The 67,801-nt window shown below is 55.7% G+C and overlaps 1 protein-coding gene and 1 long non-coding RNA gene across 3 annotated transcripts; one reads left to right on the top strand and one right to left on the bottom strand.

Moving 5' to 3' along the window:
* Positions 1 to 36,978: 36,978 nt before the first annotated feature.
* Positions 36,979 to 54,322, bottom strand: RBM38 (RNA binding motif protein 38). 2 transcript variants are annotated; one of them, NM_001257471.1, is given in 4 exon segments: positions 37,201 to 38,765; positions 52,410 to 52,464; positions 52,962 to 53,085; positions 53,902 to 54,166. In NM_001257471.1, coding segments are annotated over 4 exon segments (714 nt in total). In that variant the 5' UTR covers positions 54,139 to 54,166; the 3' UTR covers positions 37,201 to 38,467.
* Positions 54,323 to 55,629: 1,307 nt separating this feature from the next.
* On the top strand, positions 55,630 to 66,491 carry LOC144332197 (uncharacterized). Its single transcript, XR_013400060.1, has 2 exons — positions 55,630 to 56,051; positions 65,734 to 66,491. It is a non-coding gene; the product is annotated as an uncharacterized LOC144332197 (long non-coding RNA).
* The last annotated feature ends 1,310 nt before the right edge of the window (positions 66,492 to 67,801 follow it).

Here is a 67,801-nt window from a genome sequence, read left to right as displayed (position 1 = left end):
TGGAGATGCGGGTGATGCAAGGAAGATGTGAGGGGACCACCCCCAGCAACAGAGCCCCCCACACTCAGAAAGACCTTTTTCCTCCATCAAAAAATAGGTGAATGAATGGGAAATGCCAGTCTTTCCATTGAAATGTAATCTTGAGGGACAAGTATCTCACAGGTCATGGTCTGGCCTTGGTGCTGACTTTGACTCACACCAGCTGCTGGTCCTGAGCGCGTCAGGGGGGAAATGCCCTGCTTCTCCAGCTTTGCAGGATGGTTGTTCACGGCTTTCATGCCAGCACTGTTCGAGGTTCTGGGAGACCCCGATGAGCAGCCAAACTCTGTCCACCCCCAAGGGAGCGGATGTCATGTGAGGCATCGGAAGGCTCTGAGCAATTCTGCTCGGAATCTCAGAGGTTCCAACAGAACAGCTGCAAGTTCCCAGCTGACACGTTCAAGCACCTGGGTGGGTGGTCAGTTTCTGGAGATCCCAGAGAACTTTCTGGAAAGGTGGGGCTGCCTCTAGCAGTGTGTGCCCCTAGGGCAAGAGTCAAAGGTGGTGGCCACCCAGGGAGCCCCAAGGAGAGGTTCTGGGGCTCTCAGGACGTCCAGGCCACACCAGTCTTCCAGGCAACCCCTCCACTTCCAGGCACACCAGCTCTGCCCAGGCTGCCCATCCCGTATATGTCCCAGTCATGGCCATCATCACCCACAGCGTCACAGGCGTCCTGGCCAGCTCCTGCCTCCTGCTAAAATGCTAAAAACAGCTGCATTACCTTACCGGCCTCCAGTCCCTGAAAACAAACTCACCTGGCTTAAATAGGGTGGCTGGAAGAGCACTTTCATTAGGGGCCGTACATCCTGACGTAGGGCTCCTGGCTGCTCCCCAGGCTGGGGGCTGGGGGGTTGTGTCACTTTTATGAACTTCCACAGACCCTTCCTGCCAAGCCTACTGGACACCGGAGGCTATAATGAATCCAGGCTGACCGGTGGGTCCTGGCACTACTCGCCCCAGAGTCTAAGGCCAGGCTGGAGTGACCAGGCCGGAGTGGCCCCACCCCGCCCCCCTGAGCTGCAGAGCCGGAGAGGGGCAGGGCTGGCTGCATGGGGTGTGACCTGTGCAGTTGCAGAGGGACCCTGACACTCAGAAGGGCCCACTGTTGGTTTAATACTCTGCTATTGTCGTGAAAGTCTTCATCCCTTTTGAATGGGGGGGCCACATCTTTACTTTGCACTGAGCGCCTCAGAGGCACTCGTAAGTGGGCCCCATCCCCCCAGGAGTCCCAGAACTCATGAAGGGGCTTCAGAAATGGGCAGCAGCAGAACCTCAGACATCCGCAGGCTGGGGCCACCCTCTCGAGTATCCCGTGGGCTGCACGATCACGTTCCCATGGCTGTGCTGATAGGGGTTGGGAGGGCCCCACATGCACACACACAGCCATGCAGTCACATGTGCAATAGCTGGTCACCCCGCGCCTGCACTTCCAGCACTGGGAGTGGCTGGGAGGCCTCACTATGCCCCCATCACCCCTAAGATAATGAGGCAGGAGGAGCTGAGGAGGGGGTGTCAGGGACAGAAGGAGAGCCTTTGCCTCCCCCATCTCCCAGGAAAGGAGAGATCCCTCCCTCGCCCTGCTGTCAACCTTCCAGGAACTTCCTGCAGGGCCCTGGGAGGTGTGCACCTTGCCCCCTTAAACTCCCACTGCCACCCTGAGATAGCGTTTGTATCACACCCATTTTAAGGATGGCAAAACTGAGGCTCCAAGAACCAAAGCTGCTGGCTGAACCAAGACGAGCAGACACAGGAGCCCCATGCCCCATAGTGGCTCCTGAGAGAGGACCTGCACCCTGGACCCCTGGACCCCTGGGCCCCCAGTCTGCCTGCCCCTCCCCCTGCCCATTCCTCTGCCCACACCAGCTCATGGTCATGGGGGTCTTCCCTCCTCAACCAGCAGGCATGCCCCTTCCTCATCATAGCCACAGTTGGAGGGCAGGACACTGCCCAGGGGCCCTCAGTGTGCTCCTGAGCCCCAGGCCCCCTTCCCAAACCACTCGGCCAGCCTTGCCCTTTGACCTCAAAGACCAGGCACCAGGAAGGGGCTGAGTGGTGGCACAAGCAGCATCCAGATTGGAACACCCTGGGGGATGTGGTGGGGGGCGGGGTCCTGGGGGAGGGACGGGCCATTTCTTGGCCTGGCTCAGGGCTCCCATTGCAGCAGCGGGAGTCCTAGGAATGTTTCTCCGCCTTGCCTTCTCTTCTTAAGGTTCCTGATGGAACTTTCCCAGAGGTTCCGCATGGCAATGCCTCTGGAAGGAGATCCAGGACCGTCCATCCAGGCTTCTTAGGGTAGAGTTCTCCCTTGAGTCGAGGGGACCACAGTTTGCAGAGGCTTTGCTGGGCAGGCAGGGCAGCACAGGAGGAGGAGGAGACAGGCAGGCCTGCTGCCGCCGGCCCAGCTGCCGGCATCCGAGCCTGGCCAAGCCCAGCTGCCCAGGCCTTATTTGGTAAGAGCCTGTGCTGGCCTGGCCGCGCCGGCTGCCAGCCGATGGGACACCCAGAGCCCTGCGCGGGCCTGCGCGCATGCCAGGCCTCTCACCCAGCCCCTTGGCCAGAGATGGCCGATTTGGAGGCGGGAGATCCCGGGGTCAGGCCAAGGCTGAGGCAGCTTCCATCAGATCCCAGCCCAGGGTGGGACAGGGATTCCCCGGCTTTTGCCTATATAAGGCCGAGGAGAGGCAGCGGACCCGAGCGGGCCTGCAGGCCCCGGAGGTATCGTCTTAAGAGGGTGTTTGGCATTGGGCGCGAGGCCTTGGATTCTTGCAAAAACCTGGCAGGGAAATTGTTTGACAGCTTTGACAATGTGCTGAAGTCTCCCGAGGGGAACCCGCCCCCGGGAGAGGGCTGGCCAAGGGCATGTGATGCTTCAGCTGCCTCTAGGCTGAGAGCTTGGGCAGCCAGGCCAGACCTGTGGCCTTAGGAGAGGCCAGCCATGAGCAATGGTGCCCGAGAGAAGGCACTGGGGGTGGCCCCAAGCTTGACTTCCTGGTCTGTGTGGAGTGTGGAGCAGCGCCCACTGCCCATGGGGTCCTGAGGGCTCAGGGAGGAAACAGTGGGGAGGGGTGACCCCAGGGTGCCATCAGCAGAGTTGCCAGGCCCTGAGTCTTGCTGCGTGCCAAGTGCACTGAACAGATTTTGTCTCTGTTCCCTCATTCATGCCTCAGAGATCAAGGACTCAGACGCTCCTCTTATGCCTGCTGACAGATGAGGAAACCGAGGTTCAGAAGAGGAAAGGGATTTAAGATGCTGGGGTCTTTCTCCAGCCCACTGGGACCTCTGCATGCCAATATTCATTTATTCTTCCATTCCATGACCACATCCTGAGCTTTAATCTGGGTGGGGCACCATCCCAGGCCCTGGGCAGCCACTCAACCAGCTAAGAGATGACCAGTCCCCGAGGAGACAGATATTCCTTCAAATAAGAGGGACAGAGAAGGCCTCTCTGTGTAGTGACCTTGAAGCTGAGACCCAAAGATGAGAGGGGGAAGAGCATGGTGCCCCAGGCAGAGGAAACAGTGTGTGCAAAGGCCCCGGGGCAGGGCAAGGCCCAGCCCAATCTAGGGCAGCCAGGAGGCCTGCGAGGCTGGAGCAGAGTGAGCAGTGGAGTTGGGGGAGATTCGGTCCGAGATTGCAGGAGCTTCCAGGGTCTGTGGGGAGTCACGTTTTATTCTGAGCGGCGGGAAGCTGGGTTTGAAGCCAGAGACCTAATAATGTGATCTCCCATGAATCACATGTTCGCATCTGCTAAGTGCTCTAGGCTCATTTCCTCACCCGGTTCCCCATCCCTCATCCCTGTGAGGTGGGGAATCTCTAGCCTCAGTTTACCAAAGAGGAAACTGAGGCTCCCAGAATCAGTGATGTGGGATGGGACAGGGATCCTCCCTTGGTTCTGTCTGGTGCTGGGGGGGCAGCACATTGTCTCGGGTGGCTGATCTTGGCCCTGACCCCCTGCTGTCCCTTCTACTGCCCACCCCCACCCCGCTCAGGTTTTCTGCTGCCATGGTGACCAATTCACCCGGCTTTGCCCGGGACTTTCCCAGTTTTAGAACTGAAAGTCAGGCTTCCCAGGAAAGCCCTCAGTTCTGGGCAAACTAGATGCTGGCCAGCACCACCAGGAGCTCAGGGAGAGGAGAAAGGACAGCCAGGTGCCCTCCCCACCACGTGCCTGGCCTGGCCCCATGCCACCGCTGCCCAGACCAGGCGGGGCCGTGGAGAGGAAGACAAATAGCAACCAGTGCCCACTGCGCAGCCCGGCCCCAACTCCTGCCAGCGCCTGGGCAACACCGTCTGCGAGGGGGTCAGCATGACAAAGCCAGGGCCGAGTCCGGGCGGCGGGTGGGGGTGGGAGGCAGGGCAGAGAGGTGGGGGGAGGCAGGACACAGGGGTCAGGGGGTAGGGGGATGAGGGGGCAGGGCAGAGGGGTCAGGGGCTGGGAGGGTGGGAGGTGGGGGGGCAGGGCACAGGGATCGGGGGTGGGAGGGTGGGGGGACAGGACACAGGGGTCAGGGGGTGGGGCAAGGGGCAGCCAGGGAAGCCAGAAGAGTGCAGGAGCGGCCAGGAACTGGCCACACCAGGGGAGCTCTTCCTCCAGCAGGAGACACACATAGGCCTAGCTTTGAACCCACAGGCTCTGTGACCTTGAACATCTTCTGGTTGCTTCTTGGTTGCCCACCCTATAACGTGGGAGAGCAACAACAGCCAGCAATGGCCAGGCAGCTGATGGGTGCCAGACTCTGTTAGGAGCTGTGCTAGCGACCACCTCCTGCGATGCACATGCATCCTTAAGCGGAAAGGCTTGCTTCTCTCTGTGTAGACAAGAAGCAAATCCCAGAGAGGGAGCTGCCCTGGGTCACACAGCTGGTCACTGCAGAGCAAGAATTTGCACCTAGAACCACCAGCTTCAGCTCCCAGCCTAGTAGGAGAGGCAGAGCTCTGCAGGGCGGAGTGCATGAGCTCTGGGGCCAGCTCCCCAAGGGCTCAACTCTAGGCTGCATCAGCTGGAGGTCCCTGTGTCCCCAGCAAGTTGCCGAACCTTTCTGGGCCTGTTTCACAACTAGAAAGCAGGGCTAACAGGGGTACCCACCTCATAGGGTTGGCCATTTACTCCACAAATACTTATTAGGCATCTACATGGTGCCAGGCACGGTTGTAGATCTTGAAGATACAGCAGAGAACAAAAGAGACAAAATTTCCCGCCTAGAATGTATATTCTGAGGGTGGGGGATGCCAACAAAAAAATAAATATCTGTCAGTGGGAGGCGCATAGATTTTTTTTTTTTTTTGAGATGGAGTCTTGCTCTGTTTCCCAGGCTGGAGTGCAGTGGCACGATCTCGGCTCACTCCAGCCTCTACCTCCTGGGTTCCTGCCTCAAGCCTCCCGAGTAGCTAGGATTACAGGCGCCTGCCACCACGCCTGGCTAATTATTGTATTTTAGTAGAAATGGGGTTTCACTGTGTTGGCCATGCTGGTCTTGATTTCCTGACCTCAAGTGATCCACACGCTCCTTGACCCAAAGTTCTGGGATTACAGGCGCCAGCCACCGTGCCCGGCCGGCATATAGATATTTATGTCTCCTTGTCACACTCATTCTTGGCTGCACTCTCAAAAGCTGTTTCTTATTTCTTCCTTTGCTACCAAAATAGCAGTTCTGTTGGGCCAGCCGCAAGCCTAGCCCTAAGGATGAATCAGGACGGGCCTAATCATAGGCATCCCACTGCCCTCTGCCCGAGACTTGACTTTCAGCCTCCCTTGCAGCTGGCAGGAGCCATGTGACCCAGTCATAGCCACTGACGTGCTGGTGCAGCTGCTGTGATGTCAGGAGTCTCCCAGCAGCCGCAGCCACTTCGTGACCATGAAGCAACTAAAAGACACCACACTGAGGGTGACCGAGCAGAAGTGTGGAAGGAATCTGGGTCCTTCCGGAATGAACCAAGGCGGTAAAGCCAAGGCCCAGGTTTGCGCAGCTGGATGAGTCCTTCAGGGAAGCAGAGCTGGGCTTCTACGCTCTGCAGCCATTGTTCATCCGCCTGAAAATGAGCCCCAGGGCGACAGGGACAGGGAAACACTCCTCCCGTCAGGCCAGGCTCCTTGCAGGAGAGAGTTGTTAGGATGTCCCAGATGGGGGTGACAAATGCCAGCCGGGGACTGTCAGCACCTTCCAATCACACAGCGCGGATTGGGGTTGCAGGAGATCTATTCGCAGGAGCAGGCTCCTGGCCAGGAGGAGGGGCAGCCAGACTTCCGGGGGAAGGAGCCGGGGGTGCTTTGCCCCTGCCCAGGAAGCTCCTTCTAGAGGCCTTGAAGGATTTTGAGGAGGGGCAGGGACCCCAGGATCCCCCAAGGAAGACCTTCATCTATTTCTCTTTCTTTTCACATCTCTCCAACCCTTTTCCTCAGGGCCCTTATCCCCTTACCCTAAGCAGATAAACTAAATCATCCAATGAATGAAAAACTTTTTAGCCCTTGTGTTCAACCTTTCATCAACCCTGGGAGGCAGGGACTCCCAGAGAGAGTCCCAGAGAGAGACTGAGTGGTTCCTTCTAGAACAGCTAAGTGGGGAAACTGAGGCTGAAAGAGCTTCAGTGATGCTGTGGGTCAGGTAACATAGATGCTGCAATCACACGAGCTGGGTTTGGGTCCTGGCCTTAGCCTTTGCCGGCTGTGTGGTCTGGGGAACTGGCTCCCCCTCTCTGATCCCTAGCTTGCTCATACACATCCCAGGGAAGGCAATCGTGGTCTGCAGCACTGGGCTGCTAAGGGTGGAGAGATGATGCCCCCCAAATGCCCACCACAGGAGAGGGTGGTCTATACCAGGGCTTCCTAGACTGTGGGCCGAACCTGGCCCGCATCTGAATTTATAAACAAAGTTTTACTAGAACACAGCCAAACCTATCACGTATATGTTGTCTATGTGTACCCTGAATTTACTGTCTGCCTCAAACAGAAAACGTTTGCCAACCACCAGTCTATACTCTCGCCACCCCAAATATGGTCCATAGACTGGCAGCATTGACACCACGGTTAAAAATGCAGAGTCTGGCCAGGCACGGTGGCTCACGCCTGGAATCCCAGCACTTTGGGAAGCCAAGGCAGGTAGATTGCTTGATCCCAGGAGTTTGAGACCAGCCTGGGCAATATGGCAAAACCTCATCTATACCAAAGATACAAAAATTAGCCAGGTGTGGTGGCACACGCCTGTAATCCCAGGTACTCGAGAGGCTGAGGGGAGAGGATTGCCTGACCTCGGGAGGTTGAGACTGCAGTAAGCCATGATTGCACCACTGCACTCCAGCCTAGGCACCAGAGCAAGACCCTGTCTCAAAAAAAAACAAAAAAAAGCAGAGTCTCAGGCCCATCCAGGACTGGCATCAGAGCATTTTAACAAGATGGCCATGGTGGAGGAGACACGGCCAGCTATTGAAGGGTCTGCAGGGGCAGAGTGGAGGAAGCATAGAAAGGTCAAGAGAGGTAGCCCGTGCCTCCCCCAGGGATTCCGACTCAACTGGTCAGGTGGTTAGGCTGGCGCATCTTGTAAGAGCCCCTCAGGTGACTCTGATGAGCAGTCTCGGTGCACTGGGCAGATGAAGGAAGATACAAGCGGGGTCCAGTGAGGAAGTGGAGACTCCACACTCAGGACAGGCCAACCTTGTCCCATGAGAAAAGCCTCAAAGCGAGATGGGATGGGAGGGGTCTGCAGTGGACCTGCTGGGTGCTTCCTGAGCTTGATCGGTGAGGAAGGAGAAGGAGGAACGAGCAGAGAAAGAGGGAAAAGCAGAGGGGAGGGCAAAGATCCCAGAGACTCAAGAATCTCCCACCCAGGCCCTGGGGACTAAAACAAGGCCAGGATGAGGAGAGGCTGGTAAGACCCACACCATCTGGAGTGACTTTGCCAGGGGCTAAGGAGGGCTCTTGCCCAGGGTTCCCAAACTTCACACATTCCGAGGCTCCCTCTGTGACCTTGACCATCTCATCTGGTCTATCATTTGTTTCATACTTTTCTTTAAAATGACTTAGTCATTTTTTTTTCTTAAATGTTTATTTTAGCCCTTCGGGAGGCCAAGGCCAGTGGATCACTTGAGGTTAGGAGTTCGAGACCAGCCTGGCCAACATGGTGAAATCCCATCTCTGTCAAAAATAGAAAAATTAGCTTGGCATGGTGGCACATGCCTGTAGTCCCAGCTACTTGGGAGGCTGAGGCCAGAGGATCACTTGAACCTGGGAGGTGGAGGTTGCAGTGAGCCAAGATTGCACCACTGTACTCCAACCTGGGGGACAGAGTGAGACCCTGTCTCAAAAAAATTAAATAAATAAATAAATAAATAAATAAATAAATGTTTATTTTAAAAGGAAATTCTGTTGCACCAATGTAAATAGAAAAGCAGTATCACTTGCTTTGCAGATGACTCTGAAAATAAGCACAGTGGACATCAGTCATGTTGAGCATTGACCAGGATTTCAGATGCCATCACAGTGGGTTCGTGAACTGCCACCTGCACACACCAGGAGCCTGGGGCCTGTTCTCTCAGATGGAGAGGCTAAGCAGGAGTCGGCCAGTATTAAAGACGCATGAGCCCCCAGCTCAGCCGAGAAGGAGAGAACAATCACTGGAGAGAAACAGCTATTCTTTTTGTGCCTACCACACTGGGCACCCGGTAGACTGTGATGGCCGGAGTCCCATTTCCGGCACACTCATCCAGGCCAGCCCCGTTCCTTAGAGTTGGGGAGGCTGGACCCCGAGAGCAGAGGTCACATCAACACCCACACCAGCCTCAGGTGCATCCCTTTGTCCCCTTGTCCTCTCCTCACAGGCAAGAGATCCCCAACCTCTGCCCTGTGCCAAGAGCATCTCCGAAATCTCACAACTGCCTTTGGGTGGCAGGTGCCTGGAGCTGGAGCTATCCTTCCAGCACCTACAACCACGAGGCCCCGGGTGTCTTCCCAGAGGGAAACACTGGGTTTAAGGGCATCCGTTCAACTGTTCAACTCCCATGAAGGCAGCGTGAATGGTCTGACTCTGTTCCTGGGCAAGCACAAGAGTATGTGACAGTTTGGTATGTGGGCTGGCCTGGCCACCAACACAGGTCTCTGGGGACAGTGGCTCGCCCCCAGTCCAGAACCACGGGCCGGGGCATGCCTGCTGGGCGGCGGGCTCTCTTTACCGCCAAGCAGTAGGGGAAAGAAGCCCTTTGTCTTCAGGTCACATCTGCGTGTTGGCACGTCCCCAGGAGCTGCGGTCACCTCCTCTTTCGTGGACAAGGTTGCCTCATGTTGCTAAGGCACAGCTTGGAGGGAGGGGAACCCAAGCTCCAAGCGGCACTGCCTAGGTTCAAACCTCAGCTCTGAGCCCCTGAGCGGCTGTGGAGGAAGGGCTGGCCTCTGTGTGTCCCTTGCTTATTATAAAATGGGATGCTCATAAAGCACAAGTCACAGAGCAGTGGAAAGGATCAAAGAGCGAATGCGTGTCCGGCACCTCGAATAGTGTGAGCGCTCCACAACTGTGAGCAAGGGAAGTCTGCGTTTTTTTGTTTTTTGTTTTCCACCTCTCATTTTAAATAATGCCGTTGCGAAAGCTTTTGCTGCTGAGGGTTATTTCCTTGGATACAGAACCCGGCCTCAAGATAACGTTCGAGGTTGGGGGGCCATGTAGCTGCGTGGGGCTTTTTCCATGCAGACAGAAGCATCTTCAAAATCGGAATCTGTGTACAGCAAAGGGATGTGTTATTTTCCCCGCATCCTTTGCAGCACTGGGCTTTATTGTTTTATCTATTTTTGTTTTTCTCATTTGATCAGCAAGGCTGTGCAGTCTTCCGTGTACCGGTTAACTGTCTATATTTCCTCAGGGATGAATGGTTTGTTCACCGCTTTTGATTGTTTTTCAGGTGGTGTCTGGGACAGTGCCTGGTGCTGTCAGCTGGAGCTGGCAGGCCCACACTGGAAGCATCTTCTAAGTAGGAAGGGGAGAGAGGGGCTTGAAGCTGGGGGAGATGGGGAAAGCCTCCCGCCCCATCCACACCGTGCCTGCCTTCCCTTCATCCTGGGTATTCTGGAGCCTGACAGCTGAGGGGCGCTCTCCCAGGATCGGGACTGCAGGCGCCTGACAAACTGAAGAGCACTGAAGCTGGAGATGCAGAGAAGAGGGAGCACTGACTATGTTCTTGGAGCAATGAGCAAGTCAGCGAGGCACGCGTGTGACAGGTGCCTTTCCTGAACCCAGCAATCTTCCTCCCCTTTCCTTGGCTCTCCTGGGAACCCCTAATGAAGTCAGAATAAGCCACTCCACGAATTTATGATCCCCGTATGACTGTGTCCCTTTGCTCCTTAATCACTCAGGTGCCCAGATTCTCTGTTAGCAGGAAGCCCAGAACCCCCTTCTCGAATCCTCTCTCGTTTTCAATCTTCCAAGGACACCAAGGTCTTCCTTAACCCACTGCTGGGGATCAACTGCCAAAGGTCACTGCTGCCAGGGCATCTTGCCACCACATGGCACTGCCAAAGATGCATCCAGAATAGTCCTGCAGACACTGCACTTGGCAGGGGAGCCCATGCTAGGCAGATCTTTGCCTGGGTATTGGAGGTCACCCACACTTGAGACTTGAGTTTACAGTTCTCATGGGTCACTCTTAAATACTCAGAGCAGAATGCCAAGTGACCCCTCATCCATCCTCCATGCACCCTGGATCCCAGAACCTGGCACATCACTTTCCTCCACCACTGTTGCCCTGGTCACTACCACCTCCTCCTGCTAGGCTGGGCTTTTTCAACCGCTGCCCTTTTGACATTTGGGGCCAGATCTTCCTCTGCTGTGGGGACATGGCAGGATGCTCGGCAGCACCCCTGGCCTCTGCCCATCAGATGCCCATAGCACACCCACCACTATGACAAGAAAAAATGTCTCCAGACATTGCCCAGTGTCCCCTGAGGAGCAGAATGGCCCCAGTGGAGAGCCAGTGCCCTAGACTATTGGGGTACCACCTCTCCACGCTGGCCTGGACCCCATTCACACTGGCCTGGACTCCCTCCCCTCGCCCCTTGCTTCCTTTTCTTGACATCACAGTAGGGGTGAGCTTTAAAAAAAACCACACAGCTCGTGATGCGTGTCATGCTAGGTTCAAAAGCGCTGGGTGGTTTCTCTTGGTGTTTGAGATCCACACCTGTGCCTTGGCCCCTGGGCCCCACAGGGCCTGACCTCACCCCCGTCTCCAGTTTGCGTGGCTCCCACCACGCCAGGCACAGAGCCCTGCCTCTGACGTCAGCACCCTCTGTCCTCTGCCTTAAGCTCTGTTCAGTCCACTGCATTCCAGGCCCTTCCACACCCCAGGGGCCCGCAGAGGCCCCGAGCCCCTGCCCCTGGTGTTGCCCACTCTCTGCTGCGCCTCTCGGTCCACCTGATTTATGCCTTCATTACCTTTCCTTTGTTATCCGGTTTCTATTTTATTAATTTTTTTTTATTGTATTTACTTCTGTCATCCCCACTAGACTGTCAGCTCAGTGAGGGCAGGGGCCTGTCTTGTTCCTTGCCATATCCCCAGAGTCCAGAACGGCACCTGGGTTGTGGGAGGCACCCAGGAAACACCGGGTTCCTGAAGGAATGAATGAAACGGGAGTGGGCTTCTCTTGTCCTGGAAATGGGCCTTGTCCCCCACATGGCTGCAGAGTTGCAGAGGGGAAGGCTGGAGCTACCCTCCCGTGGGCCCCTGTGGGCTTAAGAATCCTGCACTCAGCCGAGGACCTGCAGGCTTCGTGCCTCCGGCTCTTGGGAAACAGGTGGAAACTTCCTTCCCGAGGGCCGGAAGCAGCCGCAGGCCCCACCACACCCAGCCCTGGCCCAGCTCAAGGCGAGGTCCCGGGTCTAAATATAGAAAGTGGGTTGTGAGCGGGCGAGTTTCTTCTCTGGTGAGAGGAAGTGGCTGCTCTGATTAAAACCGGGGTTTGTTCACCCCTCATTGAGACAGTTCTCCTCACCGGCCAGGAGAAAGGAAATGTGGCAAAAAGAACGCAGCCGATGAGGCCTTCCAAAAAGGCCCGGAGAAAGCACCCGAGGGCAGGTGGTCTCTGGTTCCTCCCTGGGGAATGGCTGGGAACCCTGCACTGAGACACAGGGGCTGCATCTCCCTGAGCCAACCCTCGCCGCTCGGGGTCTCGGTTTGAAAAAAAAGGGATTGGCCAGATTGGATTTTCAAAGCCGGTGTTACCTGGTATTGCCTGAATCAGGAGCTCTCTGAGTCTCAGTTTCCCCATCTGCAGAATGGGTTGACGATGACCATGCCTGTAACAGAACGGCTGGTAGGATTCAAGGAGGCAATGTGTGTGGCTGGCCTAGGACAGAGCCCGGCACATGATGAGGGCTCCGAAGGCGCTTGCTGTTGTCAGATGTCCACATGAAGTTTGACAAAATGAATGCAGAGCCCCTTGTTGAAATGTTACCAAGAATTTCAAGATGGGCTGGGCACAGTGGTTCACGCCTATAATCCCAGTACTTTAGGAGACCAAGGCAGGCGGATCGCTTGAGGTCAGGAGTTCGAGACCAGCCTGACCAACATGGTGAGACCCCCCCGTCTGTACTAAAAATACAAAAATTAACCAGGAATGTGGTGCACGCCTCTAATCCCAGCTACTCGGGAGGCTGAGGCAGGAGAATCACTTGAACCTGGGACGTGGAGGTTGTAGTGAGTGGAGATCATGCCCTTGGGTGACAGAGTGAGAACTCTGTCTCAAAAAAAAAAAAAAAAAGAGAGAGAATAATTTCAAGATGGTAACAGCAGAGCATGAAACCCTGTGCAAGGCCCTTCTGAGCCCTGCATGACTGTCTTGGCTGCCATAACTAGGATGATTTCTATCAGAGGAGCCTCGGGGAGCCCACAGAGCAGTGCACAGCCCCCAAACCCACCCCCAGCCCAGGCCCATGCTTCCTCCACCCCTGACCCGCTGCCCATGGGTGGGCCCGTTTGAAGAAGGTGATGAAAGTAGCAAAAAGGGGCCGGGCACAGTGGCTCATGCCTGTAATCCCAGCACTTTGGGAGGCTGAGGCAGGCGGATCACGAGGTCAGGAGTTTGAGACCATCCTGGCTAACACGGTGAAACCCTGTCTGTACTAAAAACACAAAAAATTAGCTGGGTGTGGTGGCGGGCGCCTGTAGTCCAGCTACTCAGGAGGCTGAGGCAGGAGAATGGCGTGAACCTGGGAGGTGGAGCTTGCAGTGAGCCAAGATGGCGCCACTACACTCCAGCCTGGGTGACAGAGCAAGACTCTGTCTCAAAAAAAAAAAAAAAAAAAAAGAAAGAAAGGGACAGGTGTGACAGGGCTGAGCCCTGGCGGGGGGGTGGGGGCTGCCCTTCCAAGAATGGGCCTCACCTATACTCCCCCTCCCTGGATCTCAATGTGTCATCAGTGGAAAACACAAAATCGAAGCTCTGTGCACAGCACAGATCATTCTCATGGGAGCTGTTTCACTGGCGCACACAAAACTATGGTCCTGCAAACTGCTGTAATCATAAACAGGCAGGTGAGGCCGAGTGCGGTGGTTCATGCCTGTAATCCCACTCAAGCCCCGAGCTTGGCTCTGGGGAACCAGGACCACCATCTCCAGAAAGAAAGAAAAGGTGCAAAGACAGTAAGTACAGAGAGTTCCCAGGCGCCCTTCACCCAGCTTCTTTTACATTAGCATTTTACAAAACCACAGGACAATCAGCAACACTAAGGCATTCACATTGATGCAATTTTTTTTTTTTTTTTTTTTTGAGACTAAGTCTTGCTTTGTCACCCGGGCTGGAGCGCAGTGGCGCAATCTCGGCTCTCTGCAGCCTTCGCCTCCCAGGTTCAAGCAATTCTCCTGCCTCAGCCTCCCAAGTAGCTGGGATTATAGGCACGTGCCATCACGCCCGCCTAATTTTTTGTATTTTCAGTAGAGACGGGGTTTTACTATGTTAGCCAGGCTGATCGCGAACTCCTGGCTTCAGATGGTCCACCTGCCTCGAACTCCCAAAGTGCTGGGATTACAAGCGTGAGCCACCGTGCCCAGCCGATGCAACAATATTAATCAGACCATAGGTCATATTCAGGCCTCACGGCTTCTTCCTGATGTCCATTTTCTGCTCCAGGATCTCACGTCACACTGCAACCACCCAGGAGCCTTTCCTTGGGCTTTGTCTTTTGTGACCTTGAAATAGTGAAGAGTATTAAGTATTTTGCAGAGTGTGCCTCAGTTCAGGTTTGCCTGATGTCCTCTTGTGTTTTAAAATAATACGTAATTCATATTCCACAAACTCTGCTCTTTTAAAGTATGTAAATTAGGCCAGGCACAGTGGCTTATCCCAGCCCTTTGGGAGGCTGATGCAGGAGGATCACTTGAGCCCAGGAGTTTGAGACCAGCCTGGGTGACACAGGGAGACTCTGTCTCAAGAAAAAAAAAAAGTTTATAAAAAATTAGCCAGGCGGCTGGGCGCGGTGGCTTATGCCTGTAATCCCAGCACTTTGGGAGGCCAAGGCGGGTGGATCATGAGATCAGGAGTTCGAGACTAGCCTGGCCAACATAGTGAAACTCCGTCTCTACTAAAAATACAAAAAATTAGTTGGGCGTGGTGGCATGTGCCTGCAGTCCCAGCTACTCAGGAGGCTGAGGCAGGAGAAACGCTTGAATCCGGGAGGTGGAGGTTGTGGTGAGTCGAGATTGCACCACTGCACGCCAGCCTGGGCAACAAAGCCAGATTTCAACTCAAAAAAAAAAAAAAAAAAATTAGCCAGGCATGGAGGTGAGTGTCTGTGGTCATCAGCTACTTGGGAGGCTGAGGGAGGATAGCTTGAGTGCAGGAGTTTGAGGCTGCAGTGAGCCATGATCACACCACTGCACTCCGGTCTGGGCAACAGAGCGAGACCTCATCTCTAAAACAAATCAATAAACAAAAATATACAATTTAGTGGGTTTTAGTGTGTATGCAAAGTTGTGCAGCTGTCACCATGATCTAACTCCAGAACATTTCCGTCACCCCAGAAGGAGACCCTGTCCCTAGACCCCTGTTTACCTTGGTGTCACGCTCTCTCCTGCCTGTCTCCCTCACTCTCTTGTGCCTGCATTTCTGGTTTTCTTTTGGGTTCTGGTGGCGTGGCTGCCTGAGTCATAGTGACCACTCCACCTTTGCCTCTCTCTGTATGACTCCCTCCACTTCTCATTTCTCGTTCTGTGTCACTCTTGCTCATCCAGCACACAGCTATTTGTCACTTTTATTCATCCAGCACACAGCTATTGGTCACTTATATTCATCCAGCACGCAGCTATTGGTCACTTATATTCATCCAGCACGCAGCTATTGGTCACTTATATTCATCCAGCACGCAGCTATTGGTCACTTATATTCAACCGGCATGCAGCTATTGGTCACTTATATTCATCCAGGGCACAGCTATTGGTCACTTATATTCATCCAGGGCGCAGCTATTGGTCACTTATATTCATCCAGGACGCAGCTGTTGGTCACTTATATTCATCCAGGGCGCAGCTGTTGGTCACTTATATTCATCCAGGGCGCAGCTGTTGGTCACTTATATTCATCCAGCCCACAGCTGTTGGTCACTTATATTCATCCAGCATGCAGCTGTTGGTCACTTATATTCATCCAGCGTGCAGCTGTTGGTCACTTATATTCATCCAGGGCGCAGCTATTGGTCACTTTTATTCATCCAGTGCCCAGCTGTTGGTCACTTATATTCATCCAGCGCGCAGCTGTTGGTCACTTATATTCATCCAGCGTGCAGCTGTTGGTCACTTATATTCATCCAGCGTGCAGCTGTTGGTCACTTATATTCATCCAGCGTGCAGCTGTTGGTCACTTATATTCATCCAGCGTGCAGCTATTGGTCACTTATATTCATCCAGGACGCAGCTGTTGGTCACTTATATTCATCCAGCGTGCAGCTGTTGGTCACTTATATTCATCCAGCGCGCAGCTGTTGGTCACTTATATTCATCCAGCGTGCAGCTATTGGTCACTTATATTCATCCAGGACGCAGCTGTTGGTCACTTATATTCATCCAGGGCACAGCTGTTGGTCACTTATATTCATCCAGGGTGCAGCTGTTGGTCACTTATATTCATCTGGCACGCAGCTGTTGGTCACTTATATTCATCCAGCGTGCAGCTGTTGGTCACTTATATTCATCCAGGGCACAGCTATTGGTCACTTATATTCATCCAGGGCACAGCTATTGGTCACTTTTATTCATCCAGCACCCAGCTATTGGACACTTCTTAATCCAGCACACAGCTATTGGTCACTTGTTCATCCAGTACACAGCTATTGGTCACTTGTTCATCCAGTACACAGCTATTGGTGACTTATATTCATCCAGCACGCAGCCATTGGTTACTTATATTCATCCAGGGCACAGCTATTGGTCACTTATATTCATCCAGGGCACAGCTATTGGTCACTTATATTCATCCAGCCCACAGCTATTGGTCACTTTTATTCATCCAGGGCACAGCTATTGGTCACTTTTATTCATCCAGAGCACAGCTATTGGTCACTTCTTAATCCAGCACACAGCTATTGGTCACTTGTTCATCTAGTACACAGCTATTGGTCACTTATATTCATCCAGCACGCAGCTATTGGTCACTTATATTCATCCATTGTGCAGCTTTTGGTCACTTTTATTCATCCGTAGCATAGCTATTGCATGCCCAGGGTAAGCACGGATGGCCCTGGAAGGGACGGTTTCTAGAATAGAATGACATGAGTTCAAGCCTCATTTCTACCGAGTATAGCTGAGTAGCTGAGTGGCCATGGGCACATCACTCACCCTCTCTACAGAGAGCCTCAGTTTCCTCCTCTGTAAAGCAGGCTGCTGTGAAAGCTAACAGAAAGAATGTCTGCCAAGTGCTGAGCTCCTACCTGACACACAGAGCGCTCCTTGCCTGGTGTTGGGTTTATCACCCAGACGATGGTTGCTCTCCTGGCTGGTGGGGAGAGCCGCCCAGGCCAGGAGGATCCTAGGCAGGCTGGAGACCAGGGCATCCTTCCCCAGCGACACAGTTTAGGCGGCTGGGGGTGGGGCGAGGCAGCACGTTCAGCAGCTGGATCCTGGCCTGGGTCCTTGAGTCACCGAGGGTAGCACCAGGCTGGTGCCCAACAGCACGACTGTGCCTCATTTGTGATGCAAATGGCTGGCAGTGGCCACGGATGGGTGAGGGCACGGCATCCACAGCCAGGACCCTAGGAGCTTTCATTCTGAGTAGAGCTCAGGGAGAGGAGGACGGGGAGGCTCCCTCCCCAACCAGCCCCAAGGGATCTTTCTGAGTGGGGCAGGGGGCAGCAGGGACCCTGAAGCAGGGGTGACACATTTCTGGCAGCCGAGAGGGAGCGCTGGGGCCACCGGAATGAGTAGGAAAACGTCGGCTGGCAGAGGGCTCGGTCCTGCTGGAACCCAAGGGTCATCTCGCCAGTCTTGTCCTCTGGACTCCTGAGAAACAAGGCATACTGTGTCAAGGCAAAGTGTCATACCTGCCACTTCCTGATCCGGCCCCGAGGGGCCTCCAGCCTCGCCTGGATCCCCTGCCAAGCTGCAGTCACACAGACCTTCTCTCCCGGCTCTTTGCCACCTCGAAGCTTTTCCGCGGCTGGTCCCTCTGCCTGGTAGGCGGTTCCTGTCATCAGTGCCAGTCTCTCTTTCCGTCTTAGCTCACACGGGGTTCACCCTGAGGTTATCAAAGTTTAGCTTAGGGGAAAGGCCCTGGCCCTAATTCTGCACATGTAACTGTATCTCTTTTTCTTAAAGACTGTGTCCAAAATTGACATAACTTCAGGCTTTGAAAACCCTGAGCCCAGGCCAGGCGCAGTGGCTCGCGCCTATAATCCCAGCACTTTGGGAGGCTGAGGCGGGTGGATCACTTGAGGTCAGGAGTTTGAGACTAGCCTCGCCAACATGGAGAAACCTTGTCTCTACTAAAAATACAAAAAAAATAAATAAATAAATAAATAAAAAATTAGCTGGTGTGGTGATGGGTGCCTGTAATCCCAGCTACTTGGGAGGCTGAGGCACAAGAATCACTTGAACCCGGGAGGCGGAGGTTGCAGTGAGCTGAGATTGCACCACCACACTCCAGCCTGCATGACAGAGCAAGACTCCATCTCAAAAAAATAAAAAAATAAAAAAAAATAAAAAACAAAAACCTGAGTCTGTCCCCAGTGGTGGGAAAACGTCCCCTGACATCTTCCTCCCGAGCTGCTGAATCACTGAACAGGTCACATGCCTTAAGGCGGTTCATTCATTCAGCAGTTATTTACTGAGCAGTTATTATGTATTGGGCACTTGCCTAGGTACTGGGGAAAGAGCTGCAAATAAGACAGACAGAATGCTTGCCACCTGGACTCACATTCCTTGAGGGGACTGGCAATCCACACACATGTAAGTGACATGCAAGCAACAAGTGAGCAGCACCTAGAGCGAGAAAAGGCTGGGAGGAGTGACAAGGGCTATGAAGAAAAGTAAAGCAGGCCGGGGAGAGGGGCTGCAACTTGAACGAAGCAATCAGTGAGACGAACAGACCTGCAGGAGGTAAGAGGTGAGCCATGTGGACACCTAGGGGAAGAACAGTCAGGTTGAGGGAACAGCACGTGCAAAGGGCCTGAGGCGGGGAGGCTGCCTGGGCAGGCTCGACACTTCACTGTGGCATTTATCAGACTGAAGTTAAACATTATTCCAGAGATTACTTACTTGGTTTTTTTTATTTTTTATTTTTAAGAGATAAGGTCTCACTGTCACCCAGGTTAGAGTGCAGTGGTACAATCATAGCTCACTGCAGCCTGGAACTCCTGGGCTCAAGTGATCCTCCTGCCTCAGCCTCCTGAGTAGCTAGGACTGCAGGCATGCATCACGATGCCCGGCTAAATGACTTACATCTTTGTCTTCTCACCAGGACCTTGTATTTGGTCAGTGTTCAATAACTAAATGGGGAAAGATTGGATGAATGAATGCGTTTAGAGGGAGAGGTTGGGGCTGGTGAAGTTGTCAGAGGCACCCGCTCTGCAGCATGACCGGCTCCTGCTGGAACAGATGACGCTGTTTCTAACCCCTTCCCCGACAGGCCCACCGTCTCCATTCATGCCATGGAGGCCTTGCTGTGGGGTGGGTAGCAGTGAGGTGGGTGCTGTGATGGTCAGTAGGGACCCGGGGAGGTGGCTCAGGACTGCACACTGGAAGGAGGATCCCTTCCGCACCTTCCCAGGGGCCGGAGCTCTGCAGCTGCCTGCGGGCAGAGATCCTGGCGTGGACACTGGTGTCCTGAGATGGGGGTCCCAGGCAGCCTTCTCCAGAGCCTCGGGGTGGCGGGCACAGGCTAGTGACAGCAGAGTGGGAAGAGGGCAGGGAAGACCCGCGGTGACTTCCGAGGACCCACAGTGGCTTCTGAGGCTGGTTTGGGGGCCTAGGTGAGCCCCTTGGGAGACTCCAGAAATAACAGTGAAACCCTTTCAGGAGGCACAGGTCCTGCTGGGTCACTGAATTTGGGGAAAAATTCAGGAAAGTGTGGCCTGAGATCCAGTGTCTCTGCCCCGCACCATGCCCTCCTGGGAGTGCTGTGGGAGGACTAAGGCGGACTAAGATGAAATGGTGGCCCACAGAGGGGCTCACTGCTGAGGCGATGCCGACAGACCAGCACATGCGACTGTGTTCCAGGTGAGCCTGAAAGTGCTCCTTCGTCCATCGCTGGGGATGGAAAAGCCCACCCCACCTGCCCCACCCACGCCGCAGATAGCATGCAGCTGATGGCAAAGAACGAGCAAGCCCTGTGTGTGCTAAGGGGCCTGGTCGAGATACATTTAGGGGAAAGAGACGGGTGCTGTGCAGAACAAATGGCCTGTGCTCGATGCCGGGGAGAGTCAACATCCACCTGTGCAGACCTCAGCGTTCCCAGCTGGAGGTGCCGCACGCCTCGGGTGAAGAGAACTGGAAGGGACAGGATGCGAGGGAGACTTTCCACGAGTCTCCTGGATCCTATCAATACACAGGGAATCAAAGCTGGGCTCATTCTCTGTGTTGAAATGCCACCACCGGGCCAGGCGCGGTGGCTCATGCCTGTAATCCCAGCTCTTAGGGAGGCAGAAGCGGGAGAACAGCTTGAACCCGGGAGTTCAAAACCTGCCTGGGCAATATAGGCAGTTCTAAAAAAAAAATTGAAATGCCACCACCGTTAGCAGCAGGAAGCTGATGTCCAAAGGCTGGAGAGCTCAGAGGCTGGGGTGCAAAGCAGGGGATATGGAGTCCATCTCAGTGGGACCTATCTGTCCTCCCCCTTCTCACTAAGCCAACCATGCCAGCACCTGCTTCTCCACCAAGAACAATGGTGCTCCCCCTCCTCTGGGAGCGGAAAGGCGCAGGGTGTGGTGGAGGCAGCCTGCAGCGCCCGGGTGCCAGGTGGGAGCTTCAGGGAGGTCTCAAGCACTCTTTGGAAGGCTGGGCGGAAGTGAGAGTGGAAGTCATGCTGGGATCGTCTCCGGGTCAAGTGCAGCGGTGCTTGGGGAGGGGAGGAAACTGCCAGGAGTCAGGCCGCCTGCTCCCAACCCCCAGAGAGTTGCCATTCCAAAGCTGCCAGCAGTGTCTGTGTTGTAAGCGGGTGGGAGGATATGAAGTCATGCGGCCCCATCTGGGCCCCTCCCCAGCTGGCAGCCTCAGCCTCCACTCCCTGACCACGCTCCTGCCCTCCCGGCCTCCCTGCCGTTCCTCAGTGTGGCTGAGCATGTCCAACCCCCAGGCATTTGCACAGGCCACCACCTCCGCAATGCTCTTCCCCCACGCCTTACTGTGGGACCTCTCCCCAGGTTCTGCTGGCCCTGCCTCTCACCTGGCCCCTCCTGACCCTCCAGCATCCCACCTGCCCGTTTCCTTCACAGCCCTCCTCACAGTCTAACTCAGTGCTGTGCAGTGAGCTTCCAGAGGGCAGTAGCCATGCCCACCTTCTACTGCTTCACTGCTGCTTTCCCCCCACCCCCAGAGGAGCAGCTCAGGTGTCATTTGTGGAAGGAACAAAAGGAGACTCTTTGGGACTTAATGCACTGTCATTTAGGGGAAAAATACTGAGTGGCTATGAGGCTTATCAAAGGGAGAGCCCGAGTCCAACCCAGGATGGAGAGTTTTAGAATAAAAAAAATAGGCCGGGCGCGGTGGCTCATGCCTGTAATCCCAGCACTTTGGGAGGCCGAGGTGGGAGGATCGTGAGGTCAAGAGATCAAGACCAGCCTGGCTAACATGGTGAAACCCCGTTTCTACTAAAAATACAAAAAATTAGCTGGGCGTGGTGGCAGGCACCTGTAGTCCCAGCTACTCAGGAGGCTGAGGCAGGAGAATGGCGTGAACCCGGGAGGTGGAGCTTGCAGTGAGCTGAGATTGCGCCACTGCACTCCAGCCTGGGCGACAGAGCGAGACTCTGTCTCAAAAAAAAAAAACAAACAAAACACCAAAAAAAACACTGCCCTGCATGATAAAGAGGGTTAAATTTGTTTTAGGGACCAAGGGAAGGGAGGTACATCTTCTTTCCTGTGGACTAACCCAGAGTGGGGAACGCCAGGGGCACCTGTAGGGCCTTGGCAAAGAACCAGCATTGGCTGAGAATGGTGAGGATATAATTCCTTATAAGTGTTTAAGCTGCTAGATTCAGCCATTCCTGCCAGAACTTTATAGCTGCATGAGCCAATCCAGTCCAACCATTCTTCAGGAAGGTGGGGCCAGCCCAGGTGGAGCTTTTCCCAGGTTCCCTACCAAATGACAGAAACCCCAAGTCAAACTGCTGGGGTGGGCAGAATAATGACCCCAAGACATCCATGTCCTAATCTCTGGAACTCGCAAATAAGTTATATGGCAAAAGAACTTTGCAGATGTGATTAAGGTTATAAACCTCCAGATAGGGAGAGTATGTTTGGATTATACAGGTGGGACCAATCTAATCCCATAAACCCATGAAAGCAGAGAACTTTCTCCAGCTGGAGGCAGAAAGGGGCAGGCAGCAAAAAGGAAGCTGCAGAGATTGAGTGTGAGAGGCACTCACCTGTTGTTGCTGGTGGGGCCACGTGGAAAGCACAGGCACAGTCCAGGCGCGGTGGCTCACACCTGTAATCCCAGCACTTTGGGAGGCTGAGGTAGGTGGATCACCTGAGGTCAGGAGTTCAATACCAGCCTGGCCAACATGGCGAAACCCCGTCTCTACTAAAAATACAAAAATTAGCCAGGCGTGGTGGCCCACACCTTAGTCCCAGCAACTTGGGAGGCTGAGGCAGGATAATTGCTTGAACCCGGGAGGCGGAGGCGGAGGCAGTGAGCCACGATGGTGCCACTGCCCTCCAGCCTGGGCAACAGAGTAAGACTCCGTCTCAAAAAAGAGAAAAATGAAAAAGAAAAAAAAGAAAGTGCAGGAAGGAACCTGGCAGCCCCCAGGAGCAAAGACCTGCCCCAGCTCCCAGCCAGCAAGGAAGGGAGACCTCAGTCCTCCAAATGCAGGGAACTGAATTCAGCCAGCAACTGAATGACCCTGGAAGTGAATTATTCTCCAGAGCCCCTAGTAAGTAATCTAGCACCACCAACACCTTGATTTCAGCCTCAAGAGACCTCAAGCCAAGGTCCCATTTGGAGCATGACCTACACATTTGTGACATAATGGATAAGTGTTGTTTTTGTTTGTTTTGTTCTGTTTTGTTTTGAGACAGGGTTTTCCTCCAGACAGCGTTTTGCTCTTATCGCCCAGGCTGGAGTGCAATGGCACGATCTTGGCTCACCACAACCTCTGCCTCCCGGGTTCAAGCAATTCTCCTGCCTCAGCCTCCTGAGTAGCTGGGACTACAGGCATGAGCCACCACGCCCTGCTAATTTTGTATTTTTAGTAGAGATGGGTTTTCTCCATGTTGGTCAGGCTGGTCTCAAACTCGACCTCAGGTGATCTGCCCACCTCGGCCTCCCAAAGTGCTGGGATTACAGGCATGAGCCACCATGCCTGGTCAGATAAGTGTTTTTTAAGCCACTAAGTTGGTGATGAGTTGGTAATAGAAAATCAAGACACTAGTTTAATGAAAAAAGAGAACTGACTTGCTCTCTCACTAGTCTGGCTTCAGGAATGGCTGGATCCAGCAGCTTAAACACTGTCATCAGGACTTAGTTTCTGTTTCCCACACCCTGCTACCCCCCAAACTGGCCTCATGCTCAGGCTCCATAGGGTCATCAGACTCTAACCCCCAGGTTAATGTCCATGGAAAAAGGGTCCTGCCTCTCTCCCGGCCACCCGAGCATAAGCTTCATGATATCTCATTAGCTCTGCCTGGGTGATGTGCCCATTCCTGAATTCATTACTGAGGCCAGTGGCATCCAATGTTCTTACTGGCCAGGCCTGGGCCTCATGCCCACCCCCATGGGGCCAGGGGTAGAACTGGACTCACCTGAGACCCAGGGACCTGGACTAGGGAAGGGAGGGTTGCCCTGAGGAAAACCTGGGCACAGTTCCAGGCCGTCTGGTGACTGGCCCCAGAAGCTCCAGGGCAGAGGGCCAGGGAATCTATTCTTGAATTTGCCTTGTCTTACTTTCTGGAGGGAAGGCACTCTGTGAGGTGACCTGGGTGGAGCAGCACCCCAGCACCCCCATTCTTGGACACCCCACCCCATCCCCCACTGTGCCTTTAGCCGAGCCCGCTACAGTCTCCTGCCCCAGGGCCACATTTCCAAAATTGTACACTAGCAAGCAGGAAGCCTTTGCTCCTTCGAAGCATGCTTTGCTGGGAATGAGAGTAAATAAACTGGTATTTATACCACCACCCCACGGGGTGGCCGTTTGTCTCTGAGGCAAATATGGTCAAAATTGAATCTTGTGGCCCTTGAAGGAGAGTGAGGCAGTCCCAGGAGGATCTCAGAGGGAGGCCTCCGCATCCTACCCTCCCACGGGCAGCTCTGAACTCTCCTGGAAGACTCCCCAGGAGCAGGGAACAGGGGAGGGGGCCTGGCTGCACCCCCACAGGCCTTTCCCAGGGCAGCTCCAGGGGGGGCCCGAGTCTGTGCCTGGGGCATTCCCATCCCCCAGTGCACTGTCTCATGAGGACTCACTCCACGCAGGTGACTGTGTGGGTGGCAGACACTGCTTCGGCTGCCTTTGAAGCTTGGAAGGCCGTTTAATTGAAATTCTCTAAAATTCGCATGAGCAGCGACTGTCGTAAGTGCCCTGCTTTGTGCCAGACACTGGATGCGGCAGCTGGGCACTGTCATGGCTGGGTCGGAAACACCTTACTCCTGAGTTCACATTCAGGAAGGAGGCAGATGTTAAAATGAGCAAACGAATAAATGCCCTGAGCGGCACAAACCCTGAGAAGCGCTCGGAGGAGGCAGGCAGTGTCAGAGAGTGGCTGGAGGAGGGTGCTACATCAACACCTGCGGGGAGGCGCTCCAGGCAGTGGACATGGCATGTGCGAAGGCCCCGCGGTGGAACGAGTTTCAGCAGGGCCACATGTGCACTCAGGACTCCTCATGCATCATTCCTTCCACAGACATTTATTGAGTGCCGAGTGCATGCCAGGCAGGGTGCCAGGCACTGGAGCGACAATGGTGAGCAGAGCCTGGCCCAGCCCTGTGCCCCTGGAGCTCACAGTCTAGCAGGGCAGACAGACCCCAATCACATCGCCCTGGCACCTCTTTCATTTCCGGTGAGTACTGGCTGGAGAAGCGCTGGACATGGCCCCGTGGCAGTTTCCCTGGCCTCTCCATGGCTCCTCCTCTCTCCAAGGAGGTGGCTCCTCCTGAAGGAGCAGCTTCAAGGTGAGGTTAAGGGCAGCATAGCTCCTGGGCCACCTCCTGCAGGGTGCAACCTGGCTGGGTCAGCAGCTCTGCAAGGAGCTGGGACAGGGATGTTTCCTCCCCTCCAGAGCCCGGCACAGGGTGGGGCCCAGCCAGGGATCCCTGTCACCCTCCCATCTCCTCCACCAGCACTCATTCCACAGGCGGTCTCTGCCGGCCGAGGGTGGTGACAGCCTCTGTTTGATGCCTGGAGTGGTCTCTGGGGGCTCTCTCTCCCCTCAGCACACTGGAGGGCTGCACCTCCCACCCTTCGGAGGTGAGGTTTGGCCACATGACTGGCTCTGGTAACACGTGGGCCGAATGACATGAGCGCTTTGCTTCTGGGCAGATGCATGAAGGCCACTGTGCACTTTCTCTCCACCATCGTGACCACGTTGTTCCCCTCAGGCCCAGCTCAGCCTGTCCGGGGTCCTGCTCTGAGGGCCACAGTGACACGGAATGGCCTCCACCTTCCACAGACATGTCCTGAATGAGAACCAGCTTGTGTGCTTTCAGTCACTGGGCCGCAGGGGTTTGCTGGTGGCAGCATTGCCTGTCCATCCTGCCCAATGCAGCGCCCACGGCCCCTGCAGCCTGCGCCCTCCCCAAGCCCAGCTCATGCGCCAGGCACCGCCTGCTGCCCACCAGTCCACACTCAGCACAGCACAACGGGACTCGCAGTTTCCAGCCTCCAACACCCTGCTGCTCACATGAACTTGGCTGAGTTCCTCCCCAGTTTGGTAAAACTGGAAGTCAAGGCTTCTAGTGTAGCCTGGCGGCACCGCCTGGTGGCTTACTCCCTGCTGCGGGATGTGCCTGCCCCTGGTCACCTCCAACCCAGTATTCCTGCCAAGTGGAGACTTTGGAGAAGGAGAAGAATGAGGTGCCCCGCCCTGCACACCATCCAAAATAAAAGAGAGATTAAGCTATACATATGCATAGGGAAGGCCCACAAAATTCTGATTTTTGCATGGTGACTTCAGTTGCTTTTTTTTGAAATATTCTATGGATTTGCCTATTCTGGACATTTCATAAGAACGTCCATGCAAGATGTGGTCGCGGGTGTTTGGCTTCATTTATTTTGCATCAGGTTTTCAAAGTTCATCCATGTGGCGTGTGCCGGTCCTTCATTTCTTTTTACAGCCGATAATTTTCCATTGCGTGGATATGCCAGTTTGTGGATCCATTCTTCACATGAGGAACATTTAGGTTGTTTTCACTTTTTGGATATTACAAACAGTGCTGTTAAGAACCTTTGTGTCATCAAAAGCACAATGAGATACCGTCTCACACCAGTTAGAACGGCGATCATTAAAAAGTCAGGAAACAACAGATGCTGGAGAGGATGTGGAGAAACAGGAACACTTTTACACTGTTGGTGGGAGTGTAAATTAGTTCGGCCATTGTGGAAGACAGTGTGGTGATTCCTCAAGGATCTAGAACTAGAAATACCATTTGACCCAGCCATTCCATTACTGGGTATATACCCAAAGGATTATAAATCATGCTGCTATAAAGACACATACACACGTACGTTTATTGTGGCACTATTCACAATAGCAAAGACTTGGAACAAACCCAAATGTCCATCAATGATAGACTGGATTAAGAAAATGTGGCACATATACACCATGGAATACTATGCAGCCATAAAAAAGGATGAGTTCATGTCCTTCGCAGGGACATGGATGAAGCTGGAAACCATCATTCTGAGCAAACTATCACAAGGACAGAAAACCAAACACCACATGTTCTCACTCATAGGTGGGAACTGAACAATGAGATCACTTGGACACAGGGCAGGAAACATCACACACCTCGGCCTATCAGGGTGTGGGGGGCTGGGGGAGGGACAGCGTTAGTAGAAATACCTAATGTAAATGATGAGTTGATGGGTGCAGCAAACCAACATGGCACATGTATACGTATGTAACAAACCTGCACGTTGTGTGCGAGTACCCTAGAACTTAAAGTATAATAATAATAAAAAAAAGAACCTTTGTGTCCAAGTTTTGGTGTGGAAGCATGCTTCTATTTCTCTTGGGTTTTTTGAGGAGTTGAATCTCTGAGTCACATGGTAGCTCTCTCTGTTTAATCATTTGAAGAACCTGCCAGATTGTTTTCTATTTTCCATTCCCACCAGCAGTGTGGGTGGGGGGGGGGGGGTCCAATTCCCTCACATTCTCACCAGCACATGAGTTTCTCTGACTTTTTCATCCCATCCTAGGGGATGTAGAGTGATAGCTCATCTCTTTCCTTTGATTGGTGTTTAGTGTTATTCTTTTAACCAGTTTACCTTATAATAAAAGTCAGCCCCACACTGTACTCTGCGGAGGATTTTGGAGCCCTGTAAAGGAAGAGGAAGGGGCTCCCAACCCCCTACTCTAACCAGCTGTACCCCAAGGGGATTAACAAAAAACATGTTTTACACTGAACAATCAAAACCCTGAAAGGAAAACAAATGTGAATTCTTTATCCAACTACAGAGAGCAGAGTCTGTTTTCACTGCCGAAGAAACTAAAGAGAAAAGTCAAGAAAAAATAGAAACATTTTAGAAAGAAAAGAAACGAAACTAAACACAGAGCTTCTTTTATTCTAAGGCCAGGCTTTGCCTTAGTATCAGTCAGAAGCGCTTAAAAAAATACCCATGCCAGGCCTTCTCCCAAAGACTGGATTCCGGGTGGGGCCCAAGCAGGGTTGCTTTCAGCAGCTCCTGGAGCTCAGTTCTCAGGTGCAGCCAGGGCTGGGAGCCCTGATAACAGGGATTGCTCTGGGGTGGGGCTGCAAGGAGGCTTCTCACTGTCATGGTCACGAAGATGTGGCTGTGGCTTTGGGCGGGGTCTGAGAGTCCGGTTGAGGTTGGAGGCCGTGAGCAGGGGATGCTATTGGTATTGACAGCCTCCAGCGAGACCCAAGATCCTCAGAGTTGGGGGTGGGGAGGTGGGAAACCCGCTGAGTTTCCCCAGTGATGAACCATCTCAACACAAAGGGTCTGGAAGCAGAAAGGGCACTTTCTCAGGGCAGGGGTGACAGGACCGTAGCAGCAGCACTGATCCTAATAAAGCCTGGCCGACCTTCAACTTCTCCCTCAAACCTGGCCCTAAGTGCTTTTTCTACTTCGTGTTCTAGGAGGCACTAGGTATTATTACTTCCTTTCTATTAATGAGGAAACTGAGGATCAGAGAAGGTGAGTGACTTACCTAAGGTTACACAGCTTATCAGGAAAGAAACTCAGATTCACATTCAGGTCTGTCTGATTCCAAACACTTGAATCATTAATCCTTGTACTAGACCATTCCCTGAGGCAAAGCTAACTCTGCTGGAGTAGAAAGACCGGCACACACCACAACATGGATGAACTTTGAAAACCTGATACAAAATAAAAGAAACCAAACCCCCAAGATCGCATCTTGCATGGACATTCTTATGAAATGTCCAGAATAGGCAAATCCATAGAATATGGATTATTATTCTATTATTGTTATTATCTAGTATTATTATTTCTTGTCTAATAATGAGGAAACTGAGGATCAGAGAAGGTGAGTGACTTACCTAAAGTCACACAGCTTGTCAGGAAAGAAACTCACATTCACATTCAGGTCTGTCTGATTCCAAACACTTGAAAGATTCCAAACACTTGAATGATTAACCCTTGTACCAGACCATCCCCTGAGGCAAAGCTAACTCTGCTGGAGTAGGGACCAAGGTTGAAGATATCTCTATCTTTCCATTCATCCCTCCATCCATCCCTTCCTTTATCCATCACTCCCTCCCTCTCTCCGTCCCTCCCTCCATTTCATCTTCCATCAATCCTCCCATTCACTCTCCCTCCCTCCATCCATTTCTCCATTCATGTATCCATCTATCGTCCCATTCACCCTCCCTCCATCCATCCATTCCCCATCCATTTCTCCATTCATCTGTCCATCAATCCTCCCATTCACCCTCCCTTCATCCATCCATTCTGCATCCATTTCTCCATTCATCTATCCATCAATCCCCCCATTCACACTCCTTCCTTCTGTTTCTCTATTCATTAGTCCATCAATCCTCCCCTTCACCCTCCCTCCATTCATCCATTCCCCATCCGTTTCTCCATTCATGTATCCATCTATCCTCCCATTCACCCTCCATCCATCCATCTCTTTTGCATCTCTCTATCCATTCCTCCACCCATTCTTTTTCCCTTTCATCAGTCCCTCCCTCCCTCCATCCATCTGTCACATAACTGCATAACTGTCCTCTAGAAAGACCTCAAGGGGGATAAAGCACATGTGTATCTGACACGGTTCCTGCTTCCTCCCCTACTTGGCTCTCCCGTGACTCCTAACCAACATGTTATTAAAATGCCTGCCAGGGTTCAATAAGAGGCACAGTAAGGATTGGTGGGGACTGTAGCAAACTGGAGAGCATGGGTGTCACTGCCGCTGTGAGGAACTCTGCGCCCAGCGTTGTCAGAGAAGCTTCTGTTCATGGTGCCTTTTTTCTTTCCACCATACTCCGTGGCCATCTCTCTGGGTCGGGAAATAGACCTTCCACAGTATCATTCTTTGTGGCTCTGTGTCCTTTCTCCCTGTGGCCACACCATAATACCGGTCATTGTGCCCTCCCATGGAGACCCCAGCTGCAGGTTAGGAGGGCAGCTTTGGCATCAGATACCCCGGGATTTGGAGCCCAGCTCTGCCAGCTACTCACGGTGTGGCCCTGGGCAAGCTCCCGGACTAACCTGAGCCTGTGTCTGCGTGTATAAAGTGGGTTGCTATGTGGATTCGACGAGCTCATGCTGGTGAGTGGTGGACACAGGGCCTGGCACAAACCCGGTGCTGGATAAGTGCAGGCTTCTCTGCCCTGCCCACCCTAAGGATGAAGACCACAGCTCCCCACGCCCCTGGTTACCTTGCAGGCTTTTGCTAAACCTCAGCTTGAGATTCAGGACTGTGGCCTTCATGGGCCACACCTCCACCTAGGCCTGCGGGAGCCAAGCAGCCTTTGGTGACGTTCCGTTCAGGAGGGCTTGTGCTTGCAAGCCGGGCAGAGGCTGTCCACACCTGCTCAGGGCAAGTCATCCCAGGGCACGCTGGCTACTGGGGAGCAGGGTCCCGTCACTGCATGGGAGGGTGGGAACTCCAGGCTCAGCCCAATCTCCAGGAGCGAGGTTGTAAGGCCCAGGGACGAGGAGGAAGAGGCAACCCAGACTCATGCCTAGGACGCTTTGAGGCCAGGCCCTTATCCCAGAGAGAGCTGCTTGGAAAGAAAAAAAAAAAAGAGAGAGAGAGAGAACAAGGATGGGGTTGGAGGTGATAGCTTAGATAGGAGGCCCCAGAAGGCATCTCCAAGGGTGACATTTGAGTTAGGGTTAAGGGACAACAAGGAGAGAGTGAGTCCCTCCATCTCTCTCCCTCTGGATCAGACAGGCGGCAGGGCCAGTGGCAGGGTCAGTTCACCCTGGCCATGGAGGCTGAACAAGGAAGTGGGATTTAGTGGAGAGTCGCAGAGGGTTTGTATTGTGTGATTGTGTGTGTGCCGGGAAACAGTGTGTTCTGAGTCACACGGTTGAAGACGGAGTGGGTTCCCGTAGACCAGCTCCTGGACCCCACCCCCACCCCGCTGCAGGCTTAGGCCCATCAGAGAAACCCAGAAAGTCAGCAGAAGAGAGGGGTACAGACACCACCCACCCTGGAGCACCTGGAGTGCGCACACAGAGGCAAGAGCACGTGACCAAACGCCAAGCCTCATTTGCTAGCTTTCATCTCTCAGCTGTGAAAAATGGAGAGCCGTGTTAAGAAAAAATAAAAGCCTCCTGTCCTCCTACGACCATTAACACCTGGTCTCTTTCCTGCCGCTTTTTTTTATACACATATGTAGATTATTTTAATAAATTAAAGGAAATAGTCACATTTTCCCCCAGTGTTAACTTTATAATTTAGAAAAATGATCTTCATTTTAATTTCTCTAAAATTGCCCCCATCACTGGGACAGGGAGCCAGCAGGAGGCACCCGGGAACCCTCTGAGTTGTTTCTGCTGCACCAGGCTCAGCTGTCCGGTGGGCCGGGCTGCGGGCGGAGGGTGGTTCACCCCATCATGATCTCCAGGCCACCGTGCACCCCAATGTGCACACCAGGGCTTGAGGAGGGACCAGGCAGGGCAACGGGGTTGATAAGCAGAGTCAGGCACTTATCAGCCCCTGTGGGAGGCCCAGGAGGTATCTGGAAGGCCAGGTGCCCACCCCAGGCTGTGCCCTGTGCAACACCCAGCCTCGGGGCACGCTGGGCAGCTGCCCCTGTTATTCCTGCAGTATCTGGAGGGCTCCCAACCTCCTGCCCAGGGGGTTCCTGGTTGGGTGTTTACGTCTCTGGGGAAGAAACACAAGTGTGACTCAGCAGCCAGGGCAGGGGTGGGGAGGACACCCGGCTGGCTTTGGGTGAGGAAGGTGGAGGACGGGTGTGGTGGCCAGAACGCAGTCCTCGGGGTACAGTGGCATATGGCTCCAGGTTCAGGATGCATGGGTCCAACCCCCAGCTCTGCCCTGGCCCTGCCACTGCCCAGCTCTCTGGCCTTGGGCAGGTGGCTAAATCTTCTCAGCCTTGGTTTTCCCATCTGTGAACTGGGCACAGTCAACTTCCCACAGGCTGCTGGGAGAGTTTAGGGAAATGACAGGTGTAAAGCCATGGCAGATCTCCAATAAATGCCAGTTTTCACACATTCTGGGGCTCTGAGGACAACCTCGGTTCCAGAGGCAGGAGACTGAAGCAGGAGGGTTTGTCTTGTTGGACTGGCAGCATGGGTCCGTCATCCTCAGGCGGCACCCTGAAAACCAGCGGGTGGCCTTTCAGGAATCTGGGGTCTTCTCACACTCACCCTCCATCGTTCAGCTTCCCCTGCTGGCAGTGGGGGCTGAGGGCTCCCTGAGAGGCGCCTACTCCATACCAGGGCTGCACGGGGCACCTTACCTAACTCATCCCCTGTAGTCCCAGCCACAGTCCTGGGAGACGGGACCTTGGTTATTCACCGGTTTCTAGGTGACGTAACCGTGGCTCAGTCAATCGCCTGAGGTGGCCGGAACATCTGGGCTCAGTCAATCACCTGAGTTGGCCCGAGCATCCAGCCCCTCCTGCCGCCCTGCCTGCAGCTGGCCCAGGCTGGGGGTCTGCACCCCTGAAGGAGGCATGGGTGGGGCTTAGGAGACAGGACTGAGCCCTGGTCAAGGTGTTTCATGCAACCTCCCTGGAGGCCACATAGCCAAAGACCAATAACACGGGTTTTGGAGGCAGACTGACCCGGGTCCGAAGCTGGATGGGTCAGCTATTCCTCATCAGGCCACCTCCCTGCTCTGAGCCCGTCTTCCCCTCTGTAAAATGGGACCATGACTCCACTCCTCATGGGAGGATGCTAAGGAGAAGGAACTGAGGCAACACGCTGGAGCACATCAGAGGGTGCCTTCTGGTGGCCCCAGGCCCAGCTCCCACTCAAGGACAATGAATGTGAAGGCACTTTGGGCATCCAGTCCTGCAGGAACGTGAGCAGCCATGTCCGATGAGAACTGTTTACCAAACTTCCAACACCTCACTGAGGCAGAAGCTCGAGCTGTCCTCCTGGAACTGCCCCTAAGGGACCAGGTGGCCTCAGGCCACGTGCAGTGAGCACTCTGAGCCTTGATTTCCCCCTTGGTGAAATGGGCATAAGGATAGACTCAGCGCACCCCACTGGTGCGAAGGTAAGTAACAGGCTTGGTCAATGACAGTCTCCATAAAGTGTATGCAAATGAGACGTGACTCTCATGGACTCAAAGCTTATTGCTGGAAGGACCTGAGGCAGAAACTGCAAGTTGTCTGCATAAGGACATTCCCGTGTCTTCCTTGGTAGCTGAAGGCTTTCTGTGTTCCAGGTAGCTGTATGCCCAGTTAAACACCGACATTCCCCACCCTCCCTTGCAGTTAAATATGGCCATGTGACTAAGTTCTGGCCGATGAAATAGAAGAGGAATGTTGTGTGCAACTTCTGGGAAGGCTCCTTCAGAAGTATCAGCTTGAGATACTCTAGCCCTCCCCTTTCTTTCTTCTGCTGTCTGGCACTTGAACATGATGGCTGGAGCTCCAGCAGCCATCTTGGTCCCCAAGATGGCCTTGAGGAAGGAAGCCATGCATCGAAATGGTTCACTGGGATGACGGAAGAGGCCTAAGCTCCTGATGACTGTGGAGCTGTCATCCAAGCTCTGGACTGCCTGCTTCAGACTTATTTTACATGAGAAAAATAAACAAATTATAGGTAGCTAACAACTACCCTAATTTTGGACTTTCTATTGCAGTTGCTGAACCTGATTCTAAGTAATGCCAGCCCTTTGAGGTTGTATATGTCCAGAGTCTTGGTTGCAAGGGACAAAAAAATCAAATCAAATAGGCTTAAGTAAAACAGGGAAAGGATGAGCTCTCAAATTAAAAAGGTCCAGGTCTAACTTCAGGCATAGCTGGATCAACGGCCCCCAAAGGTGTCCCCAAGACCCTGTCTCTGCTCCTCTCTCCTCCTCAGCTCTCCTTTCTCCTGGGCTGGCTTCCTTCTCAGGCAGCCTCTCCAGAAGCACAAACTCCTCTCTGCTCCCAGCTGCTCCAGGCTTATCTGCTCCCAGCTTGTCTTCCTCAACAGAAGAACAGCTTTCCTTCCCTAGGAGGACTGACTCGCATGGACCCACACCGGGTCACGCGTCTATCCCTGAACCATTCTCAGGGTCCAGGGGAGTAGAATATGCTATTTAAGCTGCGGAGGCAGGGGTAGAGGTGGCTCCACTGAACCACCCGGCCTAAGGGTGGTGCGGGGGCAGCTCCCTAAGGAAAACCAGGTGCTGTCACCAGGAAGGGAGTGGATGCTGGGCAGGCAGGACCTGCGGGGCTACCCAGGGGTCAGCTCAGTGCATGCAGGGAAGAAGGTGAGGTTCAGAGAGGATGGCAACCAGGCAAGCCCCCACCAGGGCCGGGCAGAGCATGCCGGGGCTGTGACATGGAGGTGACCTCACCATCATGTGGTTTTTTTGTGGGTTGCGGTGGCTGTGGTTCTCACACCTTGTCCCAGCCCAGTCCCTCTGTGAGTACACCCCTAGAAGGGGAGTGACGGCCCAATGGCCTTGGAGAGCCCGTTTTTCCTCTCTGGGCCTCAGTTTGCTCAACTGGAAAGTGGGATGAAAATGGGGCTCCAATCACTACGGAAGCACTTCTCACCCGCCACTGCACCTCCCCAGCAAGCAGTCTCCAGATCAATGCCATGGGGTGCGGTGGGGTCTCAGGACCCTCTGGATCCTGCGTGCCTCTCCCAGCCCCCAGCTGGCTCACACGGCAGCCACATGCCCCAGAAGTCGCACTCGGCCTCTGCTCCCCAGGCCTGGTCCTCCCGCCTGCTTGGAGGGTACAGCTCGGAGGTGACCCAACCTGTGGGCAAAGCCCGGCTGGCAGGGTGACCCTGGCTGCACTACGCAGGCTCTTTGGGCTTTGTCAGCTCCTTGAAGAGGGGGAAACAGGCGCTTCTCCAGGCCTCACAGGACTTGGGCACCCCACTCCCGAGGACAGTGAGTGCCCAGCCCATGCTGCCGTCGTTGTGGTCCCTCACAGCCATCTCAGCTACGTGTGCAAACCCCACAGGCGGCTGCCTCAGGAGGGGATCCCTGGAAGCACAGCAGGGGATCGAGGATGTGAGACAGTGAAGAGAAGGGGGAGTCATGGACTCAGGGCACCAGCGCAGGGCATGCACCCCAGAGTGACTGCTGAGGGCGGCAAGGAAGGGGCGTCTATCCCCTAACTCCCTTCCGGCCTGCTGAGGGCTGTCCTGAGGTGTTAGCTCCCTGGCCCTTCCTGGCTGCCTATGCACTGGCTGCGACTGCGCCAAAGTCCAGACAGGAAACCCTCTCGAGGGCTGGGGATTGGCAGTGAGCGGTCTTCCCCTGCGCCGAAGGACACTGGCAGCCACCGTCTGCCACTGCCAGGTGAGCGGCCAGGCACGGCACCTCCCTCACTGTGCCCATCTCTTCTCCCCCCGAGCCCTCCGGCCTAGACCTGCTCCACTGAACCCTCAAAACCATGGCTGCTGCTCCCCACAACACCCTCACTTGATGTGGAGCCAAACGATGGGGGTGGGTCCTGTACTGTCACTCAACACATGTGTGCACATGTGTCTGGGTGCACGTGTGTGTATCTTTGGGTACATGGGGTGTGTGTGCACGTGTCCATCTCCACATGTATTTATGTGTGTGCCTTGGAAGGTAATTGTGTGTGCAAGCGTGTCTCCGTGTGCGTATGTGCATGTACTGTGTGGGAGCCAGGGTGTGTACGTGTATATGTGTGATGGTGTGTCTGAGAATGAGCGTGTGTCTGTTTCTCTGTGTGCATGTATCCCTGAATACCATTGAGTGGGAGTGTCTGTGTATAGCACATACATGTTTATGTGTTAATGTGTCTGTGGATGCATGTCTATGTGGATATGTGTATCTATGCATAGGTATGCCTGTATCAGTGTGTGTGTGTGTGTGTGTGTGTCTCTGTGTGTGTGTGTATGGGGGGCTGGGATAATGTGTGTTAACGTGTATATACACACAAGCATACATCTGCATGCATGTGTGTGTGCCCATCTGGCCCTCTGGGCACCAGGCCTGTGCCGGCTGCTAGGAATACAGTGGGTAAGACAGAAAGTCCCTGCCTTGGGAGGACACTCACAACCTTCTTGCACAGTGAGGCTCAAGGCCAGGGCAGGCCTGGCTGGGCTCAGCCTACATGTCTGGGCACAGCCCGGCCACCTCAATCAGGCCCACGCCCTTCAGCTCCAGGCAAGCCCCCCACCGCATCTCCTGGGGGTCCAGGCAATGTGGGCTCCACTCCTAAGCATCTTGGTTCATCAGTCTGTTAACGCGGCTACCTGGAAGGTAACTGAGACCATCCATGAAAGCGCGTGGCACAGTGTGCCGACCAGTCAGCGGCCACAGATGTTGGTGCTGCAGCGCTGGGGTTGAGGACTCTCATTGCCGGGGCTGGTGGCCACGCTTCTCATCCCTGCTGCCCTCAGCCGGCCCCTGCTCCCCACTCAGCTCGGGTGACTTAGAAATTCTCTCTCCTGGGTTCGTCATCATCCAGAGCCTTCAATCCTGGGACCCAGGAGATGTTTTCAAGGCCTCAAGGCCTTCCCGAAGGCCTGTCCCAGAGGCTGCCACCAGCTGATAGTGACAGGAAACATGCAGGCCACGAGTGGCCTTCACGATAACCCTGGCAGTACCCGCAGCCCCCTTCTGTGGTCCCCCAAGTTCTTATCAGCTGCGGCAAGTCTCCTCCTCCGGGCTGGAAGCCCCATGCTGCCCTCCCTGACCCCTCACGAGTGTTTGCAAACTGAGACAGCAGGAGGGAGGGGCTGGGCGGGCCTGAGAAGAAGTGTAGACCCCCACAGAATCTCTATCCCCTCCCCGCAGGAAACCTGTCAGTCTATCACCCCGGGGTACTGTTGTGTCTCCCCCAGCAGATGATAAACCCAAAGGGCAGCTGTCTGCTCTATCCTCAGCACTTTGCACATGACCCAGCACACATCTTGGGATGACGCGAGTGAGCAATTCAAGGAAGGACTTAATGGATTCTCCAGCCGTGACACCTCCTCTATGAAGGCCTCGTGATTTCCCCAACTCTGAGTTCTAGATGCTGGGACTATCTAGCCCCAGACCAAGGCTTCCTTTCCAACTCTACCCTAAGGGCGGTTGTCCTGGACACCTGCCACTGTCCTCTCAGGAGCCCACATTCAGGGTCTTCTGGTGGCAAACCTCTTTCTCTTGGGGAACTGTCCTCCTATTCCACAGGGATCTGGGGGGACTGCCAATCACAAACCATGTCCAGATCCCTCCCCAGCCATAGCACCAAGAAGTAACCCGAACGCAGTCCTCTCGGGGTCTGAAGCTGATGCTGGATGACGCATGGCGGAGGTAACGCCAGGCCTCCCCTGCATTAGCGGGTGGGAAGAGGGGTTGCGTCTGTTCTGCTACTGAGGCTCAGCGGCCGGTGCAGGCCAGGCGCTCTATGCACGGCTGCCAGTGAAATCCTGGGTTCCTGAGCCAGGAGGGCGGGGCATGGGTGATGCTAAGGCACCAGGGGAGCTCTGCGTTTTGAGAAAAATTACAGACCAACTTTTTCTTTAAAGAAAACAAGTTTTATTTTTATCATCAGAACATTCTAATAAAAATATTATTATGAGATTAGCTACCTTTATTCTCTGGGCCTTGACTCTGTCCCAGGCCTGCCCTGGAGCGCCTGCACGCTCAGCTCCCTGAGGTAGGTCCGGAGGGAGACCCCCGCTGCCCCCCGCCCTCGGCCAGGATACCTCTCACCTCATGTCCCCTCCTCCAGACCCCCACAGCCCTGGATGCCCCATAGCAGCCCTGCCACAACTGGCAGAACTGCTTCCTCCCTCCACCAATCCCCAAGACAGGCAGGAACCGTCTCGGGCTGGCACACAGCAGGTGGTGCGGGGGTAGAGGGAAGAGGCGCACCCTCCTGCACTCAACTGCTCCAGCAGGCAGAGCTGAGGGCCCCTGCCCCCCCAGGCTGGCACCACCGTGGTCTAGACCCTGAGTGGCCTGGATGCTGTGGGTCACTCCCTTCTCCCCTTCCACAGTGGTTGGGGAGTTGGGGAGGGAGGGAGGGAAGGGAGAGGAGCGTCAATGTCGCAGTGACGGGGTCCTGAGACAACTCACTCTGCCACCCTGGCAGGTGGCAGCAGACAGTGGCCCGCACGGGCCTGCAGGGCCTCCTGTCTATGGGGCCCATCCCACCGAGAGGATCCTGGCCCATGAGCCGGCAGACGCTTTATTATACAGAAACACTGTCGTCGTCTCCATGGGCGGAACCAACAAAAGCAAGTCTCTCCAAGTCAAAAATAGGTTTTGGATTCTTGGTGGCGGCAGTATCCGCTGAAAAAATAGACTGAACTTCTGAAATTATCTTAGTAGCAAAACAATTACAAGAAAAAAGTTGCAACTTCAGTGCTGTGACTGGAAAGGGGCCTTTGGCCGGCTGCCCCTGTTACCGGCGGCCCCCGTGTGCCTGGGAGCTCCTTTGGGCTTGAGGAAGCCGCCCATGTGCCCTGATGGAGAAAATGCAACTCCAACAGGAGGCCGTGTCCTCACACCTCGACTGTGCTCACAGCTCGTGAGGATCAAGTTACAATACACAGTCCATTAACCTTCTTGCTCTCAGGTTTCCCTGGAGTCAGGCATCCCTGCACAGGGCAGGGCAGCCAGGGGCTGCAGAGGGTCTGTGACACCCACCACGATGCAGCGGGGGAGACACAAACCTGAGGGCACCTGGAGTGTGGAGAGGCAGGAGAAGGTGCAAGGAGAGGCTGCCATGGTGTGCAAGGAACCTGGGATTGCGTCTTTAAATAGCTCTCGGTCATTCTTAAAGTCCTCCCTCAAGACACAATGGGACCTAGATTTAAAGAGAAGCCATCTCCCCGCTGTCCCCAGGTGCAGGCGGAGTGCCCGAGCGGTCTTCGGAGGCCTGGGTGCTGGTGGCACCTCACTGAAGCTCAGCCGGGCTGTCGCCGGCCCATCATGGCCTGGCAGCTCTGTCTGCTGTGAAGGTGACAATGCCACAGTCCTCGGGGCAGGAGCACCCCTCACTGCATCCTGTCGGGCTGCAGCTGCGGCGCCTGGTACTGCACGAAGGTGGTGGGGGCTGCGGCTGAGAGGGCCTGGGGCACGGCGGCCGGGTAGCTGTAGCCCACGAAGCTGGCAGCCGTGGCAGGCGAGGCAGCATATGGGTACTGGTCATAGGTGGCCGGTGGGTACTGGGCGTAGGCCGGGCTGGCCGGCGTGTACTCAATGTAGGGCGAGGACAGTGACGGGACAGGGGCGGCCGGGATCACCACACTGGGCTGCACGATGGCTGGCGGGTAGATGTAGTGCGGGGTCAGCCTGTGGGGCCAAGCAGAGCGGGTCAGGGCCAGAACAGAGTCGGGGAACAGCTCAGAGAACAGCAGGGTAAACGATGTGTGCCGCCCCCCGCCCCCTGAGCCCCAACTTTCCTCATCAGTTAGATGGGCACAGAAACAGCACCGGGCCGGAGGCTGCTGCCTCAAGGCCTTTGCACTGGCTGTTCGTGCTACCCACCAGGCTCCCTCCTCCCCTCCACGTCTCCTTTTCAGCAAGGCTCTTCCCAGACTGCACCCCCACATCCCAGCCCTACACCCCACATCCCTGGGGCTGGTGCAAAAATAACAATCTTGGATGGTTGTTTTCAAATGACTGAGAATTTGAAGCCACGACAGCACAGCACAAGATAAAGAGCAGGCCCACGTTGCACGTCTGGGAGTCCAGCCCTGTTCATCTCCCTGACACCCAACACCCACCAAGTGACACTGCACACTCAGCTCATGGACATGCCCTCTCCCCCAGCCAACACCTGCTCCTCACAGAGTTTCTCTTTCTGTCCCTGCCAGCACGGACTCTGGCCTGCAGCAGCTCCGTGAGGACGTGACAGTGACTGCGTGAATGCTGGAGCAAAGGAGTGCAATGGCACCGACCACTGAGATGACGGCGCCAGCAGCTGCCAGACTCGCCAGCACCCACGCTCGGGGAGACCCGTACTGTGATTGTGTGCATCAACCTGTCGGCTCAGTCTTCCCATCATGAGGCCCATTTCACACACGGGGCCAGGTGACTTGCCCAAGGGCCCACAGCTGATGAGGTGGAGGGGCCAGGAGTCAGCCGGCCTCACAGCTGTGCTCTTAACCCTACCTGAGTAGGCCACTGTGGAAACGCGTCGAGGCCACCACTTCCTGCCTGCTGTGGGCTAGCCATGCAACACCATGCCCAGCTCTCAGCAAGGGGGAAACGTGGCTCAGGGAGGCAGCTCTCCCGGCATGTGCCTGCTCTGCCAACCACCTACTGGGTGGCCTGGCGCAAGCCGCTCAGCCTCAGTTTCCCAGGTGGCAATAGAACAGCCACCTCCGCGGCATCAGAAGCTGCTGCAGAGCCTGAGGCACGGAGTGGTCTTGCCAGGGCACAGCACTGCACCCTGGGCATCAGGATCTCCTCTGCCTTGCACGCCTGCGTGTTACACAGGCCAGGCCCGCCTGGGGGGCAACTTGGAAGCTCAGCTTCCTCCTGCACCCGTAGGCAGAGCCCCTACTCAAGGGAAGCAGCTCCGGAAAAGTACAACATCTTCCCTGCATTCTCCTGCATTCGGCAGGGACAGAAACTGGGCAGCGTTCTGGAGCACGTTTTGGTAACATGTGGGCCACTGAAAACACGTGCTCCCTCCCCAGAGCCAGGGACCCTGAGGGTCAGAGAGGAGCCCTGGCTTCCAGCACAAAGGCAGGGGTGCTCAGTGGATCCTGCAGCCCTACAGGAACAGTGGGAACCAGGAAAACCTGGATGACAGGGGTGCGGGTCCCTGCTCCTCCCACAGACCTGGCAGCAAACAACTGAGGGCACACCTGGCCTGTGCCTGAGGGGGCACCCAGGGCCTCTTGCTCCCCCCACCCCATCTGGGAAGTGTGTGGGAAGTTTCTACACCGCGTCACCCTCTCTACTGCTGTTTTCCTTCCCAGGTTGAGCCACCCTAATGGCTGCTGTAACCACACCTGCAGCCCACACGGCCAACCCTCCACAGCATCTGTCCAGAGGCCCAGGTAGCTCCTGCCAGGAACCCAGCAGCGACGCCTCCTCTCCCTCTCCCCAGCTTAGAAGGTCTGCTGTCCACCCTGCATTCTCCATGGGAACAAGAGCCTTGCACGGAGCCAGGCCTGGGTTCGAATTCCGGCTCTCGAGCTGTAACGCCCTTCTCACATATCTGCCAGGATGCAGAGCGGAGCAGACCGCACAGCCCCTGCCCTCGAGGGGCTTAGCCTCTAGGATGGGAGAGGCACTAAAACGCACCAACGCATGAACCAGAGTCTGTAGGTCGGTGGGGGGCAGCGTCTGGGGAAGTCAAGACAGCAGAGGGCTGTGATGTGTGGACAGCGATGGGGGAGAGGACAGGGCAGCTTCTTGAAGGAGGGGATGCCTGCAGAGACCTAATGATGAGGCAGAGCTGGCCACAGGGGAGCAGCCCTGAGGCACAAGGACGGAGGCAGGCGCCAGTATGAGCATCTGAAGAGTGGACGAGGGCAGCCGGTAGCCTCTGTGCACAACCCTCCAGCGGCACCCCCACCATGGGGGCGGCCCGGCCGGCTGACCCCTGGCTTCCACCGCACATCCAGCTCCACGCTGGTGCCAGCCCACACCCCGCAGCGCCTCGATCCCTCGCCTCCTCCCCACATGGGCCTGGGACCTGCCAATGCCTCTGCCCGGAGCCCTTGTTCCGGCCCCGCGACCCCACGTGGAGGCCAGTCCCCCACCTCCCTATGCTGCCTGATGCCCCACCGGACGGCACGCTCTGTCAGAGAGATGGTTCTGTCTGGACCCCAGCTCCCTGCCAGGGCCAGGCCTGTGGGAGGCACTGGGCACCCTGTGGCGCTGACAGAACAAAGGCCCGGTGGGCGGCACAGACCCCACTGAGAAAGATGAGGCGCTCTGGCCAGCAGAAGTAGGGGGCCCCAGTAGGGTCTCAGAGGCCTCCTTCAGGAAGGGGGCGAGTGGAGACACAGCAAGGACTGTCTTGGGACTGTGCCCAGCAGGCTGTCCCTGGCATCACCAGTGCCCCCCCACCCAGCTCTCGGAACCTCAAAAACATTCCTTAGTTGGAGGCTATGGAAGCTTTGAACCCACAACTTCTCCAAACATGGGCAGTCATGCCCCTGCCTCAGACACCTCCCCCAAATGTGGATCCCATGTGGACTGCAAAGGCAGACAGGGCCCAGAAATCTGCATGAACAGGCCCAGGGTCCTGATCCGCAGCTGCCTTCAAGAACCGCTGCCCAGACCAGGGACACAGAACACAAGTGCCTGGGGCTGTGGGGCAGCCAGGTTCCGCCACACTCACCTCTAGGGCTGCCGTCATTTCCATCGGGTTTCTGATGCCCCACATCATCGGCGCCAGAGCCTTGCATGGGCCACCAAGGAGCTGCCCTACTCGGGGCGACTCAAACACAAGCGTGGGGGAGCAATGTTCAGGCTGGGAGGAACGGGGGCTCTCCTGTTTCCTGATCCTTGCAGACACCGCATGTCAGTATCTACTCATCTTTCTGTACATAAGGGGCCTGGGATAACTTACGAAGCATTTTCAAAGCCACAGAAGGCCAGGCGCAGTGGCTCACGCCTGTAATCCCAGCACTTTGGGAGGCCAGGGAGGGCAGATCATGAGGTCAGGAGTTCAAGACCAGCCTGGTCAACATGGTGAAACCCCGTTTCTACTAAAAATACGAAAATTAGCCAGGCGTTGTGGTGGGAGCCTGTAATCCCAGTTACTTGGGAAGGCTGAGGCAGGAGAATCGCTTGAAACCAGAAGGCAGAGGTTGTGGTGAGTTGAGATCATGCCACTGCACTGCACTCCAGCCTGGGCGAAAGAGCAAAACTCCGTCTCAAAAAAAAAAAGCCACAGAAAAGATGCTAGTGTTAGCCCATTTCCCAGAGAGGAAATCCGAGGCTCAGAGAGGCCCCAAGCGACTTGCCCCATCACAGAGCAAGGGAGTGGCACAGTGGGGTCTGCTGCTGGTAGCTGTGCCCACAAGGACTGGTTGGGGCCCCAGATTTGGCTCAAAATAAAAGGAAGGCACAGCAGGGGCCACACCTCAGGGCCCCAAGGCGGAGTGAGAACACTGGCCGACGTTAAGGTAGAAGGAGCCACGAAGCCCCGCCAGGCAGGAGCTGGGCTCCAGCTGCTTCTCTCCCTCCTAGGGCTGCACCTTGGTCCTGCACTTGTCTGAGTTACCAAACAGGTTTCAAAACTTCCAAGGTGCAGTTTCCTCATCTGTAAGTTGGGTCCTACAGAGGATGGCCTCGAGAGCTCGCTGTGAGGCGCTAGAGGCATCACTAGAGCAGCGATTCCCAACCAGGACAACTGTGTCCCCAGGCGATGCTGGAAAATGCCTAACGACAGTCCTAGTTGTCACAACTGACAACTAGGCATATGCGGTGGGGGTGGGAGTGCTGCTGACATTAGGGGTCGAGGCCAGGGGTGTTGAATGCTTCATACAACGCCCAGGGTGCCCCCACCACAAAGAACGATGCCCCCCTAAAGGTCTGCAGTGCCGAGGCTGAGACGCCCGACTGTGGAACATCAGAAACCACACGGGGAAGGGCAAAGACAAGGAATCCTCACTGCTGTTCTGACCACAAGTGCCCATGCCGGGGGCGGGCCGCAAAGGAGGCAGGTGGGAACTAAGAGATACAGAGGGGCACACGCAGCCATGCACGCTTGGGCGAACCCACTGAGTGGTCAGGTGAGACAGAAAACTGCAGCCAAACCACTGGCCCCACATTGTCCAAGGGCAGCCCCACCCTAGGCCTGCGTCCGGCCGCAGGCCCAAGACTCCACTCCCTGGCAATGGGGAGAGGGTGCATGCGCCAGGCAGGTTCCTCAGCACCCCCACCCATACTCCAGACTCAGAAAGGTCAGGTGCCACAGCCTCTGCACACAAGGGTACGGCCTGGTAGCCGCACACCACCCTACCCACCAAGCTCCAGTCAATACCGTGTGCCCTGCCCTGGCTTGCCTGCCAGGGCACATGTCTGCCTGGCCCTGGTGGGACTCCCCTGCCCTCTCCACTTCAGTGAAGAGCCCACCCGGCCACCCAGGCACTGCCCTGCCCACTCCCCCCAACTGCAGCCCATGCCCACACCATCCAACAGGGGAGCTCCCTGCTTCCATCCCTCAATTCCCCGATCCTCCCTCTCCTTCATCACCAACTCTCCAGGTGGGTGAAATGGCACGGCCCTGCCTTGGTGGTGGTGGCGGCCCGCCTCCCATCCCTGAATCCTTCACCCAGCGGAGGCCAAAGCTGTCTTAAAAACATCAAGACCCATGCCTGGAATCCTAGCATTTTGGGAGGCCAAGGCGGGCAGATCATGAGGTCAGGAGATCGAGACCATCCTGACCAACACGGTGAAACCCCGTCTCTAATAATGCAAAAATTAGCTGGGCGTGGTGGTGCGTGCCTGTAATCCCAGGTACTCAGGAGGCTGAGGCAGGAGAATCGCTTGAACCAGGGAGGTGGAGGTTGCAGTGAGCTGAGATCGAGACACTGCACTCCAACCTGGCGCCAGAGCGAGACTCCGTCTCAAAAAACAAACAAAAACATTAAGACTCCATCACCTCCAGGAGCAGAACCCTCCAGCTGTCTCCCATTGTACCCAGAAGAAAACCCAAACTGCTCCCTCGTGGCTTCCAGCGTTATCAGGCCTCAACCTACCTCTTCAAACTCATCTCCACCTGCACTCCCACTGCCCTGGGCTCCTTCTGTTCCCAGATTCGACTCCTTCCCACCACAGGACCTTCGTACCTATGCACTTGCTTCTTCCCACAGCTCAAAGCTCACCCCTCAGGGGCCCACCCTGAGCCGCGGCTCTGTTTCTTATTATCAGAAGCCCCCTTGTCATCTACCTTGCACAATGTCTTTCCCACAAAAGCAGGGTCTCGGCCGCTGCATCCCAAGTGCCCCAGCACAGCAGGTGCCCAGTGCTGACTGTCTGAGGCAGGCCCCAGCTTTGCAGACACCTGGGAGGCAAAAGAGCCCCCCGCCTTGGAATGGCCACTGCTTCCCAGGCCAAGAGTCCCTGCCCCAAGAAGGCAGAGAAAGCAGTTCAGCCTTGAGCAGCCAGGGCTGGGTAGGCTGGAGGGACAGGCAGGCACGGCTCCACCCAGCAAGTCACAGCTAGACAGGCACAGCCCACCAGCCTCTGCTCCCCAGCCAGGTGCCTGGCGGCCCCGGGTGACCTCATCACTGCCTCTAGGGAACCACACGCCCCAGGGGGCTGCTGTGAGGATCTAATGCTCTGTGCACCCCGGAGGCCTCAGCAGCATCGATGCCTCCTCGGGCCTGAGGAATGCTGGGAGGAACAGAGGCCCTTCCTTTCCTAGGACTTTCAGCCCCAGGCCAGAGGGCAGCAGACAAGAACCCTTGGTGAGCAAAACAGACCAGAGGCCAGGCGCAATCAGGTAGGAGCCCAAAGGTCGGGGGACCCAATGCCCATCAGGGCTGCTCCTGTCTGGCCAGGGCCCGCCGGCCTCTTCAGGACAGGGCACTTGCTCCCTCTCTAGAAGCCACTGTGGAATCGGCCCGCTGTACGGCCGCCGCTGGAGTCCCATCCGTTCCCCAGGGATGCAGAGCCACGGCCCAGCTGTTCCCTCACAGGAGTGGGCAGGAACCTCCTTCCCTTCCAGTTTCCTTACAAGTTCCAGCCTCAGAACAACCGGGCTTCGGTGCCTCCTCATCCTCTGCAGAAAACTTCTATCCTCCCACCAAGATCCCGGAAAAGGGCCTTGCACCAATCAGAGGCGAATCTGTTTCCCAGAGAATTCATCCCACCACTTGTGCAAAGTCCAGGCAGAGCCAAGGAAGAAACCAGGGGCATGGGTGGGACAGGCCTCCCACATGCCACCCAAGCCCCTCTGCGACGCTGGACACTGGGCACAGGTACCTAGCTGGGGTCAGGGGTGTTTGCGGAAGGATGACTTAGGGGTTCTCTGCTTCCCTCTAGTGCCGGAGCCTGGGCAACACCAAACTCCCAGATCATGGAGTCACTGAAACCGGCCACCATTAGGGCTGGAAAGGCCAGGCCATCCCAGGAGGGCTGGGCATGCACAAGGAGCTGGCTCTGCCACAGCCCAGGAGAGGACAGGGGGACCCAGGGCCTGGTCCACACTGGAAATCTGAAGTGCCTGCCTCCCTTCCCATTCACATGTGGCCCAGGCAGCATCTGCACCCCAACACAGCCAGGGTCAGCACACAGCCAAGAGCACCCCAGCTGACTCAGTCCGCGGAGACTCAGGGGTCCAAGGGCAGGAAGAGCCCCAAGTCCAGATCCTGGCCATGCCTGTCCAAGTTGCATGGACCATCATCACTCAGTCCCTCCGGCCTCTGTTTCCCCATCTGTACACTAAGGATGCTGCAGAGTCCAACGCTGCCCCCAAGACAGAGGGCTGGGGCCCCTGCAGTCTGAGAACCCCACGCCGGCGGGCCGGGCGAGGGAAGCACAGATGGTGCCTGGGACACATGCTGCCCACACTCAGAGCAGAACTCTCGGTGACAAGAACTGACCATGGCCCACGAGGACTCATTTTCTGAACATAAAGTCGCCTCCGAAAATAAAAACGAAAAAGGCAAATGAGCCCATTTCACTTTCCCTGCTCTCCAGGGGCCTGGCCCCACCGCGGCAGAGAGACCGCAGCTCTTAGGGTTCTGACTCCCGCCTGGCTGGGTGTGGGAAGGTCCCCGAGGCGCCCGGCAGGCAGGAAGCCAGGCCACGGCTCTGCCTCCCGGGAATCCCCAGTGACTTGTTAGGGGGAGGGCCGGGAGCTGGTTCTGACATTCAGGTTCTGTGGGGCAGCCAGTCACAGGACACAGGTCAAACGTCCTCTCTGTGGGGCAATGCCAGGCCTGGAACAGCATCTCCAGCTGAACCTGCCCAAACTCCAACTCCTGACCTCCCCAAAACTGTACTGCACCAGTCAGGGCCAAGCCCATCTCCCACTTCATAGGCCCAAAGCTCCAGAATCTTCTTGGACTCCTCTGTCCCAGGTTCTTCAAAATATGTACCCAGAATCTCACTGTATCTCACCAGGGCCGCTGGGGCAGGCAGCACCCTTGTCTCATGCCTGGATTACTGGGCATCCTCTAAGGGCCTCCAACCACCACCCTAACCCTCGGCAGTCCAGGCTCAACCCAGCAGCCAGAAACAAAAACACTCTGAAAACAAAAATGCAGACTGACCCATCCCTCCTCCGCTCCGAGCCTGCGTGGCCCGGGAGTCACCTGGAGGAAGGTAGCAATGCCTCCCTGGGTCATCAAAGTCCTCTAGGAGCTGAGGCCACCCTGCTGGGCCCTGAGCCTCCCCGGCTGCTCCCTTCCCCTCCCCGCTCCTGTCGTCTTCTGAGGCATGCTGACCTCCTTTGTCTCTCTCCTCCTCTCAGAACCTCGCTGCAGGAAACACTGTTAGGTGTGGGACCGGGTCTCCCCTCACCCCCATGGCACGCGTCCCCAGCCGGGTAGAAAGCAAGCCAAGATCTGTCAGATGAGCTGACCCAGTGCCCAACTCCCTACTCCACCCAAACAAGGTCAGCGGGAAGGTCCTGATGTGCCCAGCACACTGCAGAGTTCTCAGCCTGTCCACCCTGGACACAAGGTGAAACTGAGGTGAAACGAGGAAAGCTGGAGCTTGGGCCTCCACATCGCTCTGTGATCAGGCCTCTGCCCTGAGACAAAGCTGCCTCCCTTGGTCCAAGGCTTCCAGAAGAGGCTCCCCAGGCCCAGCAGGGAGCCAGGGTGAGAACTCATGCTCGGAGAGGAGCCCCCGCCACCCAAAGGCTGCTTTCTGTTTCAGCAGACAGGACAAACAACAGGTGCGGCACGGGCGCCCGCCCAGAAGGGCCACAGCGCAGCCCACGCCTGGCTCCAGATGAGCTGCCAAACAGGAAGCCTTGGGGGGGGCAGCGGGGCCACCACGAGACACCCTCAGGGTGAAAACGTGACGCCACAGTGTGTGGGGGAGTCACTTCCTCCCAGCCCCCATGCCGCCTGGCTTGGCTCTGACCTCAGCTTCTGCCTCTGCCCTGCGGTGCTCACCCTGTGCCCGCCACGGCGACCTGCCGCTCGCCTGTCACCCTGGGCCTGGGCTGCTTACTCTTCCCCAGACGCCTATAGGGCCCATTTCCCCCATCCTCAGTGGGACCTTCCCCAGCGCGCTCGCACACGTGCGCATGCGTACACTCACACACATGCCATCACCTGCAAACAGCTCATCTGGCTTTGTTTCACTTTGTATTTTAAAATAATAAAAGACTCCCAAGAAGTTGCAAAAACAGTACAGAGAGGTCCTGTGTACCCTGCCTCCTCCATCCCCCAAGGGCACATCAGAGTAACTAAGGACATTACAAAGCCAGGACACTACCCCAGGCACAGTGCTATGACCCGGACTGCAGGCCTTCGGCACACTGCATCATCTTCTGCACGCACTAACCTTACACGTCATGTGTAGTTACACACGAACTGTGAAGCTTTATCACACACAGACACATCTCCCCACCACTGTACTCGAGACGTGGGACTGTGAGGTCCCCACACAGGCACTCATTCCGCCAGCTTCCTGTTTAACTGCACGCATCGCCACGCGGGCCCGTGAGTACACAAACAGAATGTGGACACCCTGAGATCGGGGACTGTGTCTTTCTTATTCAAAGGATCCCTGGCACCAGGCCTGGCATACAGCAGGCACTCAATAAACACCTGATGGATGAATGATGCTGGGAGTGGCTGCTGACGCTCTCCCCGGCTTGCGCATCCCATGCTCTCAAGGAGACAGACATCTTCCCATCACTGCCTCCCCAGTCCCTCCTCTTACCCTGGGGACCCAGGTGCTCTATCCAGGCCCTGTGGCATGCACACACCAAGGCCCCGTGATGGCAAGGGCAGCCATCTACTACCCAGCCAACGTGGGCACCAGAGACCTTCACACGAAGGATGTTGGGGTCCCTGAAACTATACACACAGTGGGGCAGGCACATGCCTGGGAGAGGGTCTCACGGCCGTCATCAGTCTCAGGGCCTTGTGCTCTGATTCATCCAAGAGCTGCCATCTAGCCAGAAGGAGATGCTGAGTCCTTGGGGGAGGGACAAGAGTCTCGCAGCCCCCCAGCTCAGGCCCCACCATCCCGGGATGTGTGAACCCAACAAGTCTCTCAGTTGCTCTGAGCCTCGGTTTTGCACAATCAACAGACCCCGGAGCAGGGCCGGTAAGAGATGCGTCACTGACCACCTGTGACTTCCCATGGCCAGGCCCTCCACACACAGTCAGGTTGGCCCTGTAGAGAAGGCAGTGTTACTGTTCTCACTCACAGATGGGCAGGAGCCTGCAGAGATGGGCTGGGCCTGGCCTCAAGCCCAGGCAGACCCCGGGGCCCTTGCTCCTGGATATGGCCTGTACCTGACACCCCGGAGTCCCAGGAGCCTGTCTTATCCTATCAGAGCCCCTGTGGTGGCCATGTCCTGTCACCCCGTTGTGGCCAGTGAGGCTTAAGTGGAAGCCTGTTGAGGCCTCTGTGAAAGCTTCCATTTTTCTGCTAGAAGAGACAGAGGCAGTTCGTACTATCCCTTATTGTCCTTTCTGCCCTGAACGTGGCTGTGTTGTCTGGAGCTGTGACAGTCATCTTGTGACCATGAAGCAAGGTCCAAGAGACTCACAGATACTCGTCCTCACACCACTAAACCCAGGGAACACTGGCAATGTCTGGAGACATTTTCGGTAGTCATGACTTGGGGGAGGCAATGCTACTAGCTTCTAGGGGTGGAGGCCAGGGATGTTCCACCCCCTTCCAACATTCTAGAATGTACATAGCGAGGCACTCAGTGAACGGGAGTCAAGGCCACAGTCGGGCCTCCTTAACAGGCAGGGAGAGCTGCACCCAGGGAAGCAGCTGGTCCTTCAAAAATAACCCAAGGAGAGGCTCTGGGCGCAGCCAGGCCCAGGACAAACCTCTACTCCCGGTGCCCTCAGCCCAGGAATGAACAGACACCCCCTGACACCAGGGCACCTTCCAGGCCAGACTAAGCTCTGCCTGGGCACAGACCCTCTCCAGATGGCTGCAGCTCCCCTCCCTCCAGCAGGTGACGGACACGCTCAGCTGGCAGACACCCTTGGCGGGCCAGGGCCACTGGCTCCTGCACTTGCCACCGCAGAGGAAGGCTCCTCTAAACCGCGGACGTTGGCCCCGCCACATACAGTTAGAAATGCACAGGTGAGTTAGGTCTCACAGAGCCTGTTCAACTTAAAAAAAGGAAAGAGGCAAGGAAATCCCGGCAAATAGCATGAAGTGTAAAGTTCTTTGGTAAATCATTCGAAACTAACATTGAAGACCCAGCCAGGCGAAGATTCCACAGGGTCCTGCCTAAAAGCAGAGCTGTGGGATCTTCAGAGTTGTCCAGGGCAAGGTATAAAAGGTCGGGGTCAGAAAGTCGAGGAAGAGTTCAGCCAGGCATGGAAGGGGTTAACTGGTGGACAACGCTCAGTTGCCCGGGCTCCTGGCTCCCACCTCCCTCCATGCCCTCAGCCAACAGCAGGGCGGGCCTCGCTGCCAGCCCAAGGCCGACAAAACTGGCCGCTGAGTCAGGCCCGGCTGTGCTCCCGGGGCCTGATTGTTCACAAAGACAAAAGGGACGCTGACGGTCCAGCTCTCCAGTGGGCGGGGGCTGGGGGCAGACAGCTGACCCAGGCAGCCCGCCCCGCTGCACCCAGGAGCTGCACCCGGGAGCCTCCCCCCACCCACCTCAGTAAGGCCTAGAGGCAGGGGCAGGGGGCGGCGCAATTCTCAGAGGCTTGAGTTCAGATCTCCCAGGAAACCAAGAGCGGATGGTCCCTCTGACACCGTCCCTGTTTGGGTCTCCACCCTTTGGCAACCAACAAATAGAGTCTGCGGCCTCTTCACCGTCACAGGTATTAACGGCCAGCCAGCAGATTTAGTTACAAAACACCGTCGCCTGAAGTCGGGTGCACACAGTGGCAAACACTGACTGATCCCAACTGCTTCTGGATGGGTGGTGTTCACAGGATTCCAGGACAGCAAGGGAAAGGTCGGGTTGGGGCCCTTCCCACCCTACCCCACCAAGAAAGCGTATGTTCAGGCACCCACCACCTGTGTTCTAATCTCCTCCCGGACGTCTATTACCTCGCCCCCTCCCCGGGCCCGGACATGTGCTTAGCCGTTCTCTGCCTCAGTTTCCCCACCTATAAAGTAAGAATAGTTTCAGTCCACTGTTTTAAGCAGTTAATGTTCCTGTTTTCTGGATAAGAAGGATGCCACTGCCAAGACAGACCCAGCTGGTAAGCGGCAAAGTCAGGATTCGAACCCACATGTGCAAGCCCCAGAGGCCGAGCACTGATGGTTATGGAGTCCCACAGGCAGCTGCGTGGATCAGAGAGAGCCCAGATGCAGGCGGGAAGGCCTCATCCCACTGTAAGCAGAAAAGAGCTGCAGGCACTGGAGGCGCACACCCTTGCCTCTGGGCAGCCGCTCCTGCCCAGCCCATGCCCCCAGGCGCCTGCTGTGGGCCTGGGGAACGGAGCCAAGGTTCTGAAAAACAAGGAACACCCTCTTCTTGTGGCCTGAACCCCAGAGGAAGAATCTTGGTGAAGGCATGAAGGCTGGAGTGTCCCCAAACACCCTCTGAGACGATTCTAGACATCTACAAAACAGATTCCAGGATGAGACGGACAGGGCGGCCTGCTCCCACCACCCTACATACTCCCTTCCCAGGAGGACAGAGGCACCCCAGCAGGAAGCTGAGCTGCCCGGCCACTCACAAAGGCTAGGAGGGCCCCGCCACCCTCCAGCACCCCTCAACCAGCGGCTCCTCCCATTGCTATACTTGCACACATCCACCAGTACACACAGAAGCTGGCAGGGAGCCCCCAAGTAACCCCAAGCGCTCCCAAAAAGTGGGCACAACAACTTCTGCTGGGGCCTCTAATCCATTCACCTGGGAGCCAGGCTGAGCCCAGTTCCACAGGCCCCTTGTTCACACTGCCCCGGTGAGGCAGGTTACTCCTCAAGCTGTGTGTCTCTCCATGGTATCTACACGGTGCACGCACGTGTGTGTGCACACACATGATCAACTGGCATTAGGGATTCGGATTCAGAAAGCTCATGAAGTGCCAATGCCCTAAAAGGGGTGGTGGTCTCTGAGCTGCCTTCCCCTCCAACTCCAACCCCATCAATACGCCACGGTGCTAGGGCAGACAGCTCCCATCCATCACCGGGGTGGGGAGGCAGGACACAAGGCAGGACCCTTTGTATCCCTTAAGTGTGCGTGTCCTTCCCCCAGCAGCTGCCAGGCCTTATCAGATGTTTTAAAAAGGGCAGGGAGGTGGGAGGCATTTTAGGATGGAGAAGAGTGGGATGTGCTGCTTCTAAATGAGTCAGACTAGAAGCCCACAGGCCAGGCCACTCAGGCAGGTGGCCTCCGCCCCGAACACATCATATCTGCTGCAGCGTTCAAACATCAGACCTGGGAGGCAATGGCCTACTGCCACCACCTGCCCCAGCACTAGAGCAGGTGACAGGAGTGCCTGGGTAAGAGCCCGGCCTGCCAGTCCCTAAGAGTCATCAGCAAACACTTTAATAGGGCGTTACCTGCACCAGGCCCACCCTAAACCCTCTATTCAGAGAACTCAGATGTGCTGTGCCCACTCTCATTTTACAGGTGACAAAACTAAGGCCATACACCTAGCAAAGGGAGCTGGGGTGTGCACCAAGGCAGGCAGGCTCCAAGGCTCACGATCCCCTAGGTGGTGCGGCCTCTGCCAGGGATGGAGAAATGCAATCTGCCTTCTCTTCACTCCCTTGGCTTAAACGCAATCACATGTCTGAAAACCGTCATTTCATCAGCCTTCCAGACCCAGGAAGCCCAAGGCCCTCTCCACTTCATCTCCAAGGACTGCCCACCCCAAGCCAGCCACATCCACTCACCCGTAAGTCCGCTGGATCAAGGTGGGGTGCAGCTGCTGCACCCCAATGGCAAAGCCTAAAACGAGAGAACAATCAGGGACTTGGCCTTGCTGCAGGAGCGATGTCTCAGGGGCTGCACACATGGTGGCAGAATCCCACAAGTCACACATCTCTAGTCAAAAGGGATCATCAGCTTCCTCTCCCCTCCCAGGCCTCCCCCTCATGAACCCTAAAACACACCTCTGAAGTGTGGCAGCCAGTGACGCAGGTGTCAGCAGCCACTGGTGTCGGCACTCCCAATCCCCAGGCCCCTTCCTCCCTCCTGCGAAGACAGCTGGCAACTGGGATGCAGTACCCTCCCCGCCCCCCCCCCGCCCCCTTCTGTGGGCCACACGCTGTGAGAAAGGGTCTAGATCCTCCAGGGGGGGATGGCTGCCCTGTGGCGGCTCTGCAGGCACATGATAGCCGACTGCCACTGCTGGGGCGAGGAGGGGGGGCCTCTTTCCACCCGACAGATACCGACACCCAATATAGAAACCGAGAAGAGCCAAGCAGGAAAACACAAGCTCTCACCCGTCTGGAGGCTCCGAGGCTTGGCGCCCAGATATGCCAGGTTCACGTTGGCCTTGCGGCCGTCGATGATGGGGTTCGGGTCTTTGCAAGCCCTCTCAGCTGCCGCCCGGTCGGCCATGGTCACCTGGAGGAGCCACAGACACATCAGGGGCTGCCGTGAGGGAAACCAGGGGCAAAAGGGGCAGAGGGCTCCGCCCTGGCACCGGATGCTGCCACCCCTCTCTTCCCTTCCTCTGAGGGTGCCTGTAACCTAGGGTCCTTGAGCCAAAGCCCCTCTGACCCTCCCACAAAGATGCCTCCTGGATTCCAGTTCCTCTCCTCAAAGTTCAAGGCCTGGGAAATGTGGCCTTCAAGGACAAAAATAATCCCCTGCGGGGACAGGGCAAAAACGAACCCCGAAGGGAGGTGGGGGGGCTGCCTGGACTGCCCACCAGTGAGGGCCAAGACTTCCCTCTGGGAAGGAGTTTGCGACGTTGCACTTGGAAGGGAAGTAGGAAAGTGTCTTCAAACCGTTTTTACTTAAGCTGATGTTTATTTGGGGTGGCTGAGGGGGCTGTTGAAAATATGGGGGAGGCCGAAGGGCTCCTAACACCCCGGGGTGGAGCCGTTGCTCCTCACCCGCCGCTGCTCCAGGAAACCCCGAGTACCCACTGGCTCCAAAACCTCCCCACCAACTTAGGAGTCCTAATTGAACACAGCGGCTCTTCCTTTTAAACCAGGGGTGGAGGTGGGGGTGGGGACAGGGCCCCGGGCCCTGGGTGGTGGGGGCGGGACCGGCAGGAGCGCGCCCGGGGGAGGCGGCAGGTGCGGGCGCCGGCGGGAGGCGCCTGGGGCGGGGGCGGCCGCGAGCCGGCTGGGCGTGTGCCCCGGAGTGGACTCGGCGCCCGGGCCGCGATAAGGTGTGCGGCGGGGTGCGGGCCCGGGCGCGGGGGCCACTTACGAAGCCGTAGCCGCGGGACTTGCCCGTCTGGCGATCGGTGATGACCACGGCCTCCTCGATGTCGCCGAAGCCCTCGAAGTACTTCCTGAGCGAGGCGTCGGTGGTGTGGTACGGCAGGCCGCCCACGAAGATCTTCGTGAACGTGGTGTCCTTCTGCGAGCCGTGCATGGCGCCGGGGGCGGCCGGGGGCCGCGGGAAGCCCGCGCTCGGGGCGCACGGCGCGGGCTGCAGCAGCATGGGGGGCGCCCCGCCGCCTACGGACCCGGGCTGCGCGGGGCTGCGCTCATGGGGGGCGGCGGGGAGCGCGCGGGGCAGCGAGGGGCGCCCGTCCAGCCGCCAGGCCCGACCACTCGCGCGCCGCTCCCGCCGTGCGCGCCGAACTGCGCCGCGCTGCGCTCCCGACCGGCGCTGCGGGGACTCTGCGCCCCGGCGCCGCCCCCGGGCTTTGTAGCCGGCCCCGCCCCCGGCCAGCTCAACCCCGCCCCCAGCCGGCCCCGCCCCGCCCCAGGCGCGCGGGGACCGCCGGGAAGCGTAGTCCCAACCCCGCCCAGCCGCGCCCGGGCGCGCGGAGATCGGGGGGAGGGGCGCGCACGCGGGCTGAGGGCGGATCCGGGCCTGGGGGCGCTGGGCGCGCCTTTCTCTCCAGGCTGCCCCCGCGGGCCCGCCTGGTTGCAGGCACTAAGCACAGCCCTGAACCAGGGAGGCCAGGCCCCTGACCTCGTGGAGCGCACCGTCTGGTGAATTAAATGTAAACGGTTTTTAGCATCTTGTTTATTGAGTCTGTATTTAACCCACGGCGACTTAGGGAACAGCCACGTGTCGTATTAAAAAAGTGAAATGATTTCTGTTTTATGTGTAAGATTAGTTCATCCGACCGATATTTACCAGGGCCCCCATGCGTCACTGGGCGCGAGGCTGCAGCGGAGCACAGATCATATTCCCTGGCCCCACGGAGCGTCTAGGACTGAGAAACAATTCCGCCAGTAAACATACAGCATACGACCCCGGAGGGAGCTACACCAGGGTGCAGCCATAGAAGCGGTGGGGCAGAGGAAGCAGTTGTGGGCTCTTTCCAGCTCCACCCCGTTCTGGGCTGGTGTCAGGGACCTTTGGGGGCAAGCTGAGAACAGACCCCGGTCCCTCATCCCGGCCCCCAGCCATAGAAGGGCGGCCTATACTGGGGCTCTGTGAGCTTCACACCAGGCAGGGCCAGCCACAGAATTTTCAGGGCCCAGTGCAAAATGCAAACGCGGGGCCCCTAATTCAAAACCTAGGAATTTCAAGTTGGCAGTGGTTGAGCATGAAACCCAGCCCTGGGCTTTTCTGAGCGAAGGGATGGGCCGTGTGACTGCACAGGCCCCGGGATCCTGGACCTGCGGGTCACACTCTCCACCTCTGAAGCCGGGACTGGGGGACCTCAAGCCCGCCTCATCTCCAGAACCCGCGGTTGGGACCTGTGCAGCTGGGAAACAGCAGCTCTAAGCCGGGTCACTCCCCGCCCCAGCCCTGCGGCCTCCCCTCAGCACAGGACGACACAGGTGGAGTCTGTGGGGACTGGGAGTGGCACTCCGTGGGCTGTGGGGGACCGCGAGGCCGGCGAGGAGTTCCCCACGTTTCCTCCAGCACCGAGGAGTTCCCCGCGTTTCCTCCACCACCCTCTGCCCTGGCTGCCGGCGGGGAGGAGTCTGTCCGCCCCCTCCCCCACTCCACGGCCCACACTCCACGCGCAGCCTTGACCTCTGACCTCTCCCTCCCCCAGGTCCCGCTCTAGCTCTCAGCTCAATGGGGATGGGACCCCGAGTCTTCCGGAAGCCTCGGCCTCCTTTCCTCCCTTCTCGCTTCGTTCCTCGTTCCTGACGCTCCTGTCCCTGCTCGCGGCCCTTCTTGTCCTTTATCCCGCGTGGTTTCCTCTCCTTCCTTCGCGGAGCTTCCCCGCTCCCCGCCCTGTGTGTTCGCCTGCCTGGAGCCCCTCCCCTGCTATTTGGGCGCCGCGAGAACAGAGACCTGGGATGTTTCGCCCGAGCTGGAGGGCCTGGCAAGGAGAGGGCTCTGGGATATGTTTGTTGAGTGTATCCACGATGGAAGGAGGTGGAGTGGGGAAAGCTCCAGCCCAGCCAGAGGCCCTTCGAAGCGCCTTTGAAAACTTTCATGTAAGTGTGACCTTCACTTGCCCCCTAGAGGCCGGGGGAGGCGGCCACTGCCCGGCCGCATGCTCTTAGCCCAGCTGGGTCCCTTCACCGGGCCTCAGTTTCCCCTTCAGTTTTTCCGAGGCTGTCCCCCGCCGTCGCGTTACCTGGGCGGGCTGGAGCCCCGTCGATGGCGCGGCCACGCGCTTCAGCCCGGAGGCGCCCGGGCTCCCGGCCTACAAGTCCCAGCGCCGCCCGGGCCCGCCCCGCCCGCGCCCCTCCCGGCAAGACAGTCCCAAGTGGGGGTGCGGCCGCTCGGCTGCTGCCGCGGGGGCCGGGCCCAGGCGGCGGGGCAGCCTCGGGGCCTCTGCCTGCCCGGAAGGGGGCGGGACAGGACCGTGGAGGCTGGAGACGCGGTTGCCCAGCTGCGGGTCCAGTCGCACTCCTTCGCCCCCGGCCTCCTTGGGTTTCTGGATCACCAATCTCTCCGCCCCTCCGGCGGACCCATGTCGCCACGGGTCACCAACTTCTGCCTAACAATTAGTCATTCACCCAAACACACACTTTAAAAAAAATTTTTTTTTGAGACAAGGTCTCGCCCTGTTGCCCAGGCTGGAGTGTAGCGATCATAGCTCATTGCAGCCTCGACCTCTCCGGCTCCAAGCCATCCTCCTGCCTCAGCCTCCCAAGTAACTGGGATTACCGGTGTGTATTACGATGCTAGGATAATTTTATATTTTGTGTAGAGACTGGTCTCGAACTCTTGTGCTTAGGCAATCCTCCTGCCTTGGCCTTCCAAATTGCTGGGATTACAGGCTGAGCCACCGCACCCAGCCTCAAACACACATTTATGAATGACTCCAAACACACACTTACGAATGGCCCGTCACATGCCAGGCCCATGTTCTTGGTCCCAGGGACACAACAAGTAGGAAACAAACATCCCTCTGGAGCTTACATTTTAAGAGGGGACAAGAGACCATGCATGAATGAAAATGTTTAATATTAGAGTTCTATGTAGAGAAAATTTCCTAGGCAAGTGCTGAGTAGAGCACAAGAGGAGGGGCCCAGGGGAGGCCAAGAGGGCTGGTGTCCACAGGGAAGGCCTCTGGGAGCTATGAGAGAGACAGCCGTTTGCACAGAGGGAGCAGTGGAGGGAAGAGCATGCAAAGGCTCAGAAGTGAGAAATACAGCTCCTGCCATTTAATGAGGACTTTCTAAGTGCTGGGTCTATTCATGTGGTTAATTCTTTACAAATCACTAATAACAATCGAGGTCAGTTGCCTTGGAATGCCTGTTTTAGGCTAGTCCTGGACTGGGTGTCTTACATACATTAAGTGATAATCTGGAAACCGCCTTTGTCATACGTAGGTGCTCTTGGCCCAGTTTTAAGAGGGAGAGGGCTGGGCGCGGTGGCTCACGCCTGTAATCTCAGCACTTTGGGAGGCCGGGGTGGGCGGATCACGAGGTCAAGAGACTGAGACCATCCTGGCCAACATGGGGAAACCCCGTCTCTACTAAAAATATAAAAATCAGCTGGGCATGGTAGTGTGTGCCAGTAGTCCCAGCTACTCAGGAGGCTGAGGCAGGAGAATCACTTGAACCCGGGAGATGGAGGTTGCAGTGAGCTGAGACAGCGCCACTGCACTCCATCCTGGCAACAGAGCAACACTCCTCAAAAAAAAAAAAAAAAAGGGAAAGGACCGAGGCTCAGCGTGGCTTCTCTAATGCCACCAGGGGCAGTTCACGGCAAGCTGGGTCCCTGATCTCATTTTGTTCCCCAACAGCATTTAGAAGACATTGTCTCCCTGCTTTAGGGTGGGGCAGGTGCACCCTCAGAGAGGCTAAGTGAAGTGCCCAAGACCACACAGCCAAGTGGGGCAAGGGAAAGTCAGGATTAGAACTTCTGGGAGGAAATGACTCCATTCAGCCCAGCTGTCACCTGAGCTGCAGTGGGGGTGTTGGCAGTTCTAGCCCTGCTCGCCTGATTCATGAATCAATAAGGGCAGTTAGTCCAAACCCCTGTCCTGATGGGCAAGCTCAGGACAGAGCAGGCTCAAGGCTTGACCAGCCCTGGGCTCTCTGAGCCTATGCTGCTTGCAGCCTTGACCAAGGGATAAATGGCAAAGGCCATTTATCAGACAGCTCTCAGAGCCACAACCCACACTGATGTGGTCCTGGATGGTGTGGCCATGAACAGGCTGCCCCAAGGCTGGACAGAGAAGGGACAAGGAGCAGGGCTGGAGCCAGGGGGCCTAGGCTCCCAGCCCTACCCTCACTAGCCGTGTGGCCCTGGCCATCATCCTTAACAAACCTTCTATACATGGGGATAATTATAGCGCTTGCCACATGGTCAGTGGGAGGATCCTGTGATTCTATGGGCAGAGCACAGGGCCTGGCACTGGTCACCGGATCTCGGTCACCCCTGCAGTGCTGTCACTGGGACACTGACTTGGGATCTTCTTTCCATCCATGGCTAGCCAAGGCTTCCCTAACTTCTCAGTCTGAGGGAAATCCTGTCCCAGGAACCCAGGAAAGGCTGGGAAAGTGTGAGTGCATGAGCAAGGGGAAGGAGTGAAGACGTTATCGAACCACGGGAGGCAGGCCTGAGATGTAGATATGGAATTTCCAGACAAGTCAGATTGCAAAAGACATTCCCAGGTCCAAGATCTCACCGCTTTTTAAAACCTTCAGCTCAACCCCAGTAAAGTGACATAGTCTTGATGTTTAAGAGTGGTGAAGACAGGTGCCCTTGTATAAAAGTCCCAGGATAGTGGCGGGCACTGTGGGCAGCCACTCCCACCCTCTTCTTCCTTACCCATTACCACTAAAGGGTTGGAAAAATATATCATTGCTCTTCCAGCTTCCCTTGCAGCAGAGGGTGGCCATGTCATGTCACCCAGTTGGGGCCAATGAGACCTAAGTGGAAGCCTGTTGCGGCCTCTGTGAAAACTTCCACTTTTCTGCTAAAAGACACAGAGGCAGTTGGTACCCTTATTGTTCTTTCTGGCCTAAATGTGGGTGGGATGTCTGGAGCTGTGGCAGTCATATTGTGACCATGAGGCAAAGTCCAGGAGACTCATAGACACTGTTCCTCATACTGCTAAATCCAGAGGACATTTGGCAATGTCTGCAGACATTTTTGATAGTCATGACCTGGGGGAGAGAACGCTACTGGCTTCTAGGTGGTAGAGACCACGGATGCTGCTAAACGTTCTATAATGCACTGGACAGTCCCCCACAACAAAGATTAATCTCCAGTAAGATAGACAACCCCTGTGCTAAACCAGCACCAACAAACAGACTCTTCGTTAATACAAAAAATCAATCCTGAAGTGTTTAAGCTATTGTTAGTTGGGTTTTCCTTGGTGACAACCAAGAGCATTCCCAAATGATGGAGATGCCATTTGGTGACTGCCACTGACAGGGCCAGCGTGGCCTGGAAATAGGTCTTCTCCCCCACTGCCTTCAGTCCCTGTGGCTCAGTGGGTTGGGGGCCAGTCTGGAGTTTGACCTTGGCCCCATGGGTTTGTGAACGTGAGCTGGTGTAGCTCCCTCTAAAGCTTCAGCCCCTTCATCGACAGGAGAAAACAGCAAGCCTTTGGCGCTGGGGGGTTGGGAGGCAGCAGTGAAGGCATACAGGGGTGGTGGTCTGGCTGGGCCTGCGGGGTGTGCTCCATCCACCCCTGCTGCCCACTCGAGCCCCACTGCCCACTCAAGCCCTGCTGCCCACTCAAGCCCCGCTGCCGACTCAAGCCCTGCTGCCCACTCAAGCCCTGCTGCCCACTTGAGCCTTGCTGCCCACTTAAGCCCCACTGCCCACTCAAGCCCCGCTGCCCACTCAAGCCCTGCTGCCCACTCGAGCCCTACTGCCTGCCTTGCGTCCCCTGAGGACAGATTCCCAGGCTCGCTGCTCTGCATGTGGAAGACAAATACGGCAACCCAGGGCTCCTGCAGTTGCAAAGGAGCCGGCCTGCAGGGTAGGGGTCTACAGGCCACCTGCACCAAGCTCAGCCCAAAGCTGAGTCCCTGAAGAGCCTTGATATAAACACCAACACGACAAACAAAAAGAGGAAGCCCAAGAACGCCGGGCCTGAAGACTCAAACCAGAGCCTCGCCTGGACGGGGCCGCGCTGTTTCAGGTCACAGTGGCCGGCCTCACCCGCTCCTCTCTGCCCACCCTCATCAGGGTAAACTCACTCTCCCTCCTCTGCAGGGCAGCTGGAGCCACGGCCGGGAGCAGAGAGCAGGCCCAGGCCAGGCGGTTCTGCATTTGTGCCCTGCACACATCACACATTTGTGAGGGAGGCAGGAGAGGACCTCTCTGAGCATCAGTTTCCTCAGCTATATAATGGGCATCATCGTAGTCATCTCTTCCTAGGGCTTTTGTGAGATGAACTAAGATAACACACAGAAAATGCTGGGCTCATCCTCACATTGAGCAGGAATTCTGCATTCCAAGCTCCTGCAATTTCTATTTTCTCACCCAGCACACACACAGTTGCCAATCCTCCCTCCCGCTCCCCAGTGAGGCCTGAGGGACCCAAGTCACCTCTGCCCAGCCTGGCTCCCAGCCCAGTCTCACAAAACTGTGTTCCCTTTCCAGAGGCCCTTTGTGGGCCATGGAACCCTTGGCCGTCAGCTGATACCTAAGGTAATAGTATTAAACACTTAAAAATAAAATGCTTGCCAGCCAGGCGCGGTAGCTCACATTTGTAATTCCGGTACTTTGGGAGGCGGAGATGGGAGGATTGCTTGAGGCTAGGAGTTTGAGACCAGTCTGGGCAATAAAGGGAGACCTTGACTCTACAAAGAAATTTAAACATTTAGCTAGGCACATGCCAGTGGTTCCAGCTACTTGAGAGGCTGAGGCTGGAGGATCACTTGAGCCCAGGAGACTGAGACTACAGGGAGCTATGATCACACCACTGCACTCCAGCCTGGACAACAGAGCAAGATCCTGTCTTTATAAAAAAGAGTAATAACAAATACAATAAAATGCTTAGATTACCAAAGGAAAACAATCACCTTAAAATACAGACTGGGTGTGTTTTGGCGTGTGCCTGAAGTCCCAGCTACTCAGGAGGCTGAGGCAAGGGGATCAGTTGAGCCCAGGAGTTCTGTATCAGCCTGGACGACATAGAGAGACCCCCATCTCTAATTAAAACAAACAAATAAAAATGGCTATGAAAATATTTTTTTAAAAATGTGTGATGTAGCAATGTAGACAAGTAATGTCTTCCTCATCAATGTGTTCAACAACAAGGTCAAGTAGTGGTGCTGATGAGACCGTAGTTTTGAAGGATTGATGAGCAAAACCGCTATGTCAAGACGTCAGCGACAGCTGTGTATGTGAGGGTGCATGACCTCTGTGACTTCTTTTTTTTGAGACAGAGCCTCACTCTGTTGCCCAGGCTGGAGTGCAGTGGTGGGATCTCGGCTCACTGCAACCTCCACCTCTTGGGTTCAAGTGATTCTTATGCCTCAGCCTTCCGAGTAGCTGGAATTACAGGCATGCGCCACCACACCCTGCTAATTTTTGTTTTCAGTAGAGACAGGGTTTCGCCATGTTGGCCAGGCTAGTCTCGAACTCCTGATCTCAGGTGATCTGCCCGCCTCGGCCTCCCGAAGTGCTGGGATTACAGGCGTAAGGCACCTTGTCCAGCCCCTCTGTGGCTTCTTGTGGCTTCAGAGCAGCAGGTGCTGCTGATGGAGGCAAAGGCCGGCTGCATCTGTGCTCACAGTGGGCCTCACTTCAGTTGAGCTCTGCTTGATAAAGATAAAGATCTTTGTTCTCCATTAGGCTCACAGACCCTGAATTCTATCCCTGGGTGCTGTGGGGTCTGTGGACCCCAGGTCAGCACCCCTGTGTATTGGTTTCCTGAGTTTACTATGACAAATTACCACACGTTTCGTGGCTTCAAACACTACACAAATTTCTCCTCTTCTAGTTCCAGAGGTCGGAAGGCTGAAATGGGTCTCAGTGGGCTAACATCAAGGTGTTGGCAGGGCTGAGTCCCTTCTGGTGGTTCTACAGAGAATCCCTTATTTCCTGGCTTTTCCAGTGTAGACACCACTCACATTCCTTGGCTGGTGGCCTCATTTACTGTCTCCAAAGTCAGTGGTGATGGTGACGGTGATGGATGGAGTCTTCCTCACTCTGCATCCTGCCAGTCTCCATCTGCCCCGATCTTCCACCTTCAACAACCCTGTGATTCCAGCGGGCCCACCAGAGAAAGCCAGGGCCATTGCCCTGTCTTGGGGTCCCCAGCCTCAACCACATCTGCACAGCCCCTCTGGCCGTGGAAGGTCGTGGGTGGCCATCGCTGGGGGGTGGGGTTCTTCAGCTCACTTCACTCCTTTCTTTGCCTCTTTCCTGCACTTTTGGGGTGTCTTTCACCCCCCGGGCTTGACAGTGTGCTAGGGTCACATGTGAGCTGAAATTATTTTCTATTTCCCAACCGATTAAAAGAGCTCTTTTTATAAGAGAGTTAAAGTGGCTGAGGTTGGGTCCTCTGGCCGCTAATGCAATCCAAGCTGAAGGTAAAGCATGCCTCTCTCCAGCTCCTCCGGCCAGGCAGGGCCGTGGTGGTCTGGCTGCGCCCACCTGCCTTGCAGAGCCCACCTGCCTTTGCCCATTGCTGTCCTCTGAGCGCCTGTCTCTTCATGAGGGTCCAGTTCCCACCCCTCACCACTGCCAACCCCTGCCCCTAACAACTACCTGATAACCCTCCTTGGCAAAGACTGTCACCCCATCTCCAAATCCCCAGGGATGGGCCTTCTCTCTGGGGTGTCACAGCATCTGTGGTTCTGTCTGCCTTTTCCCAGGGATTCTAGGCCCGCCCTGATTTCAACAGGAGACACTTCCATGGAGGTTGGTGGCAGTTTCCACCATTGCGCACTTCTAAACTTTGGGGAAAAGGGTAAAACCTCCCAAGAGCTGCTGGCATACCTGAATCTGGGGTTCTGGCAGCCTCCCAGCCCACCTTGGCAGCCTTGGACACTGGGGGCAAGAGCTGGTGACACAGGAAAATAGGGGGTCCCAGAGAAAGGTTTCCAGACGAGACCAGGCAGTCCTTCTACTGCTCTGCTGGCCAAGACCTGTCCCGGCATGCACCCGCACAGAGAACAGCAGAAAGGCAGGGAGCCTTGATCCAGAGTGCCTCTCCGTTCAGGGCTCCAGCAGGTTGTCGGTGATGCCTACACACCTTCTGTGCACTGCCTTTAAGTTTCCCCATATTGGCCGGGCACGGTGGCTCATGCCTGTAATCCAAGCACTTTGGGAGGCCGAGGCAGGTGGATCACCTAAGGTCAGGAGTTCGAGACCAGCCTGGCCGACATGGTGAAACCCCATCTCTACTAAAAATACAAAATTAGCCGGGTGTGGTGGTGCGTGCCTGCAATCCCAGTTACTTGGGAGGCTAAGGCAAGAGAATCACTTGAACCTGGGAGGCGGAGGTTGTTGCAGTGAGCCAAGATCATGCCACTGCACTCCAGCCTGGGTGACAGAGCAAGGCTCTGTCTCAAAAAAAAAGAAAAAAAGAAAAAAGGTTCCCAATACTACTGGGCACAGAGGCCAAAATGCACTAGCAGGCACTGGTACTGGGGAGAGGAAAGGCTCAGCCCCTCTCCAGGGGGCACTCACAGGCTCAGTCGATGCTGTTACAGGCTCCCAGCAGTGTTGGTGGACAGTTCCTGGAGCAGCAGAGTGCACACGCCTCAGTTTCAGCTGCAAAGACAGAAAGACACTGGCCTGTGTGCATGGCTGAACCCTGGCCTCTGCATCCTAATCCCTGGAACCTGTAACATGGCACCCTGCCTGGTGACAGGGACTCTGCAGATGTGACTAAGCTAAGGATCTGGAGATGAGGAGAGTATCCAGGGTCATCTAGATGAACCCATTGAAATCATGAGTCTCCATCTGAGGACGGCTCCAGGTGATTTGACTAAGGAACGGGAATAGATGTGAGCCCAGAAGCAGGAGGCTGGAGTGATGCAGCCACAAGCCAAGGGTTGCTGGCAGCCACCAGAGGCCAGGAGAAGCAAGAAATGGGTCCTCCCTTCAGGCCTCCAGAAGGAACCAGCCTTGCCGCCACCTTGATTTTAGTCCCCCAAGAGTCATTTTGGACATGAGGCTTCCAGAACTGTAAGAGGATTCATTTCTGTGGTTCTGAGCCACTAAGTGTGTGGCCATTTGTTACTGCAGACTTGGGAAACCAACACAGCTCACATCGAAAGCTGTGCCCTCATCCCCTAGGGAAAGGAGTGCAATCCAAGTGGCAAATTGGGGGTGCAGCAGAATGAGAAAGTCGGGGAGAGCCTGCTGCTCCCTGTCAATAACCAAATGACCTGATTGATCTCCTGTGCCAAAAGTTGTTCGTTACCCCAGGATCTTTCTCATGAAGAGGGGAGGTGGCCTTGCTATGCAGCGTGGACAGGTGTGTCTATGAGGGCAGGAGCTGCACAGGGTACCAGGAGGTGCTGGCGCCAGCCTGTATAGTGGCACTTGCCCCTAGGCTCAGTGTCCCCTCATCCTTTGGCTTCAAGATGGTGATGAGAGGCTGGGTGCTGGTGGGTAATCCCAACACTTTGGGAAGCTAAGGCAGGTGGATCCCTTGAGGTCAGGTGTTCAAGACCAACCTGGCCCCCATCTCTACAAAAATTAGCTGAGCATGGTGGCAGGTGCCTGTAATCCCAGCTACTCAGGAGGCTGAGGCAGAAGAATCGCTTGAACCTGGGAGGTGGAGGTTGCAGTGAGCTGAGGTCACGCCACTGAGATCACAAAATCATACCACTGCACTCCAGCTTGGGTGACAGACGGAGACTCCATCTCAAAAAAAGAGAAAAAAAAGATGGTGATGAAAGCTCTAGGAAAAGGAAGTGCCACGAAGAACGATTCTCTTGACTGAGCTGGGTTGCCGAGACATCAGGTAAGAAGCTGGACAGCCGCAGGCAGCACCTTGATCAAACCAAGGAAAGCAGTCACTGCTGGCAGGAAACGTGGGGCACAAATGCCACAAGTCTCTGAGGGATGCTACCTGCTTCTGGCTTTCTGGCACCTTGCAGGTTAGCAGGTGAAGGGAAGCCTGTAGCGAATCCCCGAGCTGTGAGCTGCACGTGGTGCTGGGGAAGGCTGAGTTTGTTTCTACAGTGGCTGCGAGGGTCACGCAGGCCGGAGATCCTGCCCCTGCCAGCGCCGCTACAGAATGCTCAGCACTGCCTGCCTGGGAGCCCGGTGCACGGTGGCCCGTGCTGTGGATCCTGCAGACACCAGGTCATGCAGCCCAAATGCAGGTGGCCACTGGAGAAGACTGTAGTGGTCACCTTGAGCTGCTGTGACAGACTACCACAGACCGGGTGACCGAGCGACAGAGGTTTATTCTCTTAGAGTTCTGAGGGCACAAATCTGAGATCCGGATATCTGCAGGACTGGCTCCTGGCAAGGCCTTTCTCCGTGGCATGCGGACCTCGCCCTCTTCCTGTGTCTTCATGTGGCCCTTCCTCTGTCCTTGTCTTCGTCCAGATTTCCTGGTCTAGGATACCAGACCTATTGGATTAGGGCCTCATTTTATCTGAATTATTTAAAGACCATGTCTCCAAAATACGGTCCTAATCTGAGTTACTGGGAGTTAGGACTTCAACATAGGAATCTGGGGGATGACAGCTCAGCCCATAACAAATACTAATACCGATTTTGCTTTTGTAGGCTGAGCAGAACTGTGCTTGGGCCTTCCACACCAGTCAAGATGCCCTCACAGCAAAGCCCCACCGAAGGGGCCCACAGGGTGGACTCGAGGTACATGAAGTCCCAAGAGATGACTTGAAGCCCCACATGGATGCCCTGGCTCCCCAGCACCAGAGGGAGACACCCCCTCGCCGAAGACAGTGGCGAGTGCCATGCTTCAAGTAATGCGAGGAGCGGCCTCCAGTGCACCTGTTTTAGAGGCCAGCCCTGGAGGCAGAAAGATTTACAAGGGAGTGGAAAGACTGGCAAACACAGGACACAAGGAGATGCCCAAAGTCAGTGGGGGTCAGGGTTCAACCTGGAAATGCAGTCTCTTCAGCTGAGGAAGGCAGCGAGTCCTGCCCAGGAAGCCGGTCTAAGCCCCTGCCTCGTCCCCAGTTCACCTTGTGAAAGCTGATGAATGATCAATGCTTACACATGGGTCTGGAGTAATGGTGGCACTGTATTAAGGGGCGATCAGGCTGTATCTTGATACTGGGACTCACAAAGGTGGAAGAAACCCATCATGCTGATGGGTAGTGAAGAAGAGAAATGAAAGACACAAGAGAAGGCCACGTGCAGTGGCTCACTCCTGTAATCCCAGCTACCCGGGAGGTTGAGACAGGAGAATCGCTTGAACCTGGGAGGCAGAGGGCACAGTGAACTGAGATCACGCCACTGCACTGCAGCCTGGGCAACAGAGCGAGACTTGGTCTCAAAAAGAAAAAGAAAAAGAAAAAGACATCAGAGAGTGCTGCCGCCAGTGAGCCGACAGAATCCAGTGTGGATGTGGGCCCGCAGGACGCTGGGGATTGTCAATTCCTTCTTTGAGCTTCATCTTCTCCCATACCGACTCCCCCGGCCCACAATCAAGAGGGAAAAAGAATAAAAGATGAAGAATGCAGGTCAGTTAGTTTTTGGGAGCTGATTTACATTTTAAGCAAGTATGCAACAGGTGTTTCTTATCTGCTTTGGAAATAGCCCTCACCTTAAAGAATATTTCTCAATAGATTGATGCAAAATTCACAATAGGCTCTTAGACTGTGGTGATGGTTCCATGGGTGTATGTTTATCGCCAAACGCATCAAGTTGTATACATTAAATACGTACAGCCTTTTATGTGTCAGTCACACTTCAATAAAGTGGTCTAAAAACTCACACAGTCGGCTATGAAACTATCTACACTGCCCATATTTGCCTTACAGTGACCTGACACCTGTCATAATAAAACCCTCAAAGTTGCAGCCACAACCTCTCCTGACGTCTCCCATCTCCATGGGATAAATGTGGGCCGTGAAACAGGGGAACCACAGTTAGGAAGACCTCGCAGAGCTGTGAAACAGTGCCAGTCTCTGATTAACAGGACAGTACCTTGCAAGGAAATACAATGCTTGTGTTGAAACTGCCTTTCCTAAACACTATAGCCAGGCCTTATGTTGGGGCTTATACAGCTTCTTAAGAGCCTACGAAAATGTTGAAGGGGAGCGAGGTAGAAAGGGAGAAAGAAAAAGAGAACTGGCTTTAAGATATTTAAAAACAACAACCGCAGGCTGGGTGTGGTGGCTTATGCCTGTAATACCAGCACTTTGGGAGGCCGAGGCGGGAGGACTGCTTGAGCCCAGGAGTTTGAGACCAGCCTGGGCACACATAGCAAAACCCTGTCTCTACCAAAAATACAAAAAAAAAAAAAAAAAAAAAGAGCCTGGTGTGGTGGCACGCATGCACTTGTAATCTCAGCTACTCAGGAGACTGAGGTGGGAGGAACTCTTGAGCCCGAGAGGCAGAGGCTGCAGTGAGCCGAGATCGCACCACTGCACTCCAGCCTGGGCAATGCAGCAAGATGCTATCCTCCCCGCCAAAACACCTAAAAACAAACAAGAAAAATCCCCAAATGAATCCGTTTAAGTAAAGGCCTACAAATGTAATACTGGAGACCTCACAAACTGTTTAGTGTTCCAATATCCAATCGATTTGAAAACAATTTATAGCTTTGTAGGAAATGCTGCACTTTGTGAGAAATTCCCTAGTATTTGAGGTGATGATTAAAAAA

The sequence above is a fragment of the Macaca mulatta genome, chromosome 10, assembly GCF_049350105.2.
Source record: "Macaca mulatta isolate MMU2019108-1 chromosome 10, T2T-MMU8v2.0, whole genome shotgun sequence".
Taxonomy (NCBI): Eukaryota; Metazoa; Chordata; class Mammalia; order Primates; family Cercopithecidae; genus Macaca; species Macaca mulatta.
The sequence above is the reverse complement of the archived record's forward strand: the minus strand, read 5'-3'. Positions and strand labels throughout refer to the sequence as shown.

Excerpts from the sequence above, each read along its gene's own strand:
- RBM38 (XM_015148713.3), bottom strand. The coding sequence starts at position 54,138 with ATGCTGCTGCAGCCCGCGCCGTGCGCCCCGAGCGCGGGCTTCCCGCGG. Across the intron at positions 53,086-53,901 it reads AGTCCCGCGGCTACGGCTTC|GTGACCATGGCCGACCGGGC; the intron begins GTAAGTGGCCCC and ends TGGCTCCTCCAG.